Source organism: Lytechinus pictus, chromosome 8, assembly GCF_037042905.1.
Source record: "Lytechinus pictus isolate F3 Inbred chromosome 8, Lp3.0, whole genome shotgun sequence".
NCBI lineage: Eukaryota > Metazoa > Echinodermata > Echinoidea > Temnopleuroida > Toxopneustidae > Lytechinus > Lytechinus pictus.
The window spans coordinates 7733279-7805367 of NC_087252.1; the positions used below are offsets into that span (position 1 = coordinate 7733279).

The 72089-nt window shown below is 37.1% G+C and overlaps 3 protein-coding genes and 1 long non-coding RNA gene across 6 annotated transcripts in view; 1 reads left to right on the top strand and 3 right to left on the bottom strand.

Moving 5' to 3' along the window:
* The window catches only part of LOC129267290 (zinc finger protein 709-like), an 8268-nt gene extending 7089 nt beyond the window's left edge, over positions 1-1179 (bottom strand). The window contains exon 1 of one of the 2 annotated variants that reach the window (XM_064103510.1): positions 860-1179. The gene's annotated coding sequence lies outside the window, so the exon portion shown is untranslated. The remainder of the gene's footprint in view (positions 1-859) is intronic. The other variant, XM_064103511.1, reaches the window with a different exon arrangement.
* A 3529-nt stretch (positions 1180-4708) lies between these two features.
* LOC129277670 (uncharacterized) lies at positions 4709-8949 on the bottom strand. The gene is made up of 5 exons (XR_010294387.1): positions 8803-8949; positions 8051-8233; positions 7278-7395; positions 6752-6866; positions 4709-5060 (listed from the first exon to the last, which is right to left on the bottom strand). It is a non-coding gene; the product is annotated as an uncharacterized LOC129277670 (long non-coding RNA).
* A 27341-nt stretch (positions 8950-36290) lies between these two features.
* Positions 36291-55667, bottom strand: LOC129267289 (uncharacterized). 2 transcript variants are annotated; one of them, XM_064103515.1, is made up of 9 exons: positions 55076-55667; positions 51890-52228; positions 51028-51366; positions 50075-50374; positions 47242-47367; positions 46599-46880; positions 39372-39479; positions 38309-38367; positions 36291-37050 (listed from the first exon to the last, which is right to left on the bottom strand). In XM_064103515.1, exons 1-9 carry the CDS (start codon positions 55152-55154, stop codon positions 36712-36714), a joined length of 1971 nt encoding a protein of 656 aa, XP_063959585.1. In that variant the 5' UTR covers positions 55155-55667; the 3' UTR covers positions 36291-36711. The 2 variants fall into 2 exon arrangements, with proteins under 2 accessions (XP_063959585.1, XP_063959584.1); XM_064103514.1 differs by having other exon boundaries at positions 36617-37050; positions 38246-38367; positions 55076-55661.
* Positions 55668-59720: 4053 nt separating this feature from the next.
* LOC129267288 (trafficking protein particle complex subunit 4-like) overlaps positions 59721-72089 on the top strand; it is a 15936-nt gene continuing 3567 nt past the window's right edge. The window contains exons 1-5 of the mRNA XM_054905012.2: positions 59721-60023; positions 65580-65754; positions 67508-67611; positions 69148-69274; positions 69795-72089. The exon at positions 69795-72089 is cut by the window's right edge and continues 3567 nt beyond it. Coding sequence (XP_054760987.2) covers positions 59849-60023; positions 65580-65754; positions 67508-67611; positions 69148-69274; positions 69795-69873 — 660 coding nt within the window. The 5' untranslated portion in view covers positions 59721-59848 and the 3' untranslated portion in view covers positions 69874-72089. The remainder of the gene's footprint in view (positions 60024-65579; positions 65755-67507; positions 67612-69147; positions 69275-69794) is intronic.

The window sequence follows — 72089 nt, forward strand, 5'->3', positions numbered from 1 at the left end:
TCATAAAGTAAGCTCCATACATCAATTGTACAATCAGTAATAAATAAAACCTTTTTTTTATCTCCATTTATTGAAATATACGATTTTACGAAAAGTCGTCATTCCAAAATAAAAGGTTCAGGTGACGATGAAGACTAAATATTTTTCTGATACTACCGATATCAAACTATTTCGCAGACTTGGATCGGAAGACAAAATTGCCTTCGTGAAACGGAGAGCGCTGATTTGTCGCCAATCTTCCTATCTTGGAAGAATGGTCCTACTTCTAGGAAGTTCCTACGTATCGCTCATCTCGTCGTTTTTTTTTTTTTTTTTAAACAAGTGCACATCTAGTTTCCAATAATGCATATAGCATTTCCATTTATTTGAAAGCAGGATAAAAAGAGCATTGTAGATTAAATGCCTTGCTCACGGGCATAGGTGCCGCGGCCGGGGATCGAACCCAGGACTTTCCATGGACCATTACTTTTTAGCCAGGCGCCTTAGACCACTCGGCCATGGCACCTCAACAGGCCCCACGACTAGCCTGGACTGCTGGAGGCGTCTGGGTGGGGGGGGGGGGGGAGTAAGTGTACGTTAGTACTATGATTTTTACTCCCCAGACGCCTCCAGGCTAGGCAACCCACGACTCCACAAATTCCCGCAGCTCAGCCTCAAGGCGATCGAGAAACTCAGAAAGCGTCTAAGACTAGGCCTATACTATCTAAATAATCTATAGCGACTGGTTGTACAAAGCTGACACAAAATCACATACGTGGGACCGTTTAAAAAATCAACAGATCTATTGTCATTAATATCAATTTTAGATATTGCTCCAAATCTGTTACAGAATTCAGATCGAAATTTTAAATCGGCTTACCTTTTTCAGCGTTGATATATTTTACATCGGCACATTTTCCCTAAAAGATTCCTTTTAAAATGAGAATTTTTGTATAGGACAAGGGAAACGCACAGCACAGCCACAGTCACAGAACAGCAAAGTTTTCCCAGTCGTCGATATATGTTGACGTTGACGTCATTACGTATACCAGCTCTTGTACTTGTCTGTTTGATTTATGTTTTGAGCTTTTTGAAGAGTTAGAAAATCTTAATGTATTGGTGAAATCCACTATAATATCCAGACAAATTTCCTTTTATTTATCCATTTTATTTCCGTTCTTTGAGTTTTTCTTCTTCACTTCCCATTTTTCCCTTCGATGATTATCATCAAAGGCAAAGCTAGGGTTGCAAAATTCTTGGGAATTTTCGCGGTGCGGAAACTTTCCATGGTAATAAACGGGAATTTATTGGGAATTTTCGGCAATTTTCGGGAATGTTCAAGAAGTGTTGGGAATTTTCAAGAAATGTTGGGAATTTTCAAAAGGTAGCAATTTTCTGATATTTATATACAGGAATTGAAAGGATTGCCCTGGCAGATGATGCTTGATTGTGCTTTGTCATAAAGTTTCAAGCCAAATATTATGCAAAGACAGTCAGACAAGACAGAATTTCATGTAAAAGTTGATTACTGTATTATTGGCTGAATGGTACAGTAGGCCTACATGCGATGGCAGTACACTGCAAATGCTTTACACAAAGGATATACATTGTTCATAGATTGATGCCTCTTAATTGAATTCTCATCTTTTTTCAGATGAGAATCATTATTAAAGGACAAGTCCACCCCAACAAAAAGTTGATTTGAATAAAAAGAGAAAAATCCAACTAGCATGTGCACAATGCTGAAAATTTCATCAAAATCAGATGCAAAATAAGAAAGTTATGATATTTTTAAGTTTTGCTTAATTTCACAAAACAGTTATATGCTCATTCCGGTTGGTATGCAAATGAGGGAACTGATGACATCACTCACTCACTATTTCTTTTGTATGTCATTATATGAAATACGAAATATTCTAATTTTCTCCGCATTGTCCTGTGGAACAAAGTTTCATTTCTCCCTGAATGTGTGGAATTACCATTGTTTAACATTTTATGGTTCAGTCAAGTTGGTCCTTATTGTCAAATCTGTAAAAATTGAAATATTGTATAATTCAAACAATAAAAAAAAAGAAATTGTGAGTGAGTGACATCATCGATTCTCTCATTTGCATGCGACTAAATTGCGCATGTAACTATTTTGTGAAAAATAAGCGAAACTTAAAGGTCATAACTTTTTTTATTTTACATCCGATTTTGATGAAATTTTCAGCATTATGCTTGTCTGATTTTTCTCTATCAATTCAAATCAACATTTTTTTCTGAGGTGGACTTGACCTTTAATAATAATTATGACATTATTGTTGTTATTAGCATTATATTATTATATTATCATTTATTTCTGCATAGCAGAAGTGAGAACTTGGTGCTGTTTGCAGCGTTAATTTGATGAGTATAAATGCAGTTTTCTGGTTCAAGCTTAAAGGTAAATTGTGTCATTGGTTTATTTCAAAACTTTCTTTTAAATTTCACTCTTTGCTTTCCACGATATTTATAAACAAGTTCTGAGTCCATACAATGTATTGCATTGGCCAGAAAGAACTGTTTATATTCTCAAAAAAATATATAAAGATGAGAAGATTTGCCGAGTGAGCTTTTTTTTATTTATTTTTCGAACTAACATAAAAAATGAAGAGCGCCACCTTGAGACCAAATGACATCAATACCTGCTCATGAATATTCATATCTCTAGCTCTCGCCTCTGCGCGAGTCTCAATCAAGTGCCGATGCACGGTACAGACGCATGGGCGGGTACGGAGTCTGTACACCGTGAATGCACGGGTTTCTTTCCCGGTTTCTATTGCATTTCGTAGAAAGCGTGTACATTGAAAACAAAGTCTGACGGCTTTTTCCTTGCTTTCATCTTTGCTTCGTTGATTTGTATTGTTTCTCTATTTCTCCAGGGTATGGAGGGAGGGAGGGAGGGAGAAAGGTGCAAGGGAGAGAAAGGGCTATATTCTTATTTATTATATTTTTTCTAGTTTTTTATATGTATTTTTGTTTTGTTTCCAATTCACTGAATTGTTATCATTTTCTTCAGGTTCTGTATTTTGATGTGTTCATTATTATCACGTGTAGTACGTTGTAATTTCTTAATTGTTTGAATAATAGGCCTATGCTACATTTTTTTTAAAGGAAAAATTAGAAATCATTTTGTATTGAACTAGCTTGGCCGCCAATTTCGTTATTTGCTTTGTGTGTCCTATAGCTCTCCACCACTGAATTCGTGTATTGTGTCCTGAAAATTGACGGATCCATGCAGCACGTGCCGGCTGTGCCCCCGCCCCCCCCCTTCAGAGGCACAATCAATATTTCTTATGTAAAAATCTATCGATATAATCATTTTTTTTTGCTTGTCAAATTTTCCTCGGGAAAATGTGACCCCCCCCCCCCCTTTGAAAAATCCTAAATCTGCCTCTGATCATAACGGTACGTAGGGCCTATGGTGCACCGGGTATAGCGACTTCAGTTCCGTAAACTGTTCTCCCAGCGGGCCATGCTGATACCCCGGCTTTAATAGCTGGGCTAACTGCGCTCAAGCATTTGAATTAGTATATGGTAGTTCCCTTGTTTGTTTTACTAAGGCCTGTTTTTGTTTATATCGATTAGCTGATATTTCTTTAATTTGATATGAATAATACCTTTTTATTGTAATCGCTATTTTACTATGTTTTCCCAGGTCAAAAAACCAGTTAAGGACCAGTTCATCCAACTGGTACTGGTACCAGTTGATTCCAGTTAGCGAACTGGATTCAATATGGAAATTGGAATACTGGAATCAACTGGATTCAACTGGAATCCAGTTGACAAATTGTAACTGGTACCAGTTGGAAATACCAGTTGGCAACTGGTCCTAACTGGTACCAGTTAGCAACTGGTACCAGTTGACAACTGGTCCTAACTGGTACCAGTTAGGACCAGTTGGAAACATGAGTTGTCAACTGGTGCCAGTTAAAACCAGTTGGAAACACCAATTGTAAACTGGTGCCAGTTAGGACCAGTTGGAAACATGAGTTGTCAACTGGTGCCAGTTAAAACCAGTTGGAAACACAAATTGTCAACTGGTGCCAGTTAGGACCAGTTGGAAACATGAGGTGTCAACTGGTGCCAGTTAAAACCAGTTGGAAACACCAATTGTCAACTGGTGCCAGTTAGGACCAGTTGGAAACATGAGTTGTCAACTGGTGCCAGTTAAAACCAGTTGGAAACACCAGTTGTCAACTGGTGCCAGTTAGAACAAGTTGGAAGCACCAGTTAGGACCAGTTGGAAACATAAATTGTCAAGTGGTACCAGTTAGAAACACCCTGCAATGTATAGCATAAACAAAAATGAATCATGTGGATATGTACATTCCCGATCTTTTACTCTTCTCATATAATCACTCCTTCGTTTTCCTTGCGCACACACACATTATAATATTGGTACCAACACACCCCCCCCCCCTCTCAGGCGGTTATTTCAATTATAAATTATCTTCAATAATCTTTACATTGAATGTCCACTCCTGTTATAACAATGTGCATGGACAAGTGAAATAATTATCCTTGCACATAGGACTGATGAAATGAATCAAGGTAAATTTGTAGCATTGTATTGAAACCTTGTTAATTTCCACATGCACAATATAACAGGATTGGACTGTAAACTTGCTCTGGTAAATCAATCCCTCAGTCTCTTGAAATCTGTACCAAAAAACATCAGAGAATGACAAAAGTCACAAAAAACATCTATATGGTATTTAAACTAGGAATTTAATGAAAGAAAATTATGTTACAAACTGTAACATGCTGTGTATAATTCTTGTATTATGTGTCAACAAAGATCATTAACTTACACAGTAAATATGTAGTCAATCCAATTTTTACATGCTAGCTTGGAGACAAAATTTGAATATAATGCATCTAAGCATTTACCTTCAATAAATAATATGTACTATTTTTAAAGGAATGATAAAGGAGTCTTTTTTTAATTATTATTTATTGAGATCTTGGGGCCCTCACTGGCTCTGAAGAGGAAACGTGAAACAGGTACCTTCCTTTCCTGTAGTGGCACTTGATCTTTGCTGGTAGATGCGATGTATCTGAAGATTAGAAAAAAAAACCAACGGAATGAAAAATAATAAGTACAGTGAATACCGTAATACAAAATTTCAGTGGTGTAAAATTATATCTGCACATAAAGAAAATACATGGGATAGTGAAACTTCTCTAAGTTCCATATTTCAATGATTCAATTATAAATGATAGACAGCACATCATCATTTTTATTACAACATGTATAGTAAGTTCACATGGTCTTGGGAATACTTCTGAAATTGACATCGCAGAGATAAAATTGCCTCGACCTTATACCTATACATTTATTTTAATAATAAAGACTTAGACTATGTATGTTTGCATATATGTATCTAGGAGTCTATGTTGCACATTATCTGCTAACATCTGATGGGTATTTCATGATTGTCAGTGCCGACTATTTCAGTGAAATCATTGCTTTTGATTGGCTGAGAAGCACTGGCCTCTGACTGTTACTATGGTAACTGTCGGAAAAAGACAACTTGTTAATGCTGACAACTTTCAAAAAGCAGTTCCCAGAACATATTTAAAAACGCAAGACAAAGCAAAAAAAAAAAATGAAATACAAAATTTTATCAGAGGATTAAAGGGATGGTCCGGGCCGAAAATATTTACATCTAAATAATACTTGAGTAAAATTCACAGAGCAAAATGATGAAAATTTCATCAAAATAGGATAACAAGAAGTTATTGAATTTTAAAGTTTATCAATATTTTGTGAAAACAGTTGTATGCACTTCGTCATGAATATTCATTAGGTGGGCTGATGTCACATCTCCACTTTCCTTTTTTTTATGTTACTAGATGAAATCATAAATGTTTGATTTTTTCATACATGTGTAAATGATGCGTCTCCATTGTAATGAAATAAGTTGCGTCAATAACTAATGCACCTAATCAGTTGTCAATCCAATTGTCAATAGTTCTTGGTTAAAAATATCTTAATAAACCTAATCTCATATAATAAAATACAAAAGGGCAATTGGGATATGACATCATCAGCCAACCTAATGAATATTCATAAAGACATGCCTAGAACTACTTCACCGGAATAATGCAAATCTTTAAAATTCAAAACCTTAATTAATTATCAAATTTTGATCAAGTTTTCAGCATTTTGCTCTGTGAATTTTACTCTATTTATTGAGATATGTTTCCAGCCTGGACCATCCCTTTAATTCTACTTCTACGGTACCCCCACACATACTGGTAAGTCAGAGGTAAAAAACAACGAGAACCAATTTAATTTCAAAGATAAAAAAATACTTCAGCCTCCAGATTTAAGGAAAAATTCAGGAAATGTTATTTTAGTTCAGACTAATTGTGCACGTTTCATTTCGGAGGTCAATCTGAAATTATACTTCCAGTTCCAAATTCACGCCATTTGGTTATGCAAAAGCATGAATTAAAATTGATGGGCCTGGGCCCATGTCACTGGCTAGCCTAGAGGACTCCATGAAGATAATTTTATCATTTTTACATTGTATTTTCATCACGGAGCCTAGACAAGCCTCCTATAAGGTTGCTCGTACAACTGTGTAAACAAAGATAGATTTCCCTCGGAAATCCACCTTTCCCATAATGATTTTTGGGCAAACATTAATTTTTTACATTTTGTAAGCCTTGATACTCTAAATGTGTACAAAGGCTTAAAAAAAAATTAATTGTAAAATGTACAAATTGGAAATTTTCTTACAAAAAGGATCACTTGCTTGCAGATCTTGTCCTCACTGCCTCTGAAGAGTTCACGTGCGACAGGTACATTCCTTTCCTCTACTGGCACACATTCTTTGCTGGTAGATGCGATGTATCTGAAGAATTTTTTTCAAAAACAATGGAGAGAAAAATAATCAGTACAGTGAACAACAGCGAATAACAAATACGTATATATTACAGTGAATAGCAATACATGTCTACACCTAAGGCGGGCAAGGGTTACTACAGAGTGTTGTAAAATTCCATTTGCACTTTAAGAAAAATACATGGGATTGTGAATCAATTTTTACATTGTATTTTCATCACGGAGCCTAGACAAGCCTCCTATAAGGTTGCTCGTACAACTGTGTAAACAAAGATAGATTTCCCTCGGAAATCCACCTTTCCCATAATGATATTTGGGCAAACATTAATTTTTTACATTTTGTAAGCCTTGATACTCTAAATGTGTACAAAGGCTTTAAAAAAAATTAATTGTGAAATGTACAAATTGGAAATTTTCTTACAAAAAGGATCACTTGCTTGCAGATCTTGTTGTCCTCACTGCCTCTGAAGAGTTCACGTGCGACAGGTACATTCCTTCCCTGTACTGGCACACGTTCTTTGCTGGTAGATGCGATGTATCTGAATAATTTTTTTAAAACAATGGAGAGAAAAATAATCAGTACAGTGAACAGTGAATAAAAATACGTCTATATTACAGTGAATAGCAATACATGTCTACACCTAAGGCGGGCAAGGGTTACTACAGAGTGTTGTAAAATTCCATTTGCACATTAAGAAAAATACATGGGATTGTGAATCAATGATTCAACTATAATGATAAACAGCACATCATCATATTTATTAAAAAAATGAGTAAGTTCACTTGGTCTTGGGAATACTTCTGAAATCGATGTCGCAGAGATCAGTCCTTCATGTTTATAATTCCATGGAGCTCAATAAATGGCTCTCCTTATGCCTCCAAATTTGCTTTCCTAGACACACTCAATTTTATAAAATGCTCAATTGTTGTAGATTGTTATTAAAATTGTAAATGCAACAGCTGTGTAGCTATTAATTAATCTGTGGTGAAACTAGGCTTGGGTCATGTACAAAAATATCGCGCTCCTCAAAAAAAAATTATAAGTAGGGTGTCCGAACTCATATTAGGCCTAAAAAAAGTGCTAGAATTTCATATTTTACATCTTTAAAACCATTAAATCACCATCTCGTTTCCATAATTCTCATAATAGAGGATACACAAAGACCCCAAAAGAAAACTTGACATCTGAATTACCTAACTTACAGCCTCCTCATATGGAGGGCAGCAACGAAGTATTCGGATCTCCACTCCCGAGTCCTGGTGGTTTTGAGCTGGGCCTTCTTCTGGAAACTACCGGTACCCCAGGTCATGTTCACTGACTTCATCTCCTCCTCGAGGCTCAGTATGACTCCAGGTGGTTTTGGGTCTCCCTCTCTCCTGAAATACACAGTCAAAAAGTGATAAACAGCTAGGCCTATTCATGAAAAAATCAGACTCTTAAAATGGTGGAAAAAATAATGAATTTCGATTTTCGGCATTTCAAAATCTCATCAAAATCCTCAAATCGTGTGTATAGTGATTGGTGCGCAGACACGAGGCGCTGGCCACTATCATAATGTTAAATCTGAAATTGAAAATCATAACTGGCCGAGTCTCAGATTTTTTCCAAGACCAAGAAAATCGGTTTCACATTCGATCACATATCTCTCTCATTTACTTATAACAATATATGGAACAATATCAACTGAAAGATTTTGTGAAATAAAAAGAAATTCATGTTAAATCTTAACACAAATCGTAAGGTCAATATGATGTATGTGCGCAGACTTGCACCGGCATGGCAGCCACACATCCACGCCCGGCTAGTCGCGGCCGGCAGGCAGCGCTGAGGGGCAGTAACAGGATGTCCTGACGAACTCTAACGTTACAGCTAGCCCCGCAGCTAGCTGCGAGCCGCGCCATTTAACAAACTACGAAAAGAAAATCATAGAAAATTGTTAACTTACCTGTAGAGCCTACTGCGAATGTCTTAGCTTTCAAGTCATTGTCCAAATCTGGTCCGTGTGATTTCAGTGGTTGAATTATTATTAAAACGGCCTTCTTTACCCTTCTTTATCGCACTAGCACTCGATAAAATTAAAAGTGCGGTGCAAATTAACGGCGAGGCGAAGATGGCTCTTTCAAATTCAAATTAGATTGGCGGTTTGCGTTTGTTTGGCGGCGCTGGTTAATTTGCATAATTATACGGACGATAGCGATCAGTGGCACTCAGTGCGCATGCGCAGGCCCGCCCGCGCCCGGTGATTGAAGGAAGATCTGCTGAGTCAGGAATAACGAAGGGGGGGGGGGGGGGTCTAAAGCAAGAAAGAAGTTTTAAAATAGAAATACGAACTTCTTAATTAACATACAAATTTCTTCTTGTTTGGTTTTGGTTGGCAACCAGTCAAGAAATGACGATTTTTGCCTCTGCTTTTGGAGCTTTTTTTTTTTCTTTGAAAGTTTAAGAATGAATTAGCTTAATATTTGTTCTTTATTTCTATTTTATTTATTTTCTTTTTATTTGAAAGATAAAGATAGCCTTGCTTAACATGGCAAGGTTGTAAACTAGCAATAAATATGCGCGTTATAAATAGAAAAAAATAGCAATTCTATTCACCTTCAAAAATATTTTTAAAATATCAGTGAGTTAAAAAAAGAAAAATACATTAATTTTTATGTGATTTGTAAAAATAGTGTAAAATAGTCCTCTTTAACTTAAATTAGAAAAAAGGGATTAAATAGGAAGAAATTTTTTTCTCGCAACAAATATCTAGGATAACAATTTTTTTAATGTAAACTAGAAAATTTCACTGAGAATAACATGTTTCGATTTAAGTTATATGGTAATATCGAACCACATACTTTAATGAAACTTTTCAAGGTGGAAATATTAAAATTAACATAAAGAATAATTAAGTTAGTTATTATGTAGATATTTTTTTCCTCTTATCCTCAATCGAGCTGTGTATAGGATGGATAAATGCATGGCATTTATTGTGGTAAAAGGCTGAATTACATGAATTTGTACAGAGCAAAATTTCAGTAAACAAATAAGCAACAAAAAAATAACAAAGTATACTAATGTATAATATTGGAAAGGGGATACAAAAAGAAAAGTATACAGGGAGGGGGGGAGTAATGTCAAAAGCAGGAACGGGCAAAGGTTGGGAGTAGGCTAAATGTATATACCTTTAACATAATGAACATTTTCACATAAATATATATTTAACCAATGTTGAATGAATAACAATACATGTAGATTAAAGAGTGGATTGTATGAAATAATACTTGCTTTTTTTAAGAAAAGTAACGCTTTGTTGATGGTAACAATAATAATAGTTATAGGAAACACATTCATGAATGATAATCATAAAGAATTATCTCAAAAGGAATTAAAAACAAAGATAAGAGGACTTTGAAGTAATATGATCTGTACAAAAAATATAAATATTAATGTAAAGTGGGTTACAGCTATATTGAGCCAGTGACTTGTCGGATAAGAAATTTGAATGATTACTGCAGATATCAACAATTACAAAAATATTTCAAAAGTCAGTTTAAGAGAAGCGACAAATAAAACAACAAAGGTATGAAAACATAGTTCTTATATAATATATATATATATATATATATAAACTCTGTTGGAAATAAGTACAATGCATTACCACTATGCCTCTAATATACATATATATATATGTATATATTATATATGTATATACGGGTTCTTACTAGAATCAACTGGTAAGTCCTATTGGTTCTAACTGGTATCATTTGGTTTGATATTCCAGTATGGTTAATGGGTTTCAAGTGGGTTATGGGTGGCCTATGGGTTCCAACTGGTATAATCTGTTCCAGTTTGGTTTATGGGTTTTAACTGAAATCAGCTGGTAGATATATACTGGTAATGCCTATTGGTTCTAACTGGTATCAATTGGTTTGATATTCCAGTATGCATGGTTTCAAGTGGGTTATGGGAGGTCTATGGGTTCCAACTGGTAAAATATGTCCCAGTTTAATTGATTTATGGGTTTTAACTGGAATCAACTGGTAGTATACCAGTAATGTATGTTGATTTTAACTGGTATCAATTGGTTTGATATTCCAGTATGGTTAATGGGTTTCAAGTGGGTTATGGGAGGTCTATGGGTTCCAACTGGTAAAATATGTTCCAGTTTGGTTTATGGGTTTTAACTGGAATCAACTGGTAGATATGCCAGTAATGCCTATATTGGTTCTAACTGGTATCCATTGGTTTGATATTCCAGTATGGTTAATGGGTTTCAAGTGGGGTTATGGGAGGTCTATGGGTTCCAACTGGAACACTCTGATCCAGTTTGGTTTATGGGTTTTAACTGGAATCAACTGGTAGGTATACCAGTAATGCATGTTGGTTCTAACTGGTATCAATAATAGCAGGGCCCGCTGGGAGAACAGTTTTCGGAACTGAAGCGGCTACCCTGGGTAAATATACCGCTATTATTATTATTATTATTATTATCAATTGGTTTAATGATATACCAGTATGGTTTATGGGTTTAAGGTGGCATTAACTGGTATATACACCCATTGGGTTTCTATGGGTTCCAACTGGCATCAAATGGTCCAGTTTGGCTAATGGGTTTTAAACTGGAATCTATTGGTAGATAAACCAGAAAGGCCTATTGGTTTTAACTGGTATTAACTGGTGTACTAATTTATACCAGTATAGTTAATTGGTTTCAACTGGAATAAACTTGTATGTTTTCAGCATGTCCAGTTGAGACAATGGGTTTCAACTGGAATATACTGGCATGGTGGGAGTTTACCAGTTGTGCCAATTGGTTTCAACTGGTACCAGTTGACTCCAGTTGAAACCAGTTAAAATTTCAACTGGTTTCAACTGGTTTTTTTACCTGGGTTATTATACAAGGACCAAGATGAAAAAAAAAACAGTAATTACAACTCTGATCTTGTGAACCTTTTTAAATATGACTGAATTAATGAATGAATAAATCAATAGGTATTGATAAATAGATATTCCATCGAACCTGAGGCAATGCGAACACGAAGCGCGGGCTAATTGTTTTATGCAGTGACATGGTTCCCCCCCCCCCCCCAAGTCTGAATTACCCTCACCTTATTTTATTCATTCTTCCTCCTTATATTTTTTCTTCTCCCCCCACCCTCTGCTTTTGTTTCCCTTTCTTTCCCCCTATTATGCACCGGGGGTGGGGGCGCCCCGTTGGCCTCCTGGATCCGCCTATGATACCAGTACGTCTAGGCCTGTATATTATAAGCAATTGATGTTTATGTAACATCGATTAACCCCCCCCCCCCCCGAAAGTTTCTATTTGTATTTTTCTTTTCAACTTGTTATGGTAGTATATACTAAACAAGTATCACGTTTGACTTAGTCCAACTTTGTGACCAAAACTTTAGTACGGTTTTCTCAGTGAAATTGATGATGACGTCTCCTAGGTGCCTCCCCCTTCACCCCACTCCTCCTTGGTCCTCTGGGCTTGGCGAATAAAATTGCGTACGTATCATGGAGAGATATATCGAGGACATACAGCTAGGCGGAATTATTTGGGGAAGGGGTCTTCCATTTATTTGTTATTCCGAAGTTCCGATGATGGTTCAGCGAATGTGCTCTATGCAAAATCACGTTTTGGCACGACTTCTAAGCGCTGGGCATGTCAACGGACAATAACAAAATAAATGCAAACATGTAATGGATCGAAATGGTAAAAAATATATATTATAAAGAAAACCATCGTTATCAAAATTTGATGCAGTCAAACCAACATGTTTTGTTAATACCAGTTTCAACTTACATTAAAAATTTTAACCCAAGGCCATATTAGCACCGGGGGGGGGGGGGGGGGAGGGGGGGGGGCAGAGAGCACTTGCACCCTCCAAAAAAAAATCCCAGTAGGAAAAAAATCTTTTTTTTTCAAAATGGAAAGTGCCCTTCTTTCAAATTATGTGTGCCCCTTTTCAAAATAAAATACCTTTTTTGAAGTCAAACAATACATTTTAGGTTAGAAAATCACAAAAATTTTGGCTCGCGCTTCGCACTCACATCATTTTGAAAGAAGGGCACTTTCCATTTTTTCCCTACTGGGATTTTTTTTGGGAGAGGGGTGCAAGTGTTTTGGTTACAACTTCTGCTTACAATGTTCAATTTTCAAGTTTGAATATCACAAATTTTCAGCTCGCGCTTTCCGCTTGCATCAATTATTGTTTATTCTTGGTTTCAAAACTTAGAATGTCCATCAGGTTGAAATATCACAAATTTTCGGCTCGCGCTCGCATCAATTATTATTTATTGGTTTCAAAAAGTGCTTAGATTGTCCAGTTTTCAGGTTGGAATATCACACTCGCGTCCATTATTCAGTTACATACACATCTTTTTCATGACAACAAAAACAATTGCTCGGAATGCTTGATTTTCAGGTCTTATTAGTACATGCAATGTCCAAAATTTTGAGCCCGCGATTTGCGCTCACAACATCTCGCAAGGATGCTCTTTTAACAATAATTTGCGCGGTAATAATTGACCAAAAAGCGAGTTTCACAACTTCAGATTTGAAAATGTTTCCAACCGCTTGCTTGCTACGCTCGCTCCCGGAAAAATAAAGCCTGATTACATATTTAATCAATCAGAAAAGACTTCAAAAAGGCTTTGCTCAACTTAATTAGTATAAAACGCACAACTACTTAACGCAGATAATAATCTCATGGTGAAAATTTCAATTGCATAAAAAACACATATTAATGCCCTCTTTTGCCCCCCAAATGAAAATACGTTCCGCCGCCCCTGATTATCACCCATCGCACTTGCTGGTATTTTTATTTATCGTCATTCCCCCCTCTCAAAGAAAAAACTTTTACTTCTGCCCTTTATTTAGCCTGCAATGGAACTTGCAGGAAATTTTATTTAAACGCGAGCATATCAAACAGGATGCAAACGGAGGTCTATTCAGCCGGGCATTATTTATACGCTTTGGATTCTTGTTTGCCTAGAAAATGTAAAATATTTCAAGAGTTCTTATATTTGCATTACATCTTTGTCCTTATTTCTCTAATCCGTAGCTCCACCATGCGCTTATTCGAGGGCCCTCGGGGCACGCCCCCCCCCCCCGGGTAGGCGAAAAAGGGGCGCCAAAAATAGGGAGAAAAGGGGAGAAAAAATGAGGGAAAGAACAATAGAAAGAGAAAAGGGGGAAAGAAAGAGAGGAGGAAAACAAAAGAGGGAAAGGGGAGCGCCGAATTGATGTTCGCCCTAGGGAGGGGGGTGCCCAATTGATAATCGACCTATAGGGGCGCCGAATTTAAGTCCAACATAGATAGGGGAGCCGAATTGATGTTCGACATTGGGGGCATCGACTTGATGTCCGAATTAGGGAGGCGCCGAATTGATGTTCGACCTAGGGGGTGCCAATTGATGTTCAGCCTAGGTGGGGGGGGGGGGGGCGAATTAATGTTTTACCTCGGGGCGCCGTATAGATGTTCCACATAGGAGGAGCTGCATTGAAGTTCGGCATAGGGGCACCGAGGGGGCGCCGAATTGATGTTCAAACTAGGGGCTGGGGCGCCGAATCGATATTTTCCATAGTGTTGCCGAATAGATGTTTGACATAGGGGGGCACCGAATTGATGTTCAACATAGGGGGTGGCAAATTGATGTTCAACCTAGGTGGAGGGGGAGGGGGGCGAATTAATGTTTTACCTCAGGGCGCCGTATAAATGTTCGACATAAGAGGGGGCTGCATTGAAATTCGACATAGGGGCACCGAGGGGGCGCCGAATTGATGTTCAACCTAGGGGGTGCCTAATGGATGTTCACCACACGAGGGCGCCTATTTTATGTTTGTCCCGGTGCGCCAAATTCAGGTTCAATTAACCAAGGGAGGGGGTGGGCGCCAAATTCATGTTTGCTCGCATCAAATACTCATCCTGTTCATGATTACCAAAAGTGCCTATAATTTTAGATCAGAATACAAAAAAAAATCATCCTACTCTACGTTCTCGCATTAATTGTTTAGTAAGGTGACGATCCTGTTCATGGTTAGATAAGTGCTTAGAATGTCCGACTTTGGATCGAAATATAAAAAAAAAATCAGCTTGCGCTTCACGCTCGCATAAACTGTTTTGTTAGTGCTCATCTTGTTCATGATAATCGAAAATGCTTACTCGAATGTCCAAATATTAGGTAAGAATATGACAAATTTTCATCTCGCTCTTTGCGCTCGCATCAATATTGTTTAGTTAGATGACAATCCTGTTCATGATTACCAAAAGTGCTTAGTCAATGTCAAAATTATAGGCCAGAATATCAATAACTTTTTAAGCTCGCGCTCCGCACTCGCACAATTGTTTAAATAGATACCCATCCTTTCCATTGCTATAAAATATGCTTAGAATTTCCAGTTTTGGGTCGGAATACCAAAAATTTTACGCTCGCGCCTCACGCTCGCATTAAATGATTTGTTAGATACCCATCCTTTTCATGATTACCCAATAATGCTTAGAATGTCCAAATTTTAGGTCAGAATATCAAAAAAATTTAACGCACGCTTCGCGCTCGCATTAATTATTTAGCTAGATACCTATCCTGTTCATGGTTATAAAAAGTGCTTATCATGTCCAGTGTTGGGTTGGAAATTCAAAAATTGTCAGCTCGCACTTCGCGATCGCATAAAATGTTGACAGATACCCACCCTGTTCTTGATTACCAAAAGTGCTCATAGATTTATCCAAATTTTAGGTAAGAATATGAAAAATTTTCATCTCGCTCTTTGCGCTCGCATCAATATTGTTTAGTTAGATGACAATCCTGTTCATGATTACCAAAAGTGCTTTCTCAATGTCAAAATTTTAGTTCAGAATATCAATCACTTTTAAGCTCGCGCCTCGCGCTCGCACAAACAATTGTTTAAATAGATACCCATCCTTTCCATGATTACAAATTAGAATGTCCAGTTTTGTGTTGGAATATCAAAAAAATTAAGCTCGCGCCTCGCGCTCGTATTAAATGATTTGTTAGATACCCATCCTGTTCATGATTACCCAATAGTGCTTAGAATGTCCAAATTTTATGTCAGAAAATCAAAAATTTTCAACTCGCGCTTCGCGCTCGCATTAATTATTTAATTAGATACCCATCCTGTTCATGATTATAAAACACATGTGAAAAGTACTTATAATGTCCAGTGTTGGGTTGGAAATTCAAAAATTGTCAGCTTCCACTTCGCGATCGCATAAAATGTTGAAAGATACCCACCCTGTTCTTGATTACCAAAAGTGCTCATAGATTTTTCCAAATTCTAGGTAAGAATATGAACAATTTTCATATCGCTCTTTTCGCTCGCATCAATATTGTTTAGATAATACATATACCCATCATGTTCACGGTTGCAATAAAAGTCAGAATGTTCGATCGGAAAAGAGATGAAAATATCCCCTCCCCTATTGGCGAAAGCTGGATCCGCCCCCGGTTAAGAAATTACAGCTCCCGCACATAATTTTAGTATGGTCTACCACTCTGATGAGAAGTTGAACTAAATTGAAACCCAAAAATGTTTAAAATTCTGTGCTTTCTGGTCGCATTTATTTTTTTCAAAAGGTGGTTAAAACATATTCATGGATGGTTTTTTTCATGAACACATTAAAAAGTGGTCTTCGATGCCTTTTTCACGTGATTATGAAATACGATAATTCAAACTGCATTTAAGGCACCTATGATAGCCGTGCTGGGCGGGTCGGGGTGCCATTTTCCGAAAAGTTCACAGGGGCGCCAAAATAGTCGGGCTCAATCATGGATCCTGGATACGGGCATGTCCGTTGGGCATCGTTTCCAACATTGTACCTCCTTATCTATACCGGCGTGATACTAGGCGCTAGTCCACTGATCGGATCGGTTTACTTCCATTTCGTCTGATGCCAACTCGTCTACTATCATTATTTGGTCTACCATCAGTTCGTTCATTATCCACAGCATTCCGTCTAATAACCATCTGATCCAATAGTCATTTAGTCCATATACAATTTGGTTATTGGACGTGTTATTGTGCAAAATGAATGAAAATGAATTGGATACTGGACTAACTGGACCAAATGGTTGTTCGATGAAATGTTGATGGACGGATTGGCATTGCATGGACTAAATGAATGTAGACCATGTGGTGAATGGATGAGTTGGCAGTTGACGAATTGGCAATTTACCAATGGACCTACTAGTACTAGGCCACTGAATTGAACTTGTCATGTGCCATAACACCTAAACTGCTTCCTTATATCCGATACCCCCTCCATCCTTAGCTCGGCCGCCCCAATAAAGGGAAGGGGGAGAGAGAAGAAAGGAAGAAAGAAATAGATTGTTGAAAGGGAATCAAAAGAACGATCAAAAGGGAATTTGAACGCAACATAATATTATACTCTGTTATTGTTTGAATCGTTTCTCTCTCATGAAATTTATATTTTGAATATATATCGTTTCAGTCATTCTCATTATTTTACTGCATAGCGAATTACAAAACGTCCTATCCTCGTTTCCGCTAACCACACATGACATTATTTATCATTTTATTATCATCATGCAATGAAATTCATACTGTTTTTACACGCTGCGTCGGCTGCCACTTGACTACCTTGTAAATATTTTTCTGATGATATTCAGTTGAAATCAGTGGCGTTCAAAATAAGGCGTGGGGCTGTATGGATTCCCAAATTTGTCACGGCCAAGAAAAAAAAGGAAAGAGAGAAGGGAAACTATTATCTGAATATCATGTCAAAATCTATCATAGATTACAACAACAAAAAATCAAGATTTGTGCCCTATATGTATATCTGGCCCCTTCATTTGTTATGTTCATTATTTACGCCACTGGTTAAAATTAAATTCAACTTAAAACATTTTCCCTTTATATCATTGCATTATACATTCATGAATAGTGAAAGCATGTTCATAACATCTTTCTGTATTTTTCGCTGTTTATACAATTCCTAACCTTAGGTTGTGTGTAATCCTTATGTTCGCATTCTCAATGTTATTTTTCTCTTTATTTCAATATTATTCTCACAAACTTTATTATGGTATGCCTATTCAAGAAAGTATTACTTGTTTGCTTGCCCCATGACAGCTTTGCCTTCACTTTTGCAGATCGGAGTGTCTCTCAGTCAGTATTCAGAGCTATTACTGTATTCTCCTTGACCCCTCCCCCCCTGTGAGTTGTAAAACACACATAAAGGCAAAATATTATATTTTTATCGGCAACATATTTGCATCACATCACCATAAATTAAATACATCAGAATAGGCGTATACCCATTGAACCTCGCCAGAATGGGCTTGCCCAAAAATTTCAAACACAAATTTATTTTTTTCCCCGAAAGTCATCACCGCTTGGAAGTAGGCGACTTTCTCGCCCCAAAATATTCTTATTCCTACAATAGTGCAATCCGTCACGAACACCATGCACGATTGGCCTTTCATAACTGATCTCCAAAATAGTTGAACCATATTCCAACACTTTCTACGATCAATACGATCGCCTTGACTGATCTGATACTTGCTGATACGATTAATTATTCCGCGATTATATGCCTCTTGGAAGCGGGGGGGGGGGGGGGGAGCTGGGGATGCGGCATGTATTATTTTCCATGGGCAGCACCCCCTGGAATTCTGATAGGTGTCAAATTTGAGAAATGTATGGAATGACCAACGATGTTTTTCTTTTGCTTTGTCAAATTATTTTCTGCAGGTAACCCCACCAAAAAAAAATCGTGACAGTGTGAACTGAGCACATTTTTTTTCAATCATCAAAAATGATTATTATATTATTTTCCCCATGAGTTGTGAAATTTTGACACGCCGGGATCTCCTTGGTCCCAATCCCAATATGAAGAATACATTTCCTCGGCTATAAAACAACAGTTATCATTCGTTTTTCCTATATTTATAGCAGGAAAATGGGAGTCCCAATTCCCGGTTCCACTTTCATTGCTAAGTAAGTCTACGTTATGCCAATCAAGATGTGAGTGATGTCTTTGTCCTGCTCACGTCGCCACGCACCACAGTCATTCACATTTTTTCAACAGTTTAACTGCTCGTGCCATGGACCTATTACGAATAGGTCCATGCTCGTGCACACACTGTATGCGTGTATCCCGGAGGCCTATCTTCCTCTCATTTGTTGCAATAAAAGTTCATCTTTCCATCTATTTTTAATTGTTTATTGTTTATTTAATAAGGGGTAGCCCATTCAACAACAGCTCCCATGGGGCGCCCCTATCTATTATTCGTCATTGGTATCCATTTGTCTTTGTCCATCCATTCATATGATTCTAGGACATCTACCCCCTGGACATCCACCCCCCGGACATCTACCACCCGGACATCCACCCCCCGGACATCCACCCCCTTAGGACAAGTACCCCCTAGGACAAGTACCCCCTAGGACATCTACCCCCCGGACATCTACCACCCGGACATTTACCCCCCGGACATCTACCCCCCTGACATCTACCCCTTGGACATTTACCCCCCGTATCCAAAATATCCGTGAGTAGATGCCCGGGGGTAGCCTGTCTGGGGGGGGGGGTAAATATCCAGGGGGTAAATGTCCGGGGGGTAGATGTCCGGGGGGGGGGGGGTAAATGTCCGGGGGGTAGATGTCCGGGGGGTAAATGTCCGGGGGGTAGATGTCCGGGGGGTAGATGTCCGGGGGGTAGATGTCCGGGGGGTTATTGTCCGGGGGGTAGATGTCCGGGGGTAGATGTCCGGGGGGTAGATGTCCGGGGGGTACTTGTCCGGGGGGTAGATGTCCGGGGGGTAGATGTCCGGGGGGGTAGATGTCCGGGGGGTAGATGTCCGGGGGGTAGATGTCCGGGGGTAGATGTCCGGGGGGTAGATGTCCGGGGGGTACTTGTCCGGGGGGTAGATGTCCGGGGGGTAGATGTCCTAGGGGGTACTTGTCCTAGGGGGTAGATGTCCTAAGGGGGTGGATGTCCGGGGGGTGGATGTCCGGTTGGTGGATGTCCGGGGGGTGGATGTCCAGGGGGTAGATGTCCGGATACGCATTCATATATATGCCTATTCATCCATCTATTCATTCTTTCAGTCATCCATCCATCCATCCACTGATGGATTGATTAGGCCTATAGGCTACCCCCACCCTCCCCATACTGGAGAAATACTCTGCGATCCATTCTCTGGAAATCCTTATTGATACACGTTTCAAAGCAGACGTAAATTACTATCCCCTCGGACGTTGCTTCTCCAAGTTTGCTTAGTCTTCTTTCACGTACTTCGTTGCCCTGTTTCAAACGGCATGACTTGTAAAGTTCTGTTGTAAAACATGCCGGTCGGCCCCCGGGGTCGGCTTAGTCTGCTGGGCAAACCCTTCACTCGAGATAAGGGTCTGAATGTGCAGCCTACTCATGCCTTGTGTACTGAAGGCTCTCTCGCTCAGGGTCTGCTTCATCTTTGGAAGTTGGGCACAAATTTTGCTATGTCAATCATTGTGAGTTTGTTACCATGACATTCCCTCTCTGAACTCTCCTCCCACTAGCTGGTCATTTGGGCCAGTCACCTGCTGGGCAGGAGATCAACTGGTGTTTGTTTAATTACACGCTGCATCGCACTTATACTCCTGATTGAAACTCCAGTCTAGCATTATGCAATAGCATAGTGGCATACATATATGGCAAATGTCTTGCCATGGTCCCTGACTCCCTGATAAATACATGTTGCTTTCTCTCTTTTTGAATCCTGATAGTTTTTTTAATTGTGCATGTTGGTATGTTTATTCTTTTGGATCACACAGTGTTTTTTTTTAAACAAAAGCCCTTTTCGTTGCTTATAATTAACACTGTACAGCAAAGTTTTATCAAACAAAAATAATCTTTGACAGCGCAGGCATAACATTTTATCCTACATGTATAGGCATTAGAAGGCAAAGAAAGTTCGGGAAATATTCTCAAAAACTGCAACTTCAATATCAATTTTGTTGATATTATCTAAATTATCAAGTTTTAGTTTGTAGGCTTATATGGGTTTGTTTTCCCCTATAATTATTGGAAAACAGCAAAGCATTTATCAATTTACACTCACTAAATTTGATATAAAAAATACTCTCGAATAATTCATATTCATCTACAATATGCCTTTTGTGGTTCCACATGTACAAATTTGCTCAGTCATATTAATAATTTTTCATAATATATGATTACAAAGAGAAGGAATTGAAATATTTCACATCATATTAAAGATAATGCAAATGAAAATGGTGTGTGACATGGGTAATTCTCTCATTTGCATGATGATCAGGAGGTAGGCCTTCATGTACAAATGCATAAACATTAAACTCAATGTCTTGTGAAAAATTAATGTCATAACATTCTTACCTTAAACACCAACTCAATTACTTAAAATGGTAAAAGAAAGAAATAACATTTTATAGAAATTACACTAAAAATGAGACAGCAAAAAGCCGAACAAACCCTGGAAAATACAAAACTACTAAAACCTTTATATCAATTGAAATACTGATCGAAAGAAAAAAAAATGAAAACATTAAAAGTCAAGTCCACCCCAGAAAATTGTTGATTTGAATCAATATAGAAAAATCAAACAAACATAACGCTGCAAATTTCATCGAAATTGGATGTAAAATAAGAAAGTTATGAAATTTTTAAGTATCGCTTAATATTTCACAAAAACAGTTAAATGCACAATTCAGCGATTTGCAAATGAGAGTCTGTGATGTCCATCACTCATTATTTCTTGTGTTTTTTATTGTTTGAATAATACAATATTTCAATTTTTACAGATTTTACAATAAGGACCAACCATAAACTGTTAAAATAATGGTAATTCCACATGTTCAGGGAGAAATATAATTATAATTATAGCTTCGACTTTTAGTACTATAATATTTGAAAATGTTGGTTCAGTATGAGCAAGGAATGGGGCGTGATTTATTATTATTACTGCTATTTTTGTGTGTAAAAGGGGTAATCTGTTGATATGAAATTTACAAAAATTTCCCCAGACTTGGTATAAAATTAAAATTCCTCTATGAAAGCTGCATGCCTATTGTATACACCAACATTTTTTTGCAATCTTATTACAGATGACACCATCATGTTCACCCCCAAATAAGCTTCTTATCAACAGTTCACCTAAAAATGTTAATGAAGACACCTCTTGAATTGTTTATGTCAATATTATATCTTTCTTATTTTAAAAACAAAAACATACATTACGTATATGTGTTCTTGAAGTATTTAATGTTAATTACTTATTGATATTACGTTTATTTGAATATTGTGTTCCAATAAATAAAAGTAAGATCATCAACTCATTTAATGCATCATTATTTCTTACCGTGTACAGCAAGTTAACTTATCATAAGGGAGGCATATCAAACGTATGAAAATGAAAATTTTGGAATAATCATGATTTCTACATGACATAAGAAGAACTAAAGCGGGGATGTGACATCATCAGCCCATATAATGAATATTCCTGACAACTAACATGCATTATTTCACAAAATATTGCTTACCTTTAAAATTCAATAACTTTGCTATTTTTTAAATCATACTGTGATTATACTTTAAGCATTGTGTTCAGTGAATTTTATTCTTATTTATTTGTTTAGATAATAATTTTTGCCCGAATTACCCCATTGAGGATTGCTTAGTGTTGCAGTGACTTCCGAATTATCTCACCAATCAAAATTATCACCAATCAAAATTATCTCACCAATCAAAATGAGAGCGTGAAGCGGGAGCTGCAATTTTTATATATATAAAACTTTAAAAAATGAACATTCGAAGGAATAAGCACCTTTTGGAATCATGAACAGGATAGGTATAACAATAATTGATGCGAGCGTGAAGTGCGAGCTGAAAGGTTTTGGTATTTCAAACACCGGACATTTTAAAGAGAAGTATATACGAAAGCGATAGAGCGAACTGGAAATTGAACACTTTTTGTAATCATGAACAGGATGATGTATCTCTCATATAATAACAATAATGAAAAATCGAATCACTTGTGCATATTGACTTAAAACAGAATCATGAGAATATTTATGTTCCATGTTATCTTCCGTGCTATCTCGTTCAATAGGCAAATCCAGCATAATTTTAGGTCAAGTCCATCTCAGAAAAATGTTGATTTGAATCAATAGAGAAAAATCAAGCAAGCACAATGCTGAAAATTTCATCAAAATCGGATGTAAAATAAGAAAGTTATGACATTTTAAAGTTTCGCTATTTTTCCACAAAATAGTTATATGAACGAGTCAGTTACATCCAAATTAGAGAGTCGATGATGTCACTTACTCACTATTTCTTTTGTTTTTTATTGTTTGAATCATACAATATTTCAATTTTTACAAATTTGACAATTAGGACCTCCTTGCCTGAACCACAAAATGTTCAAATAATGGAATTCCACATGTTCAGGGAGGAATGAAACTTCGTTTCACATGACAATGAAGAGAAAAATCAAAATATTTCATATTTCATATAATAAAATACAAAAGAAATAGTGAGTGAGTGATGTCATCAGTTCCCTCATTTGCATGTCAACCGAGATGTGCATATAACTGTTTTGTGAAATGAAGTGAAACTTTAAAATGTCATATTTTACATCCGATTTTGATGAAATTTTCAGCATTATGCTTGTTAGATTTTTCTCTTTTTATTCAAATCGAGTTATTGGTTGGGTGGACTTGTCCTTTAAAGGACAAGTCCACCCGAACGAAAAGTTGATTTGAATAAAAAGAGAAAAATCCTACAAACATAACACTGAAAATTTCATCAAAATCGGATGTAAAATAAGAAAGTTATGACATTTTAAAGTTTTGCTTAATTTCACAAAATAGTTATATGCACATCCTAGTGGGTATGCAAATGAGGAGACTGATGACGTCATCCACTCACTATTTATTTTGTATTTTATTATATGAAATATGGAATATTCTTTTTTTCTCCTTGTCAAGTGAAACAACGATTAATTCTCCCCTGAACATGTGGAATGAGCATTGTTTAATACTATATGATTCAGTCAAGTTGGTCCTCATTTTCAAATCTATGAAAAATGAAATATTGTATAATTCAAACAATAAAAAACAAAAGAAACAGTGAGTGAGGGACATCATCAATTTTCTCATTTGAGTTGTGCATATCACTGTTTTGTGAAAAATATTTTTCATCCGATTTTGATGAAATTTTCAGCGTTTTGCTAGTTTGATTTTTCTCTATTTATTCAAATCAACATTTTTCTGGGGTAGACTTGACCTTTAATGACCTGACAGTTTCTCTGTTTCCAATTATTCCCCTCCTTATATCATCTTCACATTTTTTCTCTTCATTTCTTTCTTCGTATTTTTGTCTGTTCCTTCCTTTTTTATTTACGTTTCCCCTATTTTCGGCAGAAGGGGGGGGGGGGGGGGTGCGGATCCGCTCCAGCTCTCTGGTTCCACATAATTATCGTTACAGGGAAATACATCAATTGTAGTTTTGGCTTATAGTCTTCTTTATACAAAGCATTATAATTGTGTGAATAATTGGGCATGCATCGCGAGCGCGTAGCGCCAAGGTGGCGGGGGGGGGGGGGTGCAGTGAAATATATTGCTGTACACATGCGTAACCAAAAAAAGAAAATAGTTTAAAGGGGTGCATTTTTTAAGTTTTGGACGCGGACCGCGCATGCACTTGTTTAGGGTATCAAAAATACAAATTTTCAAAAAAGGGGTGGTTTTGAAAGACTGGTCAATGGTCAATCGCGGGGTCAAACGTAGAGTCTATTTGGGGTATGTTTTTTCCAAATTTCTTTTTTAGACTAGCCAAACGCGTTTAGGGTATGTTTTTTCCTCGGGGCTTTTCCTCCTCCTTTCTGAAAAGTGTTTGGGCCTGAGACAAAACTTGTTTAGGTGTCATATTCTGGCGACAACTCGTTTAGGGGCCAAAATGTGCAAAATGAAGCCCGCGATAAACTTGTTTAGCGGGTTATTTCAACACAGAGGAAAACTCGTTTATAGGGGGGTTGGAAATAATTTGGTCATGTGTACATCAGTACATTTGACTGCCCCCCCCCCGGCAAGGCGGGTAGAGTTATAATGTTAACCGTCTTTTACATCCTTCCTTCACCAGGGGCTCCTTTCCCCTTTTTTTTTCACCCGTGACTTTCCCCCATTTTTTCTTATTCATATAGGTTTCCTTTTTGTTTGGGAGGGATGTCTTCATTGTTCCTGGTGCTCGCATTGTCTGTTTCAGAAGATATCTAATCCTTTTGTACTAAAACCTCCCGTTTTCAAGTCAATATACACCAAATATATTTTTTCGCACATCGAGATATTGTTTTATGCACAAAAGTATGCTTCTTTTTCATGACTACTTAAAGCGATTGCCCAATTTTAAGGTCTTAATATAAATCATTTCCTGTCCGTGCTTACGTTCGCAATTAGTGGATTGGTGAGGTATAACTGCCCTCCATGAGTTCCTATAGAATCAGTCCTTAAAATGTCCCTTTTTCTGATCTGAATGTAAAATATTTTCAGCTCGCTCTTCGTATAATGATTACACAAATTTGATTATAATGTCCATTTTAGGTCTGAATATCCAAAATTTTCAGTTCGCGCTCGCAATATTTGATTAGTGAGATGCGTATAATGATGATTACAATTACTACAAGCATGACAAGTGCTTAATGCGTTTAGATGCAATACTAACAAAATCAGCAAGAGCTTGGCACTCGCATTAGATGACTATGGTGAGATATGTATACTCTTAAAGGGGAATCCAGCCTTGGCCATAAAATGTTGTGTTGGAAAGGAGAAATATAAATTAAACAGAATGGCGAAAGTTTGAAAGAAATCGGACAAGCAATAAGAAAATTATAGCTGCTTTAAAATTGAGATCAATAATAGTATGTAGGTTTCAAATTGGCAACTGGGTAAGTAAATTATGACAAGGGGCAAGGACAACTTTCCCATAGGCCATGTACTTTATTATCAGGGATTTGTGGTTTTCTCCTAAGTACTCATTCCCCTGGGGCAGTAATCTAAATATAATCCAGGTAGAATATTGTTTTATGTCCTCATGAAAGAAAAATAAAATTTGAAATAAAACTTTTGGGGAAAGTGACATTTTAGCCATAATATGTATTGGAGTACATGGAAGAGTAGTCCTTGCCTTACATCACTATGACATCCCATATGCGGCCAATTTGAAGTCTCCATGGGTATAGTGATTACCAATATTTACAACTTTAAAAAATTCATAACTTTCTTGTTGTTTGTCCAATATTGTTCAAACTTTCACCTATCAACTTGTCTGATTTTTATTTTTGTTATAAAAACAAGTTTTTATTTGGGTTGGATTCCCCTTTAATGGATTCCTAAAATATAGTCCTTAAAATCTCCCTGTTTGAGGACAATATATACAAAAATTTCAGCTCGCGCTTCGCGCTCGCATTGTTTAGTGAGACAGGTAAGTATAATGATTACAAAAATTTGAGTCCCTTTTTAGGTCTGAATATCCAACATTTTCAGCTCGCGCTTCGCGCTCGCATTATTTGATCAGTTAGATACATACGAAGCGCGCTCACTAAGTGGCTCAGAATTTTTGCTGGTGCCCCCCCCCCATGCCATGACCCACAGTACGTCACTACTGGTCGGTATGCAAATGAGGGGACTGACGACATCACTCACTATTTTTTTTTGGTATTTTTAATATATTGAATATTGATGTTTCAAATTTCTCCTCATCGTCACGTGAAGCAAAATTTTCTCTTCTAAACATGTGTCACTGCCATGGTACTAACATTTAATATGTTCAGTCAAGTTGGTCTTTTATGTCAAATCTGTAAACATTGAAATATCGTTAAAACTATTTTTTAATGAAAGAAGAAGAATGAAAAAGTATAAAATGAGGGACATCATTGTCTTTCTCATTTTACATGCCATTTTAAGTTGTGAATATAAAGTCTTCACTGTTTTTTTTAAGTATTTGAATTTAATTTTACTATTTATAACCTGCACACAGTTTTTTGTTGCCAACAGCCCTGGCTGTAATGACAGATTGGAATTGAATATGTAATAATATAAAACTAGAAAAACGAAAAGTGATTAAGGAGTAATGATATAGAATCAAATAAATGTGGAGAATAGGGAAGAAAAATGAGAGCCAAAGAGAAATGGACTTCGTGCAAATTATATGAAATCTTAAAGGTCAAGTCCACCCTATAATTCTTTTATTTGAATAAATAGAGGAAAATCAAACTAGCTAGGCTGAAAATTTCATCAAAATCGGACGTAAAATAAGAAATGTATGATATTTTAAAGTTTCGCTTATTTTTCACAAAACAGTGATGTGACATGCACACCTGGGATGCAAACGAGACAGTTTATAACCCTAACTCACTATTTCATTTGTTTGTTATTGTTTAAATTGTGCAATAAGGACCAAGTTAACTGAACCATAGTAATAAAAAAGCTGATTCAACATGTTCAGGGAGGAATTGGTCGTTGTTTTATTTGACATGAGGAGAAAATTAGAATATTTCACATAATCAAATGCAAAAAAGTGGATAGTCTCCTCATTTGCAAATCGGACCAGGATGTGGAAAACTGTATGTGAAATTAACCGAAACTTTAAAATGTGATTAAACTTTCTTATTTAACATTCGATTTTGAGGACATTTTCAGTGTTATAAAATGTTGGATTTTCCTTTTTTTATTCAAATCAACTTCTTTGTTGGGTGAACTTGTCCTTGACCCTTAGTTATATTCATAATCTATTATAGGGCTAATAAAATACATGAAGGAAGTTCCAACCTATATAAAGTGAAAAAATGACCCAACAGAAAGATATAAAGAAACCAAAGAATATTGGTATTGGAACAAACTATAATGGGCCAATACAAGAAATAGACATTTCTATAGCTTACGTGTACTTCCCTGCTTAGGACTGGAAGATTTGTTCTAGCAGGGATATGTGGCTATTTCCTATGGTATTATACAGTAGGCCCTATAACATGGGACATTGTTTATGTTGGATTAACTACTGGCTAAATCTTATCTGAGTTATCAATTATCTTCTCACTGGCCACTGGTAGCAGTTCCCCTGGGAGGCTGATTGACAATGTTTACTAGCCAACGGAAAGTGACTCTGAAAGAAGGAGGTGGGGCCAGATTTGGAGCGTGAGAAATGATTTTTGGAAGATTATGCAGACCCTGTATTGGAACAGCAAGTGTTGTATGTGCTAGTCTTTGCGTGGAGGCACACTTGTTGATCAAAGTTCCAATCAGGGTCTGTGCCTGCAGACTAGGGTCGGCTCCGAAATTCACCCCTCTGCATACCTAGAGCGCAACGGTTCTACCATAGACCATATTGAATATACTCAACTTCTCATTACTCCACATCTAGCTACAAGCTTTCTTGTGTGGCTGCAAGAATAAGAGTTTTCCGAGAAATCTTGCCCCTTACGTCTACCCCCCCCTAATTTTTTTTGCTTTGGCTCATGACGCCTCTGCTCTGCTTGTAAAGATTGACCCCCATTGACCAAATAACACTGTATTCTAAATTTGCAACTTGACAATGGTCGGATGCACACACTGTCATGGTCTACACGATGTAGACTACGCTACATACTTCGCATCAACAGGTTTCTCAGCTCACCTTTTGACCTCGCAAGTTCAGTCTAAACAACGAAGAATAATCCTACTTTCATGTCAATACTGTGTGTCCTCCATGGTCCCATCAACTTTTATTTTCCTTCCATGTTTTACTATTTTGTATCCCGCCCTGAAAATAATCGTTTTTCTCTTCGCCCTTCCCTTTCTTCATACTCGGCCCTAGACAGAATGGGGGTGGCCGTCTATATATATACATATGACAATTTTTCATCTCGCCCTTTTTATACGCGCTTCAATATTGTTTAGTTAAAATTAGATGACATTCCTGTTCATGATTACCACATGTGCTTAGAATGTCAAAATTTTAGGTCAGAATATCAATCACTTGGGCTTAAAAAGTGATTGATATTCTGAACTAAAATTCTGACATTCTAAGCACTTTTGGTTATCATGAACAGGATTGTCATCATAGATATCTCTGATTGTCATCTACCTAACAATATTGATGCGAGCGCAAAGAGCGAGGTGGCCGTCAAATCAAACTAGGCCCTTGCCCTTCTTTGGGATTCTCGTATCTCTTTTAGTCTTGGAGTACTTTCAGATTCATGACATTATATTCCGAAAGTAAGCCGTATTGGGCAATCCTTTGCTTCGTCATTCACGTTCGATAATCCAAGTGTCTGAATCCTTATTCACGTACAATACAATCATGGAGCTATATAGCTCCATATAATATGCTTGTCCAGTGTGTGCTGTCGCTAATAGTGGATTATGTCTAAAGTAGACGTGCATGCAGAGCGCAAGCATATCGCTAGCTAGTCCACCTCCTGGACTGTTGGTATTTTGTACGATACGACTACCAAACACAACACACTACATCCCCATAACACGCATACACACACCCCTGAATAGTCACACGAAACAACATTTTTTTTTTCGGGGAAAGTGAATCAGTGGGTTAGGTGAATCACTGGGGGTAAGTGAATCAGTGGAGGGCGTGTGTGTGTTGGTTATGTGTGCGCGTGGGGGTACCGGTACGGTCATGTCTGCCCCCTCATTTTTTTTTGGCTCATGACGCCTCTTACTCTGCTTGTTCGAAATTTGCAACTTGATGCGTGCTATCACGGTCTACACAATGTAGACTACACGTACGTACTTCGCATCAACAGGTTTCTCAGCTCACCTTTTGACCTCGCGAGTTCAATCTAAACAAACGAAGAGTAGTCTAGTGTTAATTGCATTGGGTTTGCATCTTCGTTATGTTTTACTATAGGCCTATATTTAACCCTGCATTGGGGTTGAATCTTCGTTGTTTTACTATAGGCCTATATTTAACCCCGTATGAAATAAACCCTGTTTTATATCGTAGAACCCGCCCTGAAAGTAATCGTTTTTCTCTTCGCCCTTTCCCTTTCTTCATACTTGGCTGTGCCTGTAGACAGAATGGTGGTGGCCGTCTGTTTAGAGTTTTAAATACTTTTGTTTTAACTTTTTTTTCCAATTTCTCCTCTGTACTTTGCGAGTGGAGCCAAATAATCTGAAACTGACTGAAACATTTAGGAAAGATATTAAATCAGGGTATGTTGTATTTATGATGGCTCTCCTGATTCTCTTTCACCAATCCACTTCTTTCTTTCTTCTCTCTCCCCCCTCCTCCTTTCCTTTGGGAAGGGCCAAGGAGTCAGTATACAGTAAGCTGCGCTAGCACCTCGCTCTAGTTCCCGTATATAGCACGCCAAGCTATGTATGAAGGGAAAAGGTGCATAAAAGAGCTACAATCCACAGAATAAAGATCAAACTCGGAACTCGGCCCTTGCCCATCTCTGGGATTCTCGTATCTCTTTTAGTCTTGGCATGGACCTATTCGTAATAGGTCCATGGTCTTGGAGTACTTTCAGATTCATGACATAAGATTCCGAAAGTAAGCCGTATTGGGCAACCATTTGCTTCGTCATTCACGTCAGATAATCAGCGTGTCTGAATCCCTTTTCACGTACGATGCAATCATGGAGCTACAGCTCAATATATTCTTATCCTGTGTGTGCTATCGCTAATAGTGCATTATATCTGAAACTAATGCAGAGCGCAAGCATGTCGCTAGCCGGCTCGGCTAGCATCGGATCATTGAGCTTGCACGCACCGTTCGCTTTCTACTCAGCTACTATGCACACACACAGTACTGCACTTTGTTGTACTGCACGGGGATTTCTTGATACTGCGCATGCGCCATGACGTACTCATCAATATGCATGAGTCGTAATGAATATGCATGATTCGAACGGTGTTCTAATATCAATTTATTTTTTAACCCGAGAGGGCGTCAATAAGAAAGCTCGACCTTATAACGGTTAACCGATCAAGTCATAATATATGTTTTACCCCTCAATATCATGAAAATAGAAAAGTTATGCAAGTTTCTTTTCCGTGATAAAATAGAGCAATAATATAGGTATTTAATGAATGTAATAATTTCAAAATTGATTCATTGCCCTTGTCTGAGATCAACCAATCATACAATATACCTTTAAAGTTAATTTCAGTTCAGTTCAATTAACCCTCTTAAAAATAAACATATTGTTCATTATTTTTGAAATATTAGATCAAATTAAATTAAACTGATATGAGATTGTCATTTAATGTCACGAAAGATATGAAATTGATAAAAAGTTTCTCAATCTCAATCAAGGTCAAAGGTCATTTGAGGTCAACAAACTTTAATAGTGCATTTTTTCCCCTTTGTTCAAAATTTATTCATCTTGATTGTTTTCAGAGTCAGCCATTGTAATATTGTTATTTCTTGCCACCCCCTCATGTTTTCGGGGGTGGAGGGGGCATCTCAGAAATAAATTAGTAATTTCACATTTTTGGTTCCTGGACCTGATTTTTCCCATTTAAAGACTCAAGCCAGTGCCATAGCTGCTGGTGGGATTAGTCTGCTGTGCAAACCTAGTCTGCAGGCACAGATCCTGGTTGAAACTTTGATCAAAAAATGGGTCTCCATGCAAAGACTAGCACATTAAACCTTGCTGTTTCCAGAGCGAGAGGACCTTCAGTATATACAAGGCATGAGTAGGCTGCACATTCAGACCCTTAACTCGAGTGAAGGCTTTGCACAACAGACAAGGGCAAACCCTTCACACGAGGAAAGTGGTCTGAATAAGCAGCCTAAGGTTTCTGCTAATGACTTGTGTACAGAAGGTCCTTTTGTTCAACAGAAAGTTGTATTCGTTCTAGTCTTGTGTGAAGTCCCACTTGTGGATCAAAGTTTCAATAAGGGTCTGTGCATGCAGACTACATGTAGGGGGCAATGTTCTCTTAACATGTTATTATATAATGGCAGGTTCTCACATAAAAATCATTGACATTTAAAGAAAAATGAAAAAAAAGTGTAATGCAAAGTATTATTTTTCTTCATGTTGAATTGAAAAGCTTCATTTTGTAATAATGCTCCATTATGTTACTGGATACATACATGTACTATAATGTATTTATGTACATTTTGATGAATATTTTATACCCTGGGCAATTTAAAGAATGAAGAATAGTATAAATGGAAAGTATGATATTTTAGGATATCAATTCATACTTTTGTATTTAAAAACAGAATTTATCACTTTTTGTGAAAAAATGAAAATTCCCGAAAATTCCCGAAACTTTCCATGCAAATTTTCCAAAATTTCCGGAAAGTTTCCAGCCCTTTGCAACCCTAATCGAAGCATCCACGCAATCGAGGAGCATATCATCATGATTTCGGGTTTAATTTTATCCGACAAATATATAGGCCTATATACCATTATATCCAGTCAATCAGAATCAAGGAAAGATATATGTCATTTTTCCCAACAACTTTAGATATATTTTCCCTCTTATTTGAATCAGGGGCCGCTGAATTGTTTTCCGGGATTGTTTTGTAATTAGAAAAGGTGTGCAAACGTTCTTGAACATGATTTTCAGACTCAGGGTGGGGTGACCGGCTGAAACCCCCTAGCCCCCTCCGTGTGGCCCCTGTTTGTCGTGGTGCCGAAGGGGGGGGGGCGGTATATAGGTCTTTCATCATTCTATTTATGCAGGAACAATATAAGCAATAGAGACTAGCTGCTTTACACAATCTGCTGAAAATACCCAATATTTATGTTTAATTATTATACTTTTCATTTTCAAGTTACGAATGGAAATTTAACCCCATTTGCCCCTTTTCACCTCCGGGTTTCACCTCTATCCAACACATCAGGGTCCCGTTTCCTAAAAACTAACAAAAAATGAACAATATGGTTTAATTGATTGATTATTTATTCATTCCATGCAACAAAGAAACAATGTAATGAATTAACATTAATGAGTGCCAGGGTAAAAATAATGACATTCATTGCATGGGAGCTGCAATTGCTTGAAAAATTAAGGACGCCCCTCGAAAAAGACTGTATACGGCCCTGTTATACAGTGCAAAATAGTATACATGCAGGGCCACACGTAGAAAATCAATTTCTGTAACAAGTTTACAAACTGAATGATTTCCGTAGCTTTGAAACTCATTACCAATTTGTAATGACAATAAGATTTATAAAACGGGTCCCATAAATTAATAAATGGATATACAAGTGATAGACGAACAATGAAGTTCACAACAATCATACCTTGTGGGTAACCAATAACAAGGATAAAGATTTATTCAATACAAACATTAAATGGAAACTTTATGGAGATCAACCTTATAGATTATGAACCCCGTAATCAAATCACTTAATTGAAGTGTTCAAAACTTCAAGACATAGCGACATAATTATGAAACTAATAACAAGATATATTGTCTGTCAAAGGAGTAATCAGCCTCGAAGGAAATAAAAGGTTTTAAAAGCTTTGGTTATGAGTATCAAGATCAAAGTATAACAAAAAAAAGTAAATCTATATTTTACATGTATTTCAAAAAATAACTTTTGGTCGAATACAAGGGAAGAAAAGAAAAGAGAGAGAATTAATCCTAGGCCTAAAAACACACAAAAACAGGGGTATATGACGTGCAGGACGATTTTTTGATAGTCGCGAGAGAATAAATCGAGTGAGCAAAAATGATAATGTTTTAAATGAAAATCTGATTCCTTAGATTTTAACATAATATCCAGAAAATAATGTCATACGATACACATTTCCCTCTCCTTAATTTCCTTCGTTTTTTATTTCCCCCTTGTATAATTATGAATAGTTGATTATAATTACATAATCATAATAGGCCTATTCATGAAAATGAATGATTTATCACAGCCTGAATAGAGGCAACCCTATAAAAATATCCCGTTGCGTGTAAATCCTTTTCAAAACTCCTTGATATTATTGATGAACACAAGTCTCTTAATTGAAAACCGAAACCTTTTGATTCTCGATAAACCAAAAACATAAAGTACAATCTCTATGATTTATTTTGATAAATAGCTACTTGGGTCGTGTCATTTTCTGAAAATGATTTTGTAAATTTGATGAGTGACTGGACTGCATATCTAAAGGGCAATTCAACCCCTACATTGATTTGAATAATTAGGGGAAATAAACAAACATGCAAAAAGCTGAACATTTCATCAAAATTGGAAGTAAAATAAGAAAGTTTTGATATTTCAAGTTTCGCTTAATTTACCCAAACAGTAATTGATTAATTCATGAACAGTATATGGAAAGGAAATAAAAACAGTAACATTTATTTTTACTCCTCCCTAAAATGCAGAATTTAGTCATTGAGCTTCCTGAACATGCTGAAAATGAATATTGTATAACAAATAAACATGATAAAGAAAGTGTATGACATCATCAGCCCTCTAATTTACGCATAAACTGTTTCGAATAAATGAGTGAAAATTCACAAGTCACAATTTTCCTATTCAATACTATTATGACTGAATTATTTTTGTTTTACTATTCTTTCTAAGTAATTACACATTAGTTGGTAGAATTGATGTATTTGAATAAAAGGTAAGTTTGAAACGACTTAAGCTTCTCATCACTAAAAAGGTATAAAAGTTTTTTTTTGGATTGAGAAACTGTAAGAATTTAATGAAAAAAATAATGGTGCCCCCTTTCTGTTTTCAAAAGCTCCGGCTCATAATATCAACAAACAATCCACCATTAATCATGTAAAAATTACGAAGTTATGAAAACGCATAAGGACAAATAATTAGCTTTGTTATTCAATCACCACAAAATGGAATGTAAGCTCATATAGGCCCTACACATTTATCTCACGGCCCTGGAAAGCGGGGGTGATTAAGATTTACCCAGGGGTACTGCGTGTTTACTCCATAGGCAGCTCCCCCTGGAAATCTATTTCTGTTAGATAATTATGCTATGATGTAATTTTTAGCCTACAGGCCTAAACATTAATTGCTTATTCAATTCAATTCAAGTAAACATTTATTTTCTTCCAATTGACATTACACTGGTTACATCCAATTTCATATAAATTAAACAATCAATAATATAGTAATATAACAATGAACGTAAATACAATATGCAATTTATGTACACGGAAGAAGGCGTAAAAACCCCCAGAAAACAGCAGGTGCTTGTGAAATGTAGAGTACAAACTATTATCACGCTTGGAGTAAATGATTCAAGCAAATTCTGAAATATTCCTAGAACATATGTTTAAAAATCTAAAAGCACCCGTTTCGATTTAAAGTAAAATCTCAGCAAACAGTCTTTCTCAAAATATAAATCTCTATTTAGAATATGCAGTAGTTTTAATGAATCCCTAATTGGGTTCCACTCCGGTAAAATAACATTTGAAATTTTCACCGATCTCAATTTTTACTTCAAGCCCTTGCATAGCCAAGAGTTCAGAGCCTGTTTACCAATAAGTCTTCATTTAACGTAATGAACAACAATTACCCTGCACTTAAGACGTGTTTCGCTGGTGTATAGGATATCTTTTAGCGTACCAGTATTATACATTTACGTACAATAATGAAAAAATACGATATTATATACACAGGCAAATTCATTTGCACGAAAATTCAGAAAAATAGGTATCACAAAGAAGAAAATAGCAATATTAAGTTGATTCGCAATTTTTTCCAACATCTGTTGATTTAATAATGTGGAAAAATTAATGTCAAATTGTGCATAATTTTAATTGAAGAATGAATCAAGGAATTATGTACGTACACAAGTTTTATATAAAGAAAAAAATATCCAGGCTTTACCTTGTACCTCCTCGGATAGGCCTATTCCCGTGATAGGTGTATAAAATATATATCAATGCGTTGTGCCATTATCATTATGCTTCTTAAAGGACAAGTCCACCCCAACAAAAAGTTGATTTGAATAAAAAGAGAAAAATCCAATAAGCATAACACTGAAAATTTCATCGAAATCGGATGTAAAATAAGTTATGACATTTTAAAGTTTTGCTTAATATCACAAAACAGTTATATGCACATCCTGGCTGGTATGCAAATGAGGATAGTATGACGTCATCCACTTACTATTTCTTTTGTATTTTATTATATGAAATATTCTAATTTTCTCCTCATTGTCAAGTGATACAACAATTGATTCCTCCCTGAACATGTGGAATTAGCATTGTTTAATACTATATGGTTCAGTCAAGTTGGTCCTTATATTGTCAAATCTATAAAAAAAAATGACATATTGTATAATTCAAACAATGAAAAACAAAAGAAATAGTGAGTGATGGACATCATCGTCTGACTCGCCTAGTTGTGCACATCACTGTTTTGTGAAAAATAAGCGAAACTTAAAAAAACTTTCTTATTTTACACCCGATTTTGATGAAATTTTCAGCACTATGCTAGTTTGATTTTTTTCTATTTATTCAAGTCAGTATTTTCCTGGGGTGGACTTGACCTTTAAATATATGTCTACGTATTCAAATTCAAATTTAAAATCAATTTCAAAATATCAAATACTACAGTCATCCTACATACTGAATAGCTTTAATATCAGCACTAAATGACTCAAATTGCCGTAAAATTCTTAACCAGAATGACACATTTAGATCATGATTGTATAGTCTTACCATACAAACCCTGTGCGCTTTCAAGTTTATTGTTTTTAAATAAGCAGCCGTCTCCAATTTGGATCATACCATGTTTGATATTGTATTTTCTGAATGCATCTAAAATCATCTGATGCAGGAGACTATATACAGGCCTTATAAATTCTTGATAGATTACCCCTTAGCAAATGACTTTCATTGTATTTTCATACTAATTATTGCCTTTAAAAACCCTGATATTAGTTGGTATCAACGCTGCTCATAACCATATACTCGGAATCAATGCTATACGTGTCGGGCGACATAGGTACATAATCCTCCTTATCCGACTCTGTATCGGTCGAATCAGATACGACCGCGGTATCAACCGGAACGCGGTTGGTGAGCGGCGGTAGAGGTGGCGGTCGTGGATGACGCATGGACGACCGCATGGACGACCGCATCGACTCGCGAAGACTCTTCCGTTCCTCCTCACTCGGCTTGATGGACACGATAATATCGGAGGGGTTGACGAGACTGGACCGTAATTCTTTGATTTCCTGATAGATCTTAGGATCAACTTCGTTCCCCTCTTCAATCTGTGAAAACGGGGACATTTCACGGTCGTTAAAAATAAGCATATGATATGGTTACGATTTTACATGGTTTGAACCAGATCATGGTATACGTATACTTTATACAATATTTATACACAATAAACTCGTACACTGAAATTACATCATTGATTTGATTTTGCTTACCAAAATTTTGGCTCGTCCCATACTAATTTCATTATAGCAAATACACAATTTCTACAAGAATTTTGCTATCAGTGAAAGATTCGAGTGAAAATTATATTGGATTAGTTTTTGGTGAATCAGTGCACATGGTTGACGGACTATACTGAGGGATGCAATTAGTTAGGTAGAATGATGGTGTCGGATTCAAGATTAATAATATGCAATATATCGTCGTGATCATGATTGTATGAAAATGTATGAAAATTTATCTCTGAATTGTATTTCAAATGATTAAAATTGCTATTTTAAACTAAATAAATGTCAATAAATGTATCTTGATAATAAGTACTTGCATGCGATTCTTTTCTATTCTACTCATATTCTAGTCACCAATATTATGATTAAATAAGAAATTAGAATATCATGATAAAAAAATAATCGGGGTGCAACAAGTTTTCTTGGATGGTTGATGATGATGAAGAAGAAGAAGACGAAGAAGTAGAAAAGAAAAAGAGGACAAAGAAGGAGGAGGGGGAAAAGAAGAAGAAAAAAAAGAAGAAAAAGGAGAAGAAGAAGGAGAAGAAAAGAAGAGGAGGAATAAGAAGACCAAGAAGAAGGAGATGAAGAAGATCAAAGAAGACGAAGGGGGAGAGGAGAAGACTGAAAAAGAAGGAGGAGAAGACTGAAGGAGGAGGAGAATTAGAAGAAGGATAAGAAGGTGAAGAAGAAGAAGAAGAAGAAGAGGAGGAAGAAAAAGGAGGTGGAGGGATCGAGAGAAGGAGAAGAAAAAAATAATAATCAGAACAAGAAAAGGGGAAAGGAGACAAGAGAAATAAAACGATGAAGGAGGAAGAGAAGAATTAAGAAGAAGAAGGAGTAGGAGTAAAAGATGAAGAAAGAAAAAATGAAAGAACGATGAAGGAGGAGGAGAAGAATTAAGAAGGAGGAGGAGGAGGAGAAGGAAAAGAAGGAGAAAGAAAAATGAAAGAATTGCCTTACATTCAGACTTCCATCCACCATCCATCATCAGAAAACGTGATAGAGTTTAATTTACCGTGTAGAGGTTATAACGCAAGGCAGATGATATAGATGATGAACGAGAGAAAGTATCACCTACTCGGTCAGGTGATGGTGTCACGTGATTGCTGTCTTGGCCACCGGCGGCTCGAATTGTTCCTGATTAGCAAAGAATGTAAACTTGAATTATCACTGAACGTAATATTGTTTATGGTTCTCGACATAAAATTACAGTATTTTTCTCTTCCGGAAAAAAAGAGAAAATCGCTCAAAATCTTAAAGGGATGCTCCAGGCTGAAAACATTTATATCTGAATAAATAGAGTAAAATTCACAAAGCAAACTGACGAAAATTTCATCAAAATTGGATAAAAAAGTTATAGAATTTTAAAGTTGAGCAATATTTTGTGAAAATATATACATGCACGTCGTCATGAATATTTCTTCCTCTTCTTTTTCTTCCTCTTCTTCCTCCGCTGATCCCGGAGATCTACAGCTGGTTGTTGCATTGTTGTATTATGTGAGCTGATGATGTCACATCCCCACTTTCCTTTTTCTTAGATGAAATCATAATTGTTTCATTATTTCATGAATAATGTGCTTTCTTTATAATGAAATAAGTTACAGCAATGCATATCTAATGCACTAAATCAGTTGTCAATCCATTTTTTTTAATTCTTGGAGGTAAAATTTTGAATTAACCTAATTTCATATAATAAAATACAAAAGAACAAGCGGGGATATGACATCATCAATTTGCTTATTGAATATTCATGAAAACATGCCGAGAACTGTTTCGGCGAAAATGCAACAATTTAAAGTGTCATAACTTTGTTATTCCTTGTCCGATTAAGTTGATCAAATTTCAGTGTTTAGTTTGTCTGATTTTTCTTTATCTGTTCAAATCATATTTGGTTCAGCCTGGAGTACCCCTTTAATGCATTTATATTGTGGAAGAACCAGATACACAAACAGATTACCTTGGCCTATTCGAAACATCAGGCTAAAGGGATACTCCAGGCTGAGTATGTTTCATAAAACATACGACAGTATGGTAATTTTGTCATTATTCAGTTCATCATGCAACTATTATTGAAAGTATATTACCAAAACGGGAAATTTGGACAAAAATTGCAAGTTAAAAAACGGTCCGGTTCATCATACCTTTAACGACAGCCCTGAGAACGATAGAGACGGTGACTACGATCACGAAAGCACTGACAACGATCACGGCGATGATGACGAAAATGAGGTCACGAAGCCATACATTCTCTGCAAAAATGACGAACGATAACACTTTTAGAACAAAAACATGAAACCCGAATAACAACACAAGAAGGAATTGTGATTATGTATACTTTTTTTTTTTACCATATTTTGTTCTGGTTTATGTTTTTCCGTAGGCCTGTTTTCTGTGTATATAGTGCGTATCAAGAAAAACTTTGAAAAAGTCCTGGGAATTGAAAAAGATACAACATGGGGATAAATTTTCACATATATTGTCGGGTTTGGGTTTCATAATATAAAATTAAAGTAAAAATTTTGACAGAATGTTACACTTGAGTGAGCACTGTCCACTTTTGTAAAGTTCTCAGAAATGCTAATTTTTTTACATTGTGTTATGTTAAGGAAAAAGGCAAAGACAAACTGACCGCGCAGTATATTTCTCATATTTTTCTTTTGCATTTTTCAGCCAATTGAAATAAAACAGATGCATTTTAACATTCTGTAACAACTTTGCCACCGAAATTAAAATTTTAACCCGAGGTAAGCACAGCCATTACCCTTTGTGTACCAGCATTAAAAACTCATTTAAAGTGGGTTATTACTCGTATTTCATGTTAATATTTGTTTCTCCTCACTTTTCACAAGCATGATAATGATTTAGAGAAAGAAAAATCAAGCCTACGCCATTTCATGTGAATCAGTTATCATCAGGATGTCTTCAGGGGGATGGGGGGGGGGGAGGGGCGTATTGGCGTTCGTTTTGGGCAAGGAAACAAGTTATAAAAAGGTAAAAGATATCTTCAAATCATTCTTCTTAGCTAAAGTCAATGTGCTCTTCATGATAAACGTTTACTTTTATCCATATAACTATTTCTTATTAGCAAGTCATTTTTCACGAACTTTTCAAACTAAGTGGTGCTCACTCAAGCGGAAAGACTTTTCAACAGTTATATCGTCATTCGAGTAAAGAGACCAATGTATAAATGTGAAAAAGCTTCAGGATATTACAAATATATTATTTTATAGGATTATTTATAAGTGTAAACTTTTTTACTGCGCACTGTATATTACCAACTTGCCAATTAGTATGTAATTAAGAAGCATTGAAGACAATCACATATCATGTATTTAAAAAATCGATTTATATAAGTTCTTGAACAAATTATACTGACCCTGTGTACCTAGTAATCATAATACTAATGAATAATCATACGCGATCCCAAGATTGTTAGATCATTTCCTTGTCACAAAATAAGTCCAATCAACTATAAACCATGACACTAATATGCTTTATTATCAATATAGCCATTAACAACCGAAAGTTTATGACGTGAATATAATCAGTTATTAAATGATATGTTATGGAAAACAAGACAACGACCCTTAGATGATTCACACCTTAAGTACTTTTCGACGAGTACCCGGTCATGCCGGTATAGAGTGGGGAAAAGCAAGAGCTAGTTCAAAACCTATGTCTTCCAAATAGACCGTGTGTAAGGTTTTGGGGGAGAGGAGAAAAATAAGTAAAATAAAACTGGTGAAAGTAAAAAAAAAATCGGACAAGCAATAACAAAGTTAGCGATGATTTAATATTGAGATTCCTAAGTTCCCGAAGGGAAAGTGATTACCAAATTGTACAACTTTTTAAAATGCATAGCTTTCTCATTGTTTGGGCGATATTGTTCAATATTTCACCCATCTACCCGTCTGATTTTTCCCTCTAAAAATAACTTTTATTTTGGGTTGGATTCTGCTTCAGTGCTTTACTGACTTTCATATCTGTACCTTTTCTAAAGGAATATGATGCGTGGACGATTTTTTTGTTTAATAGAGATAAATCAAATACAATTAAACGTAAAAAAATAAAAAAAAATAAACGATGATTAGTACGCTCGGCAACAAAATTGAGATTTAAGACCTAAAAACGAGACATTCTATAAAGCTCGAAACAAAATGCGATTTCAGACCTAACAACGAGACATTCTATAAAGCACTTTTCTAGTCATGAACAGGACAGAATGATCAGCCCTAATCTGGCAAAAGGGTCTATCTGCACATTCGCCCTCGAAAAACTTTCTGAGAAAATCAGCTTTGAAGTTTGAGCATTTAATTTACTTGTAGAATACTTGAGAGTTAATTTTAGCTGGTGGACTCTATTCTATCACTTAGTTTATCTTAGAAAAATTATTTTTAGGCCCTTTTTGTTATTTTAATCCCTTTACTTTTCTTGTAAGATCCAATTTGATGCAGATAGACCCTTTTGCCAGATTAATCTCGGGAGCAAAGACAGTGATATTTATCTGGCAAAAGGGTCTATCTGCACATAGACCCTATAAAAATTGGCTGTAATCTGGCAAAAGGGTCTATCTGCACATAGACCTTTTTGCCAGATTAAATGATGGCAGATAATATGTTTATTTTATTAGGCAAACGGGGTCTATCTGCAGATACACCCTGTTACAGAGGGAAATTGTGTTAATTTAACCAGGCAGAAAGGTATATCTGCACGGTTGGTAAACTATTATAATATTGGACAGGCTGCATGCGCAGGACTCTCAACTTCATGGTCTACAACCACTTGGTTTACTATCCATTTTGTCCAAAACCATTTGGTCTACTGACCGTTTGGTCCATAACCATTTGGTCTACTAGGCATTTGTTACAAAACCATTTGGTCTACTAGGCGTTTGGTCCACAACCATTTGGTCTACTAGGCGTTGTTACAAAACCATTTGGTCTAATAGGCGTTTGGTCCACAACCATTTGGTCTACTAGGCGTTTGGTCCACAACCATTTGGTCTACTAGGTGTTTGGTCCATAAGCATTTGGTCTACTAGACGTTGTTACAAAACCACTGGTCTACTAGGCGTTTGGTCTACAAGTATTCGATCTACTAGGCGTTTAGTCCACGACCATTCGGTCTACTAGGCATTGATACAAAACTATTTGGTCTATATGCGTTTGGTCCACAAGCATTTGGTCTTCTAGGCGTCTGGTCCACAACCATTTGGTCTAAGTAGTCATTTCATTTGGTCCACAACCATTTGGTCTACGAGGAATGTTACAAAAACCATTTGGTCTACTAGGCATTTGGTCCGTAACTAATTGGTCTAAGTAGGCATTTGGTCTACCAGGAATGTAACAAAAAACATTTGATCTACCAGGCGTTTGGTCCGTAACTAATTGGTCTAAGTAGGCATTTGGTCCACAGCCAGCCATTTGGTGTACCAGGAATGTTACGAAAACCATTTGATTTACTTGGCGTTTATAACTAATTGACTTTGTTCTCAAAGCAATTGCTTTGTTCTCAAAGCAATTGGTTGGATGCACAGGGTGTCTTAGCGATTGGAAAATTTAAAACCTAACCCCCCCAACAAAAAATACATAAATAAATAAATAAATAAAATAATAATAATAATGATGACACTATCCAAGATTTTACACTTAATTGGGTAGGATATTGTTGATTATACAAAATTAATCAATTATAAATTTGGGCATAACAATATTTTTTTTTAATTTTTTCCATCTTATAAGATCTTCATTAATTATAACCAATTGTATTTTGATTTCTCTTTCTCACACATGCCACAGACTGACGAAGAATTTTACTTTGCCTTTCATTCTTTAAGAGCTATCTGTTTTCTTCTAAAATCTATGATTTTATTTTTTATATGGCAGTCTAACATCTACCAATTGTGTTTTTTCATTTCTTCTATTTTTGTCTTTTTCTCCTCTCTCCCTTGCTCTCCTGTTCTTTTTCTCTAAAATCCAAATTATTTTCTTGAGTTTTAAATAATTTGAGGCACTGCATTTTAGACATACATGTACAGGCAGGTTTTGGCCTGCTGGTTTTAGAATAGTGCTGCCCCAGTGATTGATCCACCAGGTCAGCTGAAAATGGCCACCACTTTGAAATCTAGGATGGCTATTATGAAATATCTTTCCTGAGCTATACATTACATGTGACACTGTAAATTGGTATTATGTACATGTGTGTATTTTGTTTTCATGCCAGCCATCTTAAGAAAAGGGTACCTCGAGCAACTCATTTTAAAAATAAATCGGCATTTATGAAGACTACACCTGACAGGATCAAATTCATGGCTTGAGACAGTAAAATGGCAATACTTCTTCCGCCAGTATAAAATTAGTTCCAAAGTGGTGATATTCTTCCCAATTTGAAAAAAGCAAGTTCAGTAAAGTTACCCTCCCTAAAATCAGTGTAAGATTATCAACCATATTCATTTTTGAAAATCAGCAATATCAAAATTAAAAATTTAGAATGGGTTTGCTCGAATGAATATCTTTGGCCTGCCAGTTGTAATTACGCCCGTATAACCCTGACTCAGGGGATCAGATCGCTGAGGGCCAGCAGTATTTGAAATAAGCTCCCCACACTACTTCTATATGTCAAAGTGCAATGCCGCAGATCATATAAAACTCAACGAAATAATTGCAATATTTCTATGGCAGCCAGCTTGGATTTCAAGATGACGGCCTTTTTTCCGCCGACCAATTGTCAGATTCCTTGGAGCCAGCATTTTTTTTAATCAACGCACCCAGATAACCATATACTACAAATTTTAGTGGCACATATGTAAAACTCAAGAAAATGACATTTAATGATTTTTCATGGCGGACATCTTTGATTTCAAATGGCGGCTGACCCGATGGTCAAATCGCTTGAGGCCGGCAATATTTGTAATCAGCGCCCAAAATTAAGCCTATATGCCAAATTTCAATACCGCAGTTCATATAAAACTCGAGAAAATGATTGCAACGATATTTCATGGCAGCCATCTTGGATTTCAAGATGGCGGCCATTTTGCTGCCAACCAAATGGTCAAATTGCTGGGGGCCGGCAATATTTGAAATCAGTGCTTTAAAATACCCCTATAGGGCCTAGGCCTATGCCAAATTTCAGTGTCACATGTCATGTAAAACTCAAGAAAATGACATTTAATGATTTCTCATGGCGGCCATCTTGGATTTCAAAATGGCGGCCGACCCAATGGTCAAATCACTTGGGGCCGGCAATATTCGAAATTAGCACCCCAAATTAAGCCTGTATGCCAAATATCAATACCGCAGTTCATACAAAAGTCGAGAAAATGATTGCAATAATATATCATGGCGGCCATCTTGGATTTCAAAATGGCGGTCATTTTGCCGCCGGCCGAATGGTCAAATTGCTGTGGGCCGGCAATATTTGAAATCAGTGCCTCAAAATACCCCTATATGCCAAATTTCAGTGTCACATGCCATGTAAAACTCAAGAAAATGACATTTAATGATTTTTCATGGCGGCCATCTTGCATTTCAAAATGGCGGCCGACCCGATGGTCAAATCACTTGGGGCCGGCAATATTCGAAATTAGCACCCCAAATTAAGCCTATATGCCAAATATCAATACCGCAGTTCATATAAAAGTCGAGAAAATGATTGCAATAATATATCATGGCGGCCATCTTGGATTTCAAAATGGCGGTCATTTTGCCGCCGGCCGAATGGTAAAATCGCTTGGGGCCGGCAATTTTTGAAATCAGCGCCCCAAAATACCCGTATATGTCAAATTTCACACTTTCTGCCAGATTCGAGCATCTTTTTCACATATCTACTGGACTAGATAGACCCTTTTGCCTGATTAAATAAATACGTCTTCTCCACCATGTAATCTGGCAAAAGGGTCTATGTGCAGATAAACCCCTTTGCCAGATTACTACCACTTTTTATAGGGTCTATGTGCAGATAGACCCTTCTGCCAGATTAGATACCAGTAAAATGATGGAATTTGATATTGGTGTCCTCTGGTATCTCGAAAACGAAAGCTCGAGCACCACTGAGAGTTGGCCAGATGAAAATTTTGACCTCATAAACCCTAGATATGAAAAAAAAAAAAAAATCCAAAATTTTGCAGATAGACCCTTTTGCCAGATCTATATATAACTATATAATTTATTGATGCGAGTGCGAAGCAGGGGCGGAAACAAAATGAGATTTCAGACCTAAAAAACGGGACATTCTAAGCAATTTTCTAATCATGAACAGGATAGGTATATAACTATACAATTGATGCGAGCGCGAAGCGCGAGCAGAAACACAATTGAAATTTCAAACATAAAAATGGGACACTCTATATTCATGTCTTGTAAATCAGGAAAAGGATGGGTAATTGGGTGTTACATTACATTAATAATGTGAGCGCGAAGTATTTAAACGCAACATTGCGTAAAATTTACAAAATATTACAAAATACATATTTTTACCCAACCAAAATGAATGTTCCCATTTTACCAAATATTAGGTAAACATCTTTTAGAGTGTATCTGGTGTTAGCCTAACGCGAAACCGGTGTTGTTTCAACACTCGGTGTGGACCGATATAGATACGAGGCTGGTGTTAAATTAACACCGGTGTTTTTGCAGTGTATTAAAGATAAACACACACTCAAATACCACAAAGAAATACACAACAAAGCAACCACTGTACATCAATAAAATCATAAGTAACAAATAAACAAAATAATACTTAAAAAACGAGAAAAAGAAAGAAAATTAATACAAAATGTTATTTTAATACTAATAGGTGTTGTATAAACACCTATCTGGTGTTAGACCAAAAGGAAACTGGTGTTCTTTAACACTTCTCTGGTGTGGACATATATAGATTCCGGGCTGGTGTTAAATCAACACCAGAGTTTTTGCAGTGTAATAGATCCTCCCCCCCAAAAAAAAAGCATCGAAGAACTAAAGCAACATTAGTAGTGAAGAAAAATAAAGAACGAAAAAAAAACAAATAAAGAATAAAGAAAGAATATGATAAAGAAAAAAGAAAAAAAAAGAAAGAAAGAAAGAAAAAGAGAGAGAGAGAGAAAGAAAGAAAGAAAGAAAGAAAGAAAGAAAGAAAGAAAGAAAGAAAGAAAGAAAGAAAGAAAGAAAGAAAGAAAGAAAGAAAGAAAGAAAGAAAGAAAGAAAGAAAGAAAGAAAGAAAGAAAGAAAGAAAGAAAGAAAGAAAGAAAGAAAGAAAGAAAGAAAGAAAGAAAGAAAGAGAGAGAGAAAAAAAACCCATAAAATTAATAAATATTAATTCATTTATAAACAAACAAAAAGGAAAGTAGAATTAATTAATGTGAAGAAAAAATTTATAAAGCAAACGCTCACCAGTTGACGACTTCAGCTCAACATTGTTTTTGGAGTTCATATTTTCGAAGTTTACATTTTCGGAGTCAATATTTTCGCCGCCAAAATGACGATCCGGAGGACTCGGAACGGTAGCTCGTGTCTCGGTCGTGCTTTCACCGCACAACCTATGAACGCAACGAAGCGATACGTCGTAGGTGGTCGAAGCTACGAGATCATTGAATTCATACACGTGGTCGGCGAAGTCGCTGTACGTGTCATCGAGATATCTTTCAGGGCATCCATCCCTCGTGGTGCTGTCATCTATATGTTATATTAAAACACATGCAGAAGAAACATTAAAAAAAATGCCCGAATGTTATTCATGACTAAGAAAGATCATCTGTTCGTGGCGGAGGGGGTGGGGCTCTAATATAAAGAAATACCCTAAATAATTACAATGGATTGTTACTTTCTGTTCATAGTTTGCATGCCGTAAACTTAAATATACGCTTAATTATACAAATATGGTATAATTTATGATACAGGACAATAGAATCTCTCCCTTTTTTGTAATTTGGATTGGCCCTTGAATCACCCGAGTCTTCTATACTAATCTTAACCTTTTTTTTTGGGGGGGGGAGTTAGTGCCCTCCCCCATCTACACGCGAGGGATTCGACTTACCTTGTGCAATGTTACATGCACTGAGAGAACACGAGGCCGAATGTGGTATGCCACTTACTTCAAGAAGGAGAGAGCTAGAAAGATTCCCCTCCACTGATGACAAATTCATTTCAGTATCAATCAAACCTAAAAAGAAACAACAAAAATGTGTTGTTGCGGTGCTGCTCAGTGGTATTTATTTAAAAAAAAACATGCACCAAGCGTAGAAAAAATATTCAATTATTAATTTATCTAGCGTCCATATAAAACAAATGATAGGTAAAGCATTATGACATGATTACATTACATACATCAGCGGCAGCGGCGTACCCAGGATTTTCCAAAAGGAGGGCAACTTTTTTGGAGGATATTTCGTCCGCGAAAAAATTTGACAAGCAAAAAAAAAAAGGTCTTCCTTCAAATCAACCGCAAATAAGGGGGCACGTGTCTGTTTTCATTGCATTACAGTATTACATTCCAAATTATTAATTTTAATCATTAATTTATTATTAATTTTGCTTCTCAAAAGGGGGGGGGGGGTACGTCCCCTGGATCAGTTGTGACTCGTCAAGGGGGGCAGTCTGCCCCCCCTTAGGTACGCTAGTGATCAGCGGAAGAGTTGGCCATGGACTTGTCATTAAGGATCCGTAAATAAGAAAAACAGTGTTTGTGGAGGAGAGGAGGGGAGGGGGGGGGGGGGGGCTTACCGATTCATTTGCGACCCAGGTGTGCATGCCTCCTCCCTAATATCCAACTGTGTACATACTTTCGACATGTTCAGTAAGAGTACTTAGCAACAAATGCCTATAATGGTTTGATAGGGCTATTGTTACACTCCTGAAGATGGTGGGGGTGAAGTCTTTTCTCCGGGGGGGGGGGGGGCACTTCCATTGACGAGTGGATACCATGCGCGACCATGGGGTCTCGAAAAGCACCCTAAACACGTATTTTCCATATTCTGAAAATGCAACCCTTAACAAGTATTGGCGTGTGAAACCCTACCTTGAACAAGTATTGGAAACAAAACGATACTCTTGTTAAGTATTCCCTGAATTGACCCCCTAAACAAGTACAGCGATTTTTTTTATTGCTATTTCACGGACGTCGGTCGACGGTTTGGTTACACTTCGTATTTCCGAAGATTCGTAATTCCGAAGGTTCTTTATTCCGAAGGTTCGTAATTCCGAAACACGCAAATTGCCTATACCTCGATGTTCGTTAATCCGAAAACGTAAAAGGGTTCGTTAATCCGATCATTTGTGGCGTTATTCCGAAGGTTCGTTATTCCGAAGGTTCGATAATTCGAAAACGAAATAAGGTTCGATGTTCCGAAGGTTCGTTAATCCGAAAACGAAATAAGGTTCGTTGTTCCGAAGGTTCGTTGGTCCGAAAACGAAATAAGGTTAGTTAATCATTTAGTTTCGGACTAACGAACCTTCGGAATTACGAACCTCATTTCTTTTTCGGATTAACGAACCTTCGGAACAACGAACCTTATTTCGTTTTCGGATTAACGAACCTTCGGAATTACAAACCTTCGGAAATACGAACCTTCGGAATAACGAATCTTCGGAATATCCGAAGCTTCGGAATAACGAAGCTTCGGAATTACGAATGTATGCGGACGGGGTTTACCTTTACCTACATCATTGGGTTTAGTACAGCCCCACCACATCTCGCGCAAATCGTACTCTTAACACATCGTGTTGACTATTGGGGCAAAAAGTACATCCTTTATAAAGCAATTTAGTCTTAATTTTTATACCCTCGCAAATTTGACCCTAAACACGTAGCTTTCCTATTGAAAAAAGATACCCCTTTTCATTATTTTAGTGTTTTGACACCCTTATTACGTGACGTACGTAACGTGCCCAATCTTGATATGACAACCTTTTTTACGTGTTTTTTGGGTCGCGCATGGTATCCACTCGCCAATGTAAGTGCCCCCCGGGAGTCTTTTCAAGGGGAGTCGCCCCACCCCTTTGAAACTCCGCACACCAATATTCTTCAGGTTTCAAAAAAATAGTGATGAATTGAACTGACTATTCAGAATCTAAACATTCTTTTAGGCAGCATGGTAAAATCTCAATCGTCGTCATCACAATAATCGCCACTACAATGCGCACTAAAGACACCGCCGCTATCGTCGACATTGTCGCCATCGATGTTCACCATCACCATAGTAATTATCATCGTCACCATCGCCATCATGAGTATCATCATTACCGATTTCATCACCACCATCATTATCAGCAGCAGCAGTATCATTATAATCATCCCACCACCACCACCACCATCATCATCATCATGATCAACATCATCACAATTACCGTCATCATCATCACCATAATCGTCGTCGTCATCATCATCATCATCATCATCATCACCACCACCACCACCACCATCATCATCATCATCACCACCACCACCACCACCACCACCATCATCATCATCATCATCATCATCATCATCACCACCACCACCACCACCACCATCATCATCACCACCACCACCACCACCATCATCATCATCATCATCATCATCACCACCACCACCACCACCATCATTACACCACCACCACCACCACCATCCATCCATCATCACCACCACCACCACCACCACCATCATCATCACCACCACCACCACCACCATCATCATCATCATCATCATCACCACCACCACCATCATCATCATCATCATCATCATCACCACCACCACCATCATGCCCATTATACTTTAACCATCATCTATAAAGGCCACCACCACCATCAATACCACCACTTCTTATTTTCACCGTCATCCTCGCCATCGATCATAATCATAACAAAATAATTGAAATAAAGTCATTACTCACAGATAGCTTTCTCTGCAACGACATCCTCCCCAAGTGCCACGTGACTAACTCTGCATCGCAATATCTTCCCATAATGCTCTCTTCTAGTTACGTAATTCAACTCGCTGATGACCCTCACGTATCCCGACGTCATATTCGTGGTCGTCACCTCGGCGGCGTCGGTCACGTTTTCCTCATCGAGAGACCACGTGATCTCGGAGGAGGGGAAGCTGCCGCCAGCGATACAAAACGGTTCATGGTGTGTCGATGACGTCAGAACGTCAGCAAGTCCATGGATGTCAATTGGCTGATCGGGAGGTTCTGAAAAAAAAATAGTCCAGCAAATAAATAAAAAATAAAAAACCGAAACAAGCAACCCCTCCCATCTAATTCATCAATTACTTTATTTTTTTTCAGGGTATAAAATTCTTCATGACAGCAATTTCAGTTCCAGAAATGTCTATTTTTTCTATTTTGTTGTTTTAAATAAAAAGACCCTATCCCAATACTCCTGTCATTGCCATACCCCACCCCCCCCCCGCCGTGTTCAATGATGTTGATCAACGCAGTAAACATCAGTCAAGTCACAATTGGATATATAGCATGGTTTATCAGTAAGGCTCAGAATTTTCATAAATAGTTTCAGTTCTTTTTAGAATTCATATGTTCCCTCCATCATATGCTGACTATTTGGGAGGGGTGAGAATATGAGATATAACTTAAATAAGCGATGGAGCGAAGCGATCAATTTGATTACACTTCCATTTCTTTATTATCATCATTGAATTTATATAGAAGGATTTTCGCACACTTCATATATTTTTCGTGCAAATCGCGATATGATGACGATTTGAAAATTATTATCATCATCATTTTTTTTTTTTTTTTTTGGGGGGGGGAGTATAGGCTAGGCTAGACTGAGGGCAACTGCCCTTTACCCCCTCTTTATACGTATGTCTTTTGAGGACTCTTACCTTCAACATAGATGATAATGCTTGTATTGCGAACTACTCTCCCGTCTATCATCACGGCCTGACATACCAATGATTTGCCGTGATCCGTCCGACTAGGACGACGGATGGCGAATGACGATGTCGTGTTCTGGAATCCAACTACGTCCGAACTCGGTGACGGGCTCGACAAAGGCTCAACGTGAGCACCATCTTCGTACCATTTGATTGTCACAGCCGGTCTGGATCTGACGGCCTGGCATTCGAACTCGACGTCGACACCGGGTTTGAGCGTCACGGCGTTCTGGTGGATGTCGACGGGATTGTTTGCTGCTTGGCCTTGGAGGAGAAGCTCTCGAGGAGCTGTAGAAGGTTGAACAGAGAGAGGGAGGGATGTACGAAATAAAGGAAATATTGATTAAAAAGAAAGGTGTCAGCCGGGGACAAATTCGACTTTTAACTTCTAGAACGAATAAAAAAATCTAAGAAACGTGATTGTTTGTTTTTATGGGCGATGGAACGAATTTGAAAAGGGGGCTGAACATGCCTTATTTTTAAATATTTTTGTATGTGATTACTGAAAAAGCTGATTCTCCTCCATACCCTCTCTCCCGGTTCGGCGGTCCACATTAAGATAAGGTAAGATTTTTCAATTCACAAAAATCAGTTTAATGTACGGGGATGAAGTGTTTATAACTGCGAATGAATAAACTCCAGAAACATGCCTTTATGAAAAAAACATCTTTCTAAATCCAAAACGTTTTTTGCTGCAATTGTTTTGACTCCTAATTCAATAACTGCGTCTTCCATCAAAGTGTTCTGTATGCAAATTAAGTGCCCTTGATCTAGCCCTACCCCCCCCCCCTGATATCAAAATACAAGTCACCTGCAGTCACTTCTAGAGAAGAGCGCGACGATTTCTCGAGAGAACCACGAACACCAACCACACAAGTGTATGTTCCCTTGTCATCGATGACCACGTCGTTTATGGTTAAGTTCCCACTCGACACGAAGTCCACGGAGAGGCTATACCTATCCTTCACTTTCGTTGAATTCTGGTCAGAACTGCCCACATATATGGTATGGTTTATACCCCTTTTCCACAACACTTGTTGAAAGTTACTTCTGGACGATCGCGGTGTGTAGGAACACGGAATGGTGATCGACGCTCCGTATTCAGCCTTGACGACGTCGGCGGTGTGGACTTCGATTCCATGAGAGAGATCTGATGATTTAAACAAGAAAAAAGACGACTCAGAATTGTATGTTTTTAGCAACACACATTGCCCTTTAATAATGATGACACAAACACATGGCACTGGGAACGATTCTTTACTGTACAGGGGTGCTGATGTGAATCAGACAAGGAAAATTTTTTTTTTTAAATTAAAAGGTTATTTTGGTTTAGAGAAATTTGACAAGCAAAAAAAAAGGTTTTCACTACAAAATGTAGGTCAGTTTAGTTATATGTCTACATTTTGCTACACCTATACCAGAATTCAGGGGGATGCCCTTTTCAAAATGAAATGTACCCTTTTTCAAATAAAATTCCTTTTTGAAGTAAAACATAAAATATCTTAGGTTAGAAGATCACAAAATTTGCGGCTCGCGCTCGCATCAATTATTGTTTAGTAAGGTATTTATTCTGTTTCTGGTTACAAAAATGCTTAGAATGTCATGTTTTCGGGTTGGAACATCACAAATTTTCAGCTTGCGCTTCGCGCTCCCATTTTTCGATCGGGGAGATATACATCCTATTCATGAGACACTAAATGCAATCCGTAATAGGCCCGGGGGAGGGGGGCAGTCAAATTAATTGCTGTACAGATACATGACCAAATTATTTCCAAACACCCCCTAAACGAGTTTTTCTCTGTGTGCAAAATAACCCCCTAAACAAGTTTTTCGCGGGCTTTATTTACACTTTTTGGCCCCTAAACAAGTTGTCGCCAGGATGTGACCCCGGGGAAAAGCTTGAGAGCATACCCTAAACACGTTTGGCTAGTCTTAAAAAAGTTTTTTTTGGAAAAAACATACTCTAGATACGTTCGTTCGACCCCGAATGACCATTGACCATTTTTTTTTTGGTCATGCATGTGTACAGCAATATATTTGACCACCGCTCCCCTTCCCGGGGTAATTTCCTTTTCTGGTCAGTATATTAAAAATTGCAGCTCGCGCTTTGCGCTCGCGTTAATTTTTTTTTTTTTTTTGGGGGGGGTAAATACACATCTTTTTCATGAGCTCGCGATTCGCGCTCGCAATATCGATTGCTTTTGAACAGTAATTATCGCCATACTGACCAACAAGCGAGTTTAACAACTTCAGATTTGATTTCTTTTCCAAACCGCACACTCTCGCGGAAAAAAATAAAGCCTTAATATATATTTTATCAATCAGAAATCACTTCAAAAAGGCTTAACTAAACTTTATTACCACAAAACACGCAAATACTTTACGCAGATGACAATCTCATGGTGAGAATATCCGTTTTCACCAAAATGCCCATTTTGTTCCTCCTCCACCAAAGCGAAAATACGTCCCGCCGTCCCTGATTTCACAATTACAATCATTTTAATAGAATTCCCAAAGCAAGACAGACATACGGATTGCACATTTAGATTAAAACAATATTTGCCATTATGATGATATTATGACAGAATTGGCTTTATACTTGAGCCTTGAGTAATTAAAACAATCCACACTGATATGGTGTGTCCAAAACACATATAGTATTTCACGAAACAATTTTTCTCCCTTTTCTATCTTCGTGTTTTTAATTTCATAAATAAATATACACATGAAAGCGAAAAGATTTATGTAATTCATATAGTCTGATGTTATTTAAAATGGTTTACATTTCATTCGAATCTTTTTCAATATGTTGTAATATGTATTAATTAACTTCATCGCATATTTTGACATTTCAATGTATAAGATATTAAGATGTTCTTTGAAGAAAAAAATCAAAACAAAACAATATTTGCCATTATGATGATATTATGACAGAATTGGCTTTATACTTGAGCCTTGAGTAATTAAAACAATCCACACTGATATGGTGTGTCCAAAACACATATAGTATTTCACGAAACAATTTTTCTCCCTTTTCTATCTTCGTGTTTTTAATTTCATGAATAAATATACACATGAAAGCGAAAAGATTTATGTAATTCATATAGTCTGATGTTATTAAAAATGGTTTACATTTCATTCGAATCTTTTTCAATATGTTATAATATGTATTAATTAACTTCATCGCATATTTTGACATTTCAATGTATAAGATATTAAGATGTTCTTTGAAGAAAAAAAACAAAACAAAACTAATGAATATATCCGGTGACTCAATCCTGGATAGCTCTTTTCAAAATTAAATTGAGGTGTAGAATTCGTTATTATCTTTGGTAAGGCTCAGTAAAGTGAACTACTTTGTTATATTATTTTTTTTATTATTGATTCTTTGGGGCAATTTGATTTTGAACATATCGGATTTGCATGTTAACAGAAACATGATATATATAAGTTTTAAAGGTAGATATAAATTTCATTCGTTTGTTTTATCGCATTATTGATTATTTGTAGTTATGCCGCGTCAGAAGCATGGCCTTTATTGATAAATCAAGAGGCGTATCCAAGAAATGGAGGCAAGGAGCAGGTGCCACTAGGAGCACGAGCCCCAAGCTGCCACTTCCCATATTGTAAGATAATCAGAACAATACGGAAAATATAATTCGAGGAGTGTTGCCCAGTAGTATTAATGCGAACATATTCGGACATTTTTGCAATCATCTGTGCTTTTCGGGTGAAAATATTTTATGAGATCCGAAAGGAAATGGAAAGCCTATAAATAAAATGATGACGAGTCAGCTGAATTCAAAAGAAAAAAGAGGAAGAAGAAGTAGTTGAAGAAGAAGAAGAAGAAGAAGAAGAGGAGCATGAATTGAGGAGGAGAAGGAGGAAGATAAACGTGAAAATGTGACTGATTCAAATTAATAACAAATTGAAATATATTATCATTCTAACAAAAAATCACTAACATGAAAGTGAGGGATAATAAGTATTTGCTTACCGAATACCGCCGCAAAATAAATAGTCAAACTGAAGAAATTGTGGATGTTGCGAAGCAAAAGCATATTCCCTCTGTTCATGATCACGAGGAACGATAGCTCAAACTTTGGTTCAAATATGATACTTCTTCCATGAATCTAAAAAGTGGTTAAAAATGCTGCAGAAGTACTACAGTCTAGTATAGAAACCTCTTTTTCGCAATTGCCGTGTCGTAAATGTGCCGTTTGAATTTTGAAGAGAATATCGGAATAAATATCGTTCAGGTGGCTCGGTCCTTTCGACTTAACTTGTCGATAATCATCAATAATTTCGAGAACAGAATTGTCATTTCGGGAAAAAATGTCATCAAACAGTATCGTCACAGAATTCTTTCGAGTTGCAAATCATTTTAAACAACAAGAAATGAGGAAAAATGATAGACTTCGCTGAGGCTTAATCGCGTCCTGCTCTTCCTTGTACTTAATATGCCGACATTTTCCCACCATCCTGAAGTTCCAAACGCTCAGTTTTTCAGACTGACCAGAAAGTTAATGATGGATGCGAGTATATTGCCACACCATTTCCTCGAATGCAGATTTGATATTAATGATTACGAAACGTTAAAACCTCAAGAATATATATATGACATGATAATCAGATACGAAAGTAATTTAAGTGATGATTGTTGTCTTTTAAGTTGATTAATTAGTATCCTGTACTTGTATTACCATGGTTTTTAAGAGGGTATAGGTAAACTCTTTATCTCTCCCTCTCTCTTTCCATGAAGTTTTACAGTCTTTCGGTTTCCCTCTCTCCTTCCCCATTTCTCCCCGCTCGTCTCTCGACCTACTTTTCTTTTTTCCCCTCCCGTTCTCACCTTCTCTCTCCGTTCTTCCCCTCTCCATTTATTTAGTCATCGAAAGGGGTGTAATAGTAGGATTGCTTAAAGCGAACACATGCAACCACATATATATTATAGGCCTATATGGTAAATGCGAGAAATATAGTTCTTTTATTTTCATTTCGTTGAATATTTCCCCCATCATGAAGTGTCAGAGGCACATTTTTTTTCTTAACGCTATACAACTCAATTACAACTCTCTAAATTCCGTAGATTGAAAGTCAATCTAAAGATTGAAAGTCAATCTAATAGATTGTGGTCAGGAACCAATTTAAAATTGGATTGACAGATTCAATCGAATAAGCTTGAATTCTATTATCTATTATACAGTAGATTGAAGATTTCAATCCAACTTTGGATTGGTCCCTGATAGCAATCTATTTTAATCTAAGGAATTTAGAGAGAACACAAAAATTGTACTTGCAGGGCATTAATGATTATGTAGGCCTTTTAATTTTAGTTACCATAGTAACCACGTTTCTCAGCAAATCAAAATTAAAATAAATTGTCTGAAGATAAAATGTTGATGAAACGCTCTCCGTAAATGTTTGCGATGATTTGCGAATATGAAAGAACCGCACTGATTGGTCCCTGGTCAGTATTTTAAACCAATTGGACGTGTAACATTGATATTGATTGGTCAGTTCATTTAGCGATTGATCGCTAATCTGTTTTTGTCACCGTTTGAGAAATATGACAAATCTATGGATTATATCTATTTCAATATCGAACCAATATCGATCATTCTAATATAGTAAAACTGCTGTACATTAATCAATTTAAGACTGATAAAAAATCGCATTGAATTGTTGTCATTTTGACATCAAATGTACGTACACTAACCATGCTAACCCTTAAAAACACCCACTCAGTTTCACAAGATCGTTTAAAGAGCAAATAAATGTCTCTATAGTTCATTTACCCTGAGAAAATCTAAAACTATTATTATGATTACAATAATGTTTTTCTTCCTTAGTTTCGTTTGTTTTCAACATCGCCCTGTGAAGAGGGGTGGTGGGAAATGGTTAAGAGATATTAAATCCATTTTCCTTTTTGTTTTTACTTTTTATTCAACCTTCAGTTGTATTTTGTTTGATAGAAAATGAAATTACAGGTACTTAAACGAGTTTGTTTTAAGTGGCTCTCATGCAATTTACATCTCACAAAGCTCATCAAAATATAATATATATAATCTACAGATTAATTAGAATCGTAACAGCCGCTATAGAAAAACGACTAGGTTTAAGGATCAAAATAACACAAAAACATTTACTGATCAAGGTGATACTTTCTTTCTTTCTGTCTGTCTTTTTTTCTTTCTTTCTCACTCCCCTCCCCTCCCTCCCCCCCCCCCCCTCTCTCTCCCTCTATACCCTCGCATTCGGCGCATTTTCTATTTTTTTCTTTCTCTAACTGTCCCTTCTTACTCGAAGAGAGGTGGGGCGTGCACGTTGTGCTAATGATAATAATAATAACAACAACACCAATAATAATAATAATAATAAATAATGATAATAATAATATTTGACCCAAGGTATATAGCTATTCTTCTAATAAGCAACTTTCTGTTTAGCAACAGGCTATACTGATAGCACCATAACAACAACAGAAGCAAATGATAATAACGATGATAAGGGTAATGGTGATATTGATGGTGAGGGTGATGAAGATGATGATGAAGATGATGGAGGCGCGATAGCTCAGCAGCGGCGTAACAGGGGTCGGTGGCCAGGGGGGGGGGGGGGCAAGAGCCAACAATTTCCCTGTCATATCATGGTATGAACAGGCGTAATGGTGTAATGAGGCGACTATTTTGAGAAGGCCAGATATCGCGTATCGGGCGGAATTTATTTTTAAAACAAAAATTGCGAGCGAGCAAAAATTTTGATCTTTTTAATACAAAAATCTAATTTTGTGATAGATTTTGACATGATATCCAGAGAAATATATTTCACTCTTCTCTCTTTAGATTCCTTTTTTGTGGTCTGTACGCCACTGTGAACACGATTCTTTGCGGCAGTAGCGTGAAGAGTAAAAAAAAAACGAGGGGCGCAGTATAGCACATGTGCTAAAAAGCTGCCTTATATAAGTTCCGAGCGAGCGAAGCGAGCGATAAAAAAATCACCTTTTCATGAGAATCTAACTTTGAGTTATTTTTTGACATCATATTCAGTAAATAAAATCATATCCTACACTTTTCCTTTGCTTTTCTTTCCTCCTTTTTTGTTGTTCTTGTTTGTAAAACTTTTTGGGGCCATGGCCCAACCCTTTCATACGCAGTGCTGTGCGGTTGGGTATCAAAGCCATTTAAACCTCGCAGATTGCCGCTATTTTAATCAAATCACGGGCATATACAGAATATAGCTTTTACACAACACATTATTCAACCCAGTTGCGTAATGAACCAAATATTTTGAGGGGGCAAAACATAACAATGTGGGAAAAGTTTGTAAAAATTCGCCAGCGAGCAAAGAGAGCTGGAAAAAAATTGCCTTTTGAAATTAAATTCTAATTATGTGATAGATTTTTCCATTATATTCAGCAAATAACACATTTCATTTGTTTCCATTCATTAAATAAGACGTTGTCTCCTATACTTTCTTTTATTTTACTCTTAGGTGTGGAACCAAGACCCCCCAGCACATGTATGCCAGTGATTGACAGTGATTGAACGGGAGGCGTTATAGAGCTATTTGAAGGTTATAAATGAATTAGAGCCCCTACTGCGTGGTGTCTGGGTCATAGCCCCGATAGCTTATTTGCATAAAATTTAGCAAGCTTATAGCACAATTAATATTGTATGCAGTCCATCTTTCTTCCCGCTCTTTAATTTCAATCATCGGCAGCCCGGTTGTGTTATTAATTTTTTTCGTGTCCCTTTTCTTTGTTTTTCCAATTTAGCTTTTGACTAATTCCATTCTACCTTCGTTTCCCGCTACTGTTTGCCAATTTGTCATCTTTTAATTTATTTCCCACCGTGCTATTGTATTACATAGGCCTATTTCGGAATGATTTGTTCTTTCTCAAATGTTCTTCCGTACATTTCCCGCTTTCCTTCCTTTTCCATAAAAAGTTTTTTCTTTGTTTTCTTTTCGCTTTTCCCTTTCCTTTTCCTCCTTTCCTTTTTCTTTTTCACCTTTTTCTTTTATTTTCCCGGTGAAATCCGCCGGGGGGGGGGGGGCAGCTCCCCCCGCCTGTTATGCCACTCGATCAGTCGGTAGACTAGCAGGGGTTTTCGGATTCCGGTGACCCATGTTCGTGCCCTTTGGTAAGGCATTAATCCTCATTACCAGGTCCTTCGGAGTTCGGAGAGGACCTTCAGCCGTCGGTCCTCTGGTTGCGTGCTTACAAGCATTCATGCTTTTTTAACAATCAGATAAAAAATCACCACCACCGGATGATTATGATGATGGTGGTGGTAATAATGATGACGACGACGATGATGCTGATGATAATAATAACGATTTTATTGGCGATCTACAAAAAATTACTACGTCAGAAAAGATGGGCGTGGTTCCGTGTGAAAATGGTGGAGTCTTTACTCAAGTAAATATTAAATATAAGCACTTTGGCAGTGCGTCTTTTCAGGCAATGTAATGTTAATAATGGAAATTGAATAGTTTTAATAATATCAAAACACAATGTTTATGTTTAAATTATTCTGAAAAAATATAAATAGGCCTAATTATGTCCCGAATATTGCATCTTTATGTTTATCTCTCGTATTCGGCGAGCTAGTTGCGTATTGAATAAGGCTAGACACGTTAATGCTGTATATATATATTGTGGATCGATCGTTACCGTACACTACGACGAGCGCTAAAATTTATCTAGAGGTCTATATTTCATCCTAAGATTCTCCGTTTTTGATGAAAATCACTTCATAGAACCAAGATGACGGTTTACAGTGTATATATTATCAACAGAGCAGGTGGTTTGATATACCAACTAGATCACGCAAACCCCAAAACAGAAGTGGAAAAGACGTTCAGCTACCCGCTTGAATTAACGCTGAAGATCATGGATGAACGAGTGGTGGTTGCATTCGGTCAAAGGGACGGGATACACGGTAAGCTCAGCTCAATCAGGGAACTATAAACTCAACTTTTAATTTTTGTTGCAGGCACCTGAAGCAAACAATGAAGTCATGAAAAAGTATTCAAAAATAAAAGAAAGGTTACTTTTTATTTGTTATCATATAGAACTTGATCGAAGACAAGTTCTGTCAAAGACAGAAGTCAGAACTTGTCTTCAGTCTTCAGAAGCAAAGTCAAAAACATGATTTGTCATGTTGAGACAGACTCAATGCAGTCCCAGCTCATATAAGCATGCATGGGACTGCGTAATGCAACAAAATCTGTTGTATTCCCCTGTGGTTTTATGTACAAAACTAGACCAAAAGCTTCGTTCTCTGTTAATTTATGTTGGTTGTTCCGCTGAACTCGATCCGTTGGCTCCACTCACCAAATACAGCGACCGAAGTTGTAGCGCGATCTGTACAGGGGACTCAATGCCAATGGCCATATGTCACTCCTAGTACCAATGAGGTCCAAACATTACATGTATGGACCTCATAGGCGACATCAGTAGTATTTTTGGTTAGAAATCTCTGAGAACAGGATATTTATATATTATATCACAAGTCCTATATTCCTTTCTCTTATTTAAATTATAATTTTATAGTGTAAATGCATCGTTAGCAACAACAAAAAAATGAAAGAAATGAAGGGGAACTTACATTTTCACGGCTTTTTCCTGATTTTCTGGGCAGTTGCTCTTCACTTCTGACTCGCGATCGAAGCTGATATGAAGATCACGTGATTCGCGTTCTCGTCAGCTGATCGGTTGGTTATTCTTTTCGTCAGACGTTAATAATATATATTTTATAATGCTAGCATTCATCGCTAATTTAGGTGAAAGAGATTGAAGTTAAACAGCGCCAGGTCGGAATCATAATTATTTTGGAAGAGTGTATTTATACACTCGATCTCATACCTGACGTAGATGGCGCTATTCAACAAATGCACAATCTTCAATATAAAAAATAAAACAGAAAGAACGCCTTGAACACATGCCAAAATGCCTAACGATTTCTCCGCGGCATTAACAACTATCGTAAAGGGCGCTCCATTTATTAATAAAGATGGATGTATAGCTGTCTATGGCGACAAAATTTGCCGCAAATATTTACGAAGAATTGTGAGAAATGGTCTGAAAATGCAACAAAAGAACCGGTGAGTACCGATTAAACATTATCAATTTATTTAATAGAACATATTTCATGACTAGAGTTTAACAATTTCTAGATAATATTGCTTAGTTCTAAGCTAGGGCGGCCCAAATGCGCGTGAGTGGAGTCCCAGTTTATTAGCACGGGTAAGTATTGGGGTGTCGCCTAGAGTGGCCATATTATGTACTTAAGTTCGGATAAAACAAGGAAGTGAAGTTGCGCGACAGCCGAAGTAAGTCACTGTTTTTTCCCCTTTTAAGTTTATTTTCCCCCGTTTTGGTGCATTTCAGGCCAAAACGAATAATAATCTCTATTTTGGTACAATGCTTTTTCAATATTTTTATGAAATAAAGACAAAAATCGATGAGCCCCGTCGAGGGGATTTTGCATTGTATGTCCCCTAATGGTGGCTGCACGATAGCAAGCTGTCTGTGTACAAGGAGAAATTAAAAAAAAATCAAAAATTGTTTAAAAACTCCTCGAAACAGACGGCTGCCAGCTGTCTAGTACAAAACTTGCTGTCCAATGACTAGACAGGAATAACCGTCGTTTCTGGGGATTTATTCAACAATTTCTGACATTTTACAATCATCCCCATTCACCGATGGTAGTTACACATGTAGTTAGTGTGAGCTCGCATGTGTTATCACTTCCTCCAATTCGCTGATTAAATGTCCAGACTTCAATATACTTTTTAAAATCAAATTAACAGTCTAAGGATTTAGAAACTACAAAAATTCTATCTTGAATATATAATAAATAATTAAATGTGCATGAAATAGATCAAAAGGTATGAAAATGGTACTTTACCGATGTTTACTTGTCTTGGTCTCCAGAATCACCCCCAAAATGGCAGCCAAAATATGAGATATGAGATACCAATGAACGGAGAGGGCGTCAGCAATTTACGAATGTGATATCCAAATTTGCTTTCGATATTACTAGTATACGATCTTTAATTTTTATTTATTTTTTATTACACTTAAATTACTTTCAGCTAATTTCAAAATTATTTTGGAGCATCTGTCGCAAATGAATTTTTTTATCCTTGATCCGGGCTCATTTCAATTCCTAATGATTTGATAATTGCATCAGCAGCAGGCGCGTAGCCAGGGGGGCGGTGGGGGCGGTCGCCCCCCCAAAAAACGTCCCCAAAAAGAAGGGAAAAAAGAGAGGAGAAAAGGAAAAGGGAAGGGAGGAAAGGGAAGAAAGGTAGCTTTGTTTTTTTTTTCTTTTTATTCTCAAAAGAGAAACTCCTTCACTCTTGCTCTAAATTTATATGAATTTTGCTTCCGCGCTGTGCGCGGTTAAATGACAATACTGAAGTTCTCCATTGTTTCCCAACACTGTTTTTCCACCTCAGCTATATGTGTTTCTTGCCAGTTAAAGTTCAAATGTATACATTAGGGCATGGAATTAGAGTAAAGGTTAGGCCGAAGTATATGAAGTTATCTTTTTTTTTAAATTGATCGCACAACTTCTGGTCTGGTCGCCTCCGGGCGTGTAAAATCTTTATATCAATTTCTGCCGTCACCTCTATAAGTCAACTTCTCCCGCTTTTCAGCTCATTACTAAACAACCATAATTTTGGGGTAAACAGGTACCTAATTCTAAAAGAGGAAGGTATAAAATTCGTGTCGTATTATTAAATAAAAAAGTACAATATTTTTTATCAAATTCTATTAAACTTCATGTCATTTCTCTGCACATTCATTTCCTGTCCTGTTTTGTGCCCTCAGTTTGAAATTTTGAATGACACTTAAGTTTCTTTATAATTCAAAATGAAACGCTTCAGGATAAGTCAAAGAAATTAGGCATCCTTTTTTATATAATTTCAATAAATCACAGAAGTTTCAACTTTTTGCGCACTATTTTCCTTGTAATGAAGTTCAATAATCTTAGAAAATCAATTGAATTAGAGCCGATGGGGTATTAGAGATATCTGGATTTGATGAAACGTCCGCTCTTTGAAATTTTAGAGTTTTATTGCTCTGCCGCGGGGAGGAATATCTTCCTTCGGGCATATACACTTCTTCTCTGTTTTGCGAGTTAAATATGTGCACTGTCGCTAAATTGTTTGTAATCAAATCTGATCTTTCCAAGGGAAGTATTCAATATATCATTGAGAATACCCTTTTCTCTGGACCCTTTACATGGCAAAAAAATTGATAAAACGCTTCAGCTTCCGCGCTTCGCGCGGGGTTAGTATTATATTAATTTTCTCCATTGTATTCCTTTTTTGTGCGTTCACAATCACTTTTGAAAACAAGGTTCATGAAAACAAAGTTCAAAATCACAATATCTATTGGAGCTGATGTAGGTACTAGAGACAAGAGAGACGGCTGCTTTTCATTTTAATTTATGAAAGACCAAAAGCTTCGCGCGGGAGGGGGAAACTCCCCCTCCCAGCACCCACCCCCTAGGGAGCGCGCTCTGTAAGTGTTGGCATGCTTCGCGTGCATTTACCGCCCCCTCCAAAATGAAATCCTGGCTACGCGGTTGATCAGCAGTTGTATAACCTCAGTGATTCATTTTTGCATTTAAAGTTCTTCTTTTTTGATAATCAGTCAAATTACAGTCACCATTACAACACCAGTAGTCAGCCATAATTACTAAAATATATTAATGAATCAAATAACAAAATTACCACCAGCAATCAGTTTAACAATAACAATTTAACAACCACCAGCACACCTATACAAGGCAATATACGAATACAATTTTGTTTTGTAATAATATTTATTAATCATTCAGTTCAAAATCAAAGTGATGGTACATTGTAAAATATCACAATATCAATATTGACTGATTAACAAAACATTGTTCACAAAAGATAAATAAATATCCATAATACAAATAATCGTACAAAATGTCATACATGTAGTATTAACATATTCATATACAGTGGATAAATTCAGTAACAAAAATTAACCATTTATAACCAATATAAATTCACAAAATCATACAATAGTTATGCAGAAAATTGATTGCTCAACATTGATGAAACTGAATGAAATTTATAATTAAAAAAAAGGAAAAGGGTTCGAGTGCTCACTCCCCACACACGCCCATAAAAGAATGAAATCGCTCTCACACCCAACCCCCCCCTAACACAGACAAGACACAAAACAATTAGTACAAACAAAACAAAACAATACAAAAAAAAATAAGAAAGAAAAGCAGAAGGAAAGAAAAAAAGAAAGAAAGAGAGAGAGAGAAAAAAAAGAAAGGAAAAAAAAAGAGAAAATACAATAATACGATACGAGACACTACACGAAGACAAACGATACTAGTTATAATCGCGATATATCGAGACATTAAAAAGTTAATAACGATAATGACGTCATTCAAGATGGCAACTTGCAAGAAAAACCCGTCAGCTCGGGTGAAAATGTCTTAGATGAAAGATTTCTCAATCATCCAGTGGAATTTTTTAAATAACTCCGGTCCAAGGTACGCAATTACTTAAGTTATTTATATTTCCCTGATAATGGAAACCATCAAACTGTAAATTTCACTTAAAAACAATTTTAAATCGCGACCTATAAAACGTTAGTTCACTTATACGTTGGCTGTACGTACGGGCCTCCAAGCTCTTCAGTCTATGTATTGGTGAGTGGAGCCAACGTAGTTCAGCGGAACAACCAAAATACAGAGACTGAAGCTTTTGGTCTATCCAATGACACGCTGTAAAATAGTATGGTAATGGTTTAATGACTAATGATCACTTTTTAAATATAATAATCATGGGATACCAGAAATATTCCACCATTTAGGATCAATAAAGCAAGTGCAATATTCGCAATCTCATGGAATATTTCTTGTATCTTGTCTGCTTGATACAATTTTACAACTCCCCCCCCCAAAAAAAAAAAAAAAATCAAACAGATCGGCAACAAAGCAAGTGCCCTGAGGACTCCTTCTTCGTTTCAACCATACTAAATTTGAATAAACTTCTTGCCAACACAGTAAACTATTGTTCTTAGACTCTTTCAAAAACAAATTAAATTTAAATAATACTACTAGTTAGAGAGGCATACATCAGACCAGTAGTCAGTTCTTCTAGTCAACTGTATAAAACTACTTACAACAAGTCAACAGACATTTTATTAGGTTAGCCACAACATCATCATTAGGCCTAATGCTCCGACATCTTGGTAGCAGCTACCTCAGATCACTTGCTCACTGCAATCATCCTGCCTGTAGGGAATCTACAGGTAGGACTTAGGACTTTTTCAATACTCTTCAGCTTTTTTCAGATCTTTTTATTTGTGACCACTCACACCCCTGCTGTAGGCAAACCATGCAGACCAAAATACACGTGCTTAATGAACTCAACTGCTAAAAGGCCCTCTTCATCAAGATATCAATTTTCAATGTTTTATATTTCTTCAGTTGGACACACTGTGCTTGGCGTGAATGGAGAGCAGGTCAAAGGTCGTCAGCTGGAGGACGGCCGTGAAGTTCTTGAAGTGATAGCCAATCAGGAGAACTATCCGATAGCGATCAGGTTTGGACGACCGAAGCTCTCGACCAATGAAAGGATCATGTTGGCTAGTATGTTCCACTCGTAAGTATCACTATTGATTATAATAGCTGAATTTATGTAGGGGGCATCGTGGTCTAGTGATTGAGACTCTTGTCTTTCAATCTGAGGGATGTGGGTTTGATTCTCAGCCAGGGCGCATTTTACTTCAGCAAGAAATCTATCCACATTGTGCTGCACTCAACCCAGGTGAGGTAAATGGGTACTGGCAGGAAGTAATTCCTCAAAAAGCTGTGAGCACGGGAATCGGTAGACCAGCTTAACCGGGGTAAATAAATCCTATATTATTATTATTTATGTAGCAATTTAAACTTTTAAAGGTGCATGTTCCCGGAATTCAAGAGCATGCTGTTGGATGGTGCTTATTCACCGCCGTATTCATATTGAAGGTCATCAACAGAATTTGCGTGCAGCGTCATCAGCCAGTTCAATGCACCCATGCACAGTACACATACGCTGCGCTGCTTTTTGTTACATCAGCTTTGACCCAAAGCCCAAACATCTACTGACATCACTTCACAAAGAAATCAGCCTGCCAATATCATCAAATAGCAGCTGATGGGTACATGAAGTGAAAATTGTCAGAGTTTGGGCATTGAGAATATGGCATCTGTGTACATGTAAGCATTGCATTAAGTTGGTGTAAATGGGCAGTGAGCGCTGTCCGCAGCGTGTGCATATGTTCTGCGCCTTCTTGAATCCGTGGAACGTGCACCATTAAGATTAAAGAAGGCATTTGCATCAAAAGACAGTTCAAGCATGCTTTCTCGATTACCCTCAGACCTCATTACCAATTAGGAAGGTACAACACTGAAAAAGTGAGAGGATACAAGAGTTCATTAATTATTGCTCCTCCATGAACTTGAAAGGTAGAATTGCTCTTAAGTCCTTATTATTGTAAACAAGAAAATTGCTTGTCTAGATCTCCTAAAGTATAAGTAGACTGTTATCTTTGAATTTAATGAAGTAACTAAACTCAATAAGTTTTGTATTAATTAGCAATTTGGTGCAAGAGATCTAGAAAGTGAAAGCACTTTATTTTGTATTTTACTAATTAGAGTCATCATTAAGTTTAATGATCATTCTTAATTACACAAACAAATTCTTGAGAATACAATAACGGGGAAGCTGTGGGACCTTTCCTTGAATTCATTTATGTTTGTATTCAATCATTTCATTCTCATTCTCTTCTCATTTTATCTATCTCTCTCTCTCTATCTACATTTTTCTTGCATGCCACTCTCTATCTCTTTGTGACAGATTTTCAGAAAACTAACAAAACTATTTTTAAAAAAGAAAGAAAAAATGAAGAAATAAAATTGTCCTCAACATTTTTTTTCCGGGGGGGGGGGGGGGGAGGCACTTTGCCTCCATTCCAAGCATATAACATAAATCTGTTTTAACTTTGGCCTGTAACTCCATGACAATTGTCAAAATTATTGGAAGCCAAAAGTTTCAAAATTGCGTTTGCATTTTATGTTTCCTATCTTTAACTGGGATCCGTCCCAATTCTTTAATGGTGAAAACAAGTATATTATTTGCATGTGTTCTTTGCAGACAATTTAGAATGATTTGTGAGTCAAGTGAGCCGTTACATTGAACCTGTACTGTTGCAGATTTATGTCACAATTGGCTATCCATAGTTAAACAACGGCTTTAAACCAGAGTGTAGATTAAACCCAACTTCAGAATACGGTATTATCAGGTAAAAGGAAATCACTCATATTACACAATCATGTACTATCTCATATCTCGTTCTGTCTCTCTCCTCTCTAAGGTTGTATGCCATTGGAAGTCAACTATCCCCAGAGCAGAGGTCATCAGGTATTCAGCTTCTAGAGACAGATGCTTTCAAACTATATTGCTATCAGACACTATCAGGTAAATAGTTCTACTATTACACCTTACTATTATTCTTCTCGTTACTCTACAGGGTATTAGTCTGCACTAACCCTGTCTTGAATTATGGTAAAGATTCAATAATTATACCATGAATTATATTGGATATGTATTATGACCCATTATCACCCGTATCAGACATCTGAGCTGGTCATTTACAAAACTGTATTGCCCTAGATTTTCTGAATATCGGGAAGCGATAGGTATATTGTTTGTATTTTCCTCGGTCTCAATGCGGGTATTGACTTTGCATGCAGAGACAATGCAAAATATACCTTTGTATTTTCCCTGTTCTCACATCCGGGCCTTTGAGGATGCGTATGAAGTGGAGTGGTAGAGTGGTAGTGATTTTTAACCTGATGGCTAAGAAAGCATGAATGCTTGTAAGCAAGCAACCAGAGGACCGATGGCTTAAGGTCCTCTCCGAGGGACCTGGTAATGAGGATTAATGCCTTACCAAAGGGCACTAGCGCACCAATTGGGAATCAAATCCGGGTCACCGGAATCTGAATCCCCCGCTTCATAATGATCCGCGCACCAACAATCTACATGTACGTCATAATAAATAAAGACAACGGTGGATTTGGGCGCTTGCAAGTACGTCATAATGGTAAAGTGCACAGCCTAGACCCTGATATTAACATGACACAATAAAACTCTATTCTTAAAAGAAATATCACCATTATCATGATTTTTGCTCTAGATATTTGATTTGGATGATAATGAAAATATTGACTGGCTCTTCTTTCGGGGAATATCAAATATATTACACTTAAAAGACCCATATTGCCCTCGTCTAAAGACTCGGGTCAATATGATTCTTTTGCTGGCAATATATTTTTTATGTTCCCCTCAAGGCCAGTCAATATTATATAATTATACCAAATACGTTAAAAAGATGGAACCCTCTGCCTTCTGGTCAAGCGCTTAGCATTTTACAATGGACAAGGGTTTTTAAATTACATACCATGTTATGAAGGGCACGATGGGAGAATAGATCATAAGAACTGAATTGGCTGCCCTGGGTTAATGAGACATGGTCTAGTGGTTACGACTCGTCTCTCAATCAGAGGGATGTAGGTTCAAATCCCAGCCATTCCCTGTTTTCCTTCAGCAAGAAATTTATCCACATTGTGCTGCACTCAACCCAGGTGAGGTGAATGGGTACCCAGCAGTAATAAGTTCTTGAAATGCACTGAGCGCTGAAGGGCTGCTTGAGCTAAATTTGGGGTAATGATAATAAAAAATTCACCTTGGAATAGATTATTTTGAGATAGATGGTGCAATATAAATGCCTATTATCATTATTATTAATATTATTATTACTATTATTATTACTTCTACTACTACTACTACTACTACTTCTACTACTACTACTACTACTACTTACTACTACTTCTACTACTACTACTACTACTACTACTACTACTACTACTACTACTACTACTACTACTACTACTACTACTACTAATTGTTACTGATTAATACAAAACCTTATTAAATTTATCTGTTTGACAGGTATCAAGTTAATAGTACTCTCTGACCCACGTCAGACCAGCATGGAAGGATTATTAAAGAAGATCTATGAACTCTACGCAGACTATGCTCTCAAGAATCCATTCTACTCCATAGACATGCCAGTCAGGTGGGTATATTTATATAATATTGACTGGCCTTGAGGGCAATATCAAATATATTGCCCACAAAAGCATCATACTGTCCCAAGTCTTTGGACGAGGGCAATATGATTCTTTTAAGGGCAGTATATTTGATGTTCCCCAAAAGAGGAGCCAGTCAATATTATTATTATTATTACCTCTGGCTATAATGTGTAATTCAGGCTTTCATTTGGAACAATTTAAATGCCTGTTTGTTTGTTTCTGACTACTGGCTTAGTAAATGTGATTCATTGTTACCGCACACCAGGTATGGGCGCAAATGCACTTAACACATCCAAATCGTGCCCTTGGGTTTGATCAGTTGCGAATACTGCCTCATTAGCTGCACGAGCCGTGCTGCGCATTTTCTACAGTTTGTTGCTTCACAAACTGGTTCCAACCATTTTTATGAATATATTGCCTGCTGCCAAATTTACGAACAAAGTCAATGGGAAAACCCGGAAGAGAAAAAATGTATAATATTGACCACATTCTTTTCCTTTTCAGATGTGAGCTTTTTGATTTGAACCTCCAAGCCACCTTAGATGCTGCGGAGAGATCAACATTCTATGCTGCGGGCTCATGATGAACCATTCTGACGACTGAGAAGATATGAATGAAGACATTTAATGACTTTAAAAGTTCTTTGAGCATCAGCTTCCATGTGGAATCTGACTCCAATCTAGTGATTACACAGTAACAGGTGTTGTCTATCGCCCAAAGTGGAATCCAGCCGATGACCGATAGCTATTGTGTAATGCTATATATATTCAACCCTGGTGTTGTCATTCACACAGAATGGAATCAAGTTGATGACCCATAGCTACTGTGTAATGTTATGTATGTTCAACCCTGGTGTTGTCAATCACACAGAATGGAATCAAGTTGATGACCAATAGCTACTGTGTAATGTTATGTATGTTCAACCCTGGTGTTGTCAATCACACAGAATGGAATCATGTTGATGACCAATAGCAATTGTGTAATGCTGTGTATATTCAACCCTGGGCTCCGTAACACAAAGGTTTGCAATCACTAAATACCAATGACCAATCAAGATCATTGTTGCATGCGCACTTTGTTTACAAGACTGACTGGGAGCCAATCAGTGCAGCTCTTTCATATTTGCGATTCATTGCAAACCTTTGTGTTACGGAGCCCCGGTGTTGTACATCGCACAGAATGGAATCAAGTTGATGACCAATAGCTACTGTGTAATGTTGTGTATATTCAACCCTGGTGTTGTCAATCGCACAGAATGGAATCAAGTTGATGACCAATAGCTACTGTGAAATGTTATGTATGTTCAACCCGGGTCTTGTACATCGCACAGAATGGAATCATGTTGATGACCAATAGCTACTGTGTAATGTTATGTATGTTCAACCCTGGTGTTGTCAATCACACAGAATGGAATCAAGTTGATGACCGATAGCTACTGTGAAATGTTATGTATGTTCAACCCTGGTGTTGTCAATCACACAGAATGGAATCAAGTTGATGACCAATAGCTACTGTGTAATGTTATGTATGTTCAACCCTGGTGTTGTCAATCACACAGAATGGAATCAAGTTGATGACCAATAGCTACTGTGTAATGTTATGTATGTTCAACCCTGGTGTTGTCAATCACACAGAATGGAATCAAGTTGATGACCAATAGCTACTGTGTAATGTTATGTATGTTCAACCCTGGTCTTGTACATCACACAGAATGGAATCATGTTGATGACCAATAGCTACTGTGTAATGTTATGTATGTTCAACCTGGGTCTTGTACATCGCACAGAATGGAATCATGTTGATGACCAATAGCTACTGTGTAATGTTATGTATGTTCAACCCTGGTGTTGTCAATCACACAGAATGGAATCAAGTTGATGACCAATAGCTACTGTGTAATGTTATGTATGTTCAACCCGGGTCTTGTACATCGCACAGAATGGAATCATGTTGATGACCAATAGCTACTGTGTAATGTTATGTATGTTCAACCCTGGTGTTGTCAATCACACAGAATGGAATCATGTTGATGACCAATAGCTACTGTGAAATGTTATGTATGTTCAACCCTGGTGTTGTCAATCGCACAGAATGGAATCAAGTTGATGACCAATAGCTACAGTGTAATGTTATGTATGTTCAACCCGGGTCTTGTACATCGCACAGAATGGAATCATGTTGATGACCAATAGCCATTGTGTAATGCTGTGTATATTCAATGTATAGTCTCATTATCTTACTTTCCTGATGACTAGTGTTTACTTACATGTACCTGTAGTCCGTACTGGACCCCCAAAATACTCAATGATCAAGGGGAATAAAGGAGAAAATAAAAAAAGCAAACTAAGAAAAAAATTGTGAAATTATGATCTTTTCGAAATACTTTGTTAAAATCTGTCACAACAAATTTCGCAACTCTCGAAATTGTGCCCCGTGTTGTGCCCCCTCAAACTTGTTGGCTAATTAGTGCGAACCCAAAACCTAGCACACAATCTTGGGACTTGGGCACTGGTCTACAACACCTTCCAAAAGGCAAGACAATGGGTAGTCTGATTGTGAATATTCTATGGCTGCTGTCACACCCGTGAAACCATTTCCAGACCAATCAAAGCTCAATCGTTATGTTGAATGGCATATCATCGGTTTCGTTCGTGTGTCTGTAGCATGGGGTGTTTATTCTGTAGAGTGTCTGTTGCCAACTCATTTTCCATGTCTAGATTATTTTGAAAGACACCAAGCACCTTCAGCAGCCGGAGCTATAGCTGGGGTAGTAGTGCACCATTAAATAGGCAAATAGAT

Excerpts from the sequence above, each read along its gene's own strand:
- LOC129267289 (XM_064103514.1), bottom strand. The coding sequence starts at position 55,154 with ATGAACAGAGGGAATATGCTTTTGCTTCGCAACATCCACAATTTCTTC. Across the intron at positions 39,480-46,598 it reads TGAGCTGAAGTCGTCAACTG|AGAATGTATGGCTTCGTGAC; the intron begins GTGAGCGTTTGC and ends TCATTTTTGCAG. Across the intron at positions 37,051-38,245 it reads TGCGTTATAACCTCTACACG|ATTGAAGAGGGGAACGAAGT; the intron begins GTAAATTAAACT and ends CCGTTTTCACAG.